The sequence below is a fragment of the Ornithorhynchus anatinus genome, chromosome 4 (assembly GCF_004115215.2).
Source record: "Ornithorhynchus anatinus isolate Pmale09 chromosome 4, mOrnAna1.pri.v4, whole genome shotgun sequence".
Classification (NCBI taxonomy): Eukaryota; Metazoa; Chordata; class Mammalia; order Monotremata; family Ornithorhynchidae; genus Ornithorhynchus; species Ornithorhynchus anatinus.
Genome location: NC_041731.1, coordinates 25,547,759 through 25,619,076, shown reverse-complemented (window position 1 = coordinate 25,619,076; position 71,318 = coordinate 25,547,759). Strand labels below are relative to the sequence as shown.

General features: G+C 48.7%; 2 long non-coding RNA genes across 6 annotated transcripts; both read left to right on the top strand.

Annotated features, from left to right (window-relative positions):
- The first annotated feature begins 31,638 nt into the window (after nt 1-31,638).
- LOC114811060 lies at nt 31,639-35,002 on the top strand. Of its 3 annotated transcripts, none has more exons than XR_003758745.2 (2): nt 31,639-31,897; nt 32,998-35,002. It is a non-coding gene; the product is annotated as an uncharacterized LOC114811060 (long non-coding RNA). The 3 variants fall into 3 exon arrangements; XR_003758744.2 differs by having other exon boundaries at nt 32,982-35,002; XR_003758746.2 differs by having other exon boundaries at nt 32,968-35,002.
- A 6,953-nt stretch (nt 35,003-41,955) lies between these two features.
- On the top strand, nt 41,956-68,452 carry LOC114811314. 3 transcript variants are annotated; one of them, XR_003758993.2, is made up of 4 exons: nt 41,956-42,049; nt 55,817-55,928; nt 56,171-56,274; nt 67,951-68,452. It is a non-coding gene; the product is annotated as an uncharacterized LOC114811314 (long non-coding RNA). The 3 variants fall into 3 exon arrangements; XR_003758992.2 differs by having other exon boundaries at nt 55,817-56,019; XR_005659983.1 differs by lacking the exons at nt 55,817-55,928; nt 56,171-56,274; nt 67,951-68,452 and adding exons at nt 44,447-44,516; nt 44,882-44,979; nt 45,318-46,183.
- Nucleotides 68,453-71,318: the final 2,866 nt, after the last annotated feature.

Sequence of the window (71,318 nt, the reverse complement as noted above, 5' to 3'; positions counted from 1 at the left end):
ATGGGGAGTAGTCACCCCGAGCCGGATCGCTGCGTTACCGTGTTTTGGAATCATGGAAGATGGGTTGCCTTCCCCAAAAGAAAAAAGGAGGGAAAGAGAAAGAAAAAAAAGATTTTTTTTAAAAAAAGGCATCGACCAAGCAGAAACTGAATTGGGTGCTGCCCAGACTGGGAACATTTAACCAATGAAAAGGGTCTTTACTTTTGGGCAGAGGGGGGTACTTTTGACCCCTCGGCCCTAGAATCGCTTCTTACCTTTCCCCCCTTCGTAACTTTCCCTGCGCCCGCCGCTGCTCTTCTGGGTCTGCGGGGTTTCCTGTCTCTTGGCCCCTCGGGCCCGAATTTTCCACGTGAAGTGTGTTGTGGCGTGGCCTTGTCTCGGTCCTCGGGATGGACCCGGTTATCTGTTCGATTAATGACCAGAATGAGTCGGGTGGCTTTGAGAGGGCTATCTACACTGGCTGCTGCCGTGTGCTTGCCCTCCTGCTGCTGCCTGCCTCAGCCGCCCGGCCTAGTACCGGGAATGGTGGGACTGGCTGCTCAACTCCTGGGTTCATGGACTTCTTTTTTGTCTTTTCTTTTCTTTTCCTTGCTGTGAAGTCGCAGCCTCTGAACCTGGGAATGGTGGGACTGGCTGCTCAACTCCTGGGTTCATGGACTTCTTCTCTTTTGTCTTTTCTTTTCCTTGCTGTGAAGTCGCAGCCTCTGAACCTGGGAATGGTGGGACTGGCTGCCCAGATCATGGGGGCATGGACCTCTTATCTTTTGTCTTTCCTTTTCTTTTCTTTACTGTGTAATCGCAGTCTCTGAATTTTGTGGTGAGATTAAGATGGGTCTAAAAAGAACTCAATCTGGCATTCCACCTTCCCACCTCGCCCAAAGTTTTTTTTATTTGAAAGATCCACTGTTGATAGGGCTATTAATTCAAAATTGTCATTAAAAAGCTTTGGAAAAAAAAAGAAAAAAAGGGCAAAACAAATCACCAGCCTTACTGGGGTTTTGAGGATAAAAGTCCCGTTCAATTTAAGAACTACTCTTTGGTTCTCAGGAAGAATTGGAGGAAAAAAAATATATATATTTCTATTAACTAATCTTCTCTGTCCAGGAAAGTGGAAAAACTTACCTTTAGAACAGTTCATCCTTCTCGGGAAATGCATTATTGGGAAGATAAGAAAACAGGTATTTGACCTATGAGTAAAGGTTCTTTTCCAATGGGTTTAGGTACCAGGCAACCCCTTATGAGGTAAAAATTCCTCCTTCCCCTTTCGCCTAACTTGGTGGGTAAATATACTCAAAGGAAAGTGACTTAATTTTTCTATGTAAAATTTGAAATATTCACAAAGATTTTAGAACCAAAATTTGTACATGATCCTTGCCTTTTGAATTAAGAGACAGTCAAATGTTGTAAATTTAAGCACAGAATTATTATTTAATAACAAAGCTAGCAAAATTTAATTTGCATATTTTGTAGTAGGTATTCCGATAGTAGTTGACGGCATAGAGCCTTGGTTTTGTCTGTGTTTTTTTTTTCATCCCACTGTTAATATACTTGTAACTATAACTGTAATGCTGAAAGTTTGGTTTTGGTTTTTTTGTAAGTTCAATTCAGGTGCCAAATGAAATTTTATCCTAAAAATGGGAATAAGTATATGGGATTTTTAAATGTACATAGGTCTGATGTGCCAATTTAGGAAAACAATGGGGTGAAATTGGAATTGCAGAATCTTATCATTTGACCTTCCTCTTTGAACCAAACTAATAGAATGTAAATGTTCCCAACTTTACGAGAAGCAGCGTGGCTCAATGGAAAGAGCACGGGCTTTGGAGTTAGAGGGCATGGGTTCGAATCCTGGCTCAGCCACTTGTCAGCTGTGTGACTTGGGCAAGTCACTTCACTTCTCGGTGCCTCAGTTACCTCATCTGTAAAATGGGGATTAAGACTGAGCCCCACATGGGACAACCTGATTCCCCTCTGTCTTCCCCAGCGCTTAGAACAGTGCTCGGCACATAGTAAGCACTTAAATACCCACATTATTATTATTAACTTTATAACCTTTGGAAGTACAGGAGTTGATTGAAATTGTATACTTTTTTTAAAGGTGCAGGTTCAGTTTCTTAAAGTTATTTGTATAGCAAAATGTTCACTTCCTGAGCTTTGACAAGCCTGTTTATTCAGGAAGAGGTTGGTGTACTGTCTTTAGTGGAATATTCACAAGGAGAAACTGCATTTGCATTAAGCATTACTGGACATTTGAAATGTAAAGTCTTACCACAGAGCATTTAGTTTAAACGAAGTTCATGTGGTGGTGTTAGAAAAATTATTGAAATGCAAAGCTGGATAATTCTTGAAAGGCAAAGATGAGTATCTTAACCTGCAGTACTTTGTAGTTGTACAAAAAGCTGTTTGGGAAGAAAGGTTTGGAAATTTTCATGTGTGTGGGTATGATATCTGATAAGATGGGTTCAGCAATTCTGTCTTTGAGGCGGGGTAGGGTATTCCATTGTTCCTGGGAGCGTTAGGTTTCCGGTGCTCCTGGATCGCCTTCTCTCCAAACTCTTATATGCCCTTTTGACAGCCGGCACCCCAGAGCTCCTCCCATGGGAGACCCGGCAAGCTTTCAATCCTTTACTTCTGCATTAGGAACTGCCCCTGACTTTGGGCTCCCTGATTATTCAAAAACCTTTCCACCTGTTTGTCCATGAGCAGGTTGGGGTGGTGTGTGGGGTCCTTTGCCAGTACCTCGGCCCTTCCCTTGGTCCGGTGGAATACTATTCCCTACAATTGGATCCTGTTATTCAAGCCCAGGTCTCCTGTATTTGTTGTATTGCAGCCGCCTGTAATATCCTTGATGGCGCCCAGGACTTGCTTCTGGGGCACCGGGTTGTCATACACGCCAGGTCGTTCAAGGGCCACACAGGCATTGTCCGCTGCCCATATGACACATTACGAGCTCACCTTGATTGGTAACCCCACTGTCACTTTGGAGCGCTGCAGCGCTTTAAATCCCACCACCCTACTGGGAGCTGGGTCGTTAGATCCAATGGTTCCAGCTGAGGGACCACATGATTGTGTCCAGGTTGCTTCAACAGTGGCCATAGCCTGGCCGGACTTAAAGGACGTTTCTCTCCTGGACCCTGACCTTGAGCTCTTCACAGATAGTTCCTCCTAGGTGGATGATGGGTTCCAGTTCTCTGGGGCCGCAGTTGTTACCCCCCCTGGCATCCTCTGGTTGACCGCCTTACCTCCTTCCTATAGCACTCAGGCTGCGGAACTAGTCGCTCTTACTCGGGTGCTCCTTTTGGTTGTAGGCTGCCGTGTGAATGTCTGCATTGACTCTCGCTATGCTTTCGGAGTTTGCCATGCTATTGGGGCCCTTTGGCAAGCCCGTGGTTAGGTCACTTCAGCTGGATGGCCTATTGCCCACGGCAACCTCATTGCGGGGCTGCTTCAGGCTCTGGCAGAACCTGTTGCAGTGGCCGTCATCCACGTCCGATCTCACACAAGGTCCCGAGATGCAATCAGCCTGGGTAATGCCAGGGCAGAGCACCCCGCTTCGGTGGCTGCTCGGGACCCTGTCCGAGACAAAATGGTAGTGGCTATGCTTGATGCAGATGCGACCCTTTTGACTACCGCCCTGCCTGTTACTGCTGAGGAGAAGGTCTGGGACTGTTGCGGACCAAGTATGAGGCTACCGAGCAGGATGGGTACTTCTGGCTCCCTGACAGCTACCCCATCCTCCCCTGTTCAGCCCTGTTCACTTTCAGTTGATCTACAAGTCTTCCCATTTTGGGGCAGGGGCCTTAGCCGACATGGTCCCCCATTGCTGGTTTGCCCCTGGCATTCACCCACTGGTATGCCAAGTCACAGAGACATGTCCCATCGGCCGTTTGTTTAATCAGGCCCATCCTCTGGTTCCACCCTGTGCAGGGCATCCCTAGGTTTATCTCCCTTTAGAGGTGCTCCAAATTGATTTTATTACCCTTCCCCAAGCTGAGGGCTTCTGCCATGCCCAACGGGCTGAGTTGAGGCTTTTCCCACAAGGACCTGTACTGTCCTCGTGGTTGTTTGTGTTCTCTCTTAACCACTTTCTCTGCAGTTCATGTTGCCGAGCGCTTGGCATGGATCCATCATTTGCAGGTGAAAGCAGCTGTTGTGGACGTCCCTGGGACGGCTCCCGGAGGACCTGTGCCGTCGCCTCCCATGCCGACGGCTGCCTTGTGCCTTCCTTCAATGCCTCCATCCCCGCAGGCCTCCCGCGTCCCACCTCTACGTCTTCGTCGATCCTCGTCTGGATGGGCTGCGCTTCCTTGCCTGTGCTGGTTATATATTTTTTTTGTATTTTCCTGGTTGAGTCGTCCTCAGGACACTCCAGGGTGGGTTACAGGTTCCGGCTGCTTGCCCATCCTCGCCCCGAAACAGCCAGGGCCCCTGGTGTGTCTCTTGGGGCCTCTTGGCCCCCAGAACACAGAGGGGGGACTGTTGCGGATCACCTCAAGATGGCGATGGTGAGGCCAGCCTCAACCCCAAGTCAAGGGACCTGTGGCACGTGACCTGTAAAATGCCTGCGCCATTGCCTGTGCCATGTGGACTGTAAAATGGCCACACCAGGTGAAACTCCTCCACCATGTGCCACTTCAAACTTCGTGCACCACTCTCGCATGGACCGGTCTGGTGTCACGGGATCATGAAAGTGCTTACTGATTGGTTACTGTTACTACGTGTGCCTAGCCCCGATTGGGTGCCCTGTGCCAACGGGGGCTTTCGCCGTACCAATAAAGCTGGCAGGGCAGCCCAGGATCGGGGCGCTGCGGTCACTCGTACCCCACCGGGGTGAACGGGCCGCTCGCCACTTTCCTACTGTCCTGTTCTTTGACCCGTTCTCTCGGAGTCTTTCGTCTCTTCATCAACTAAACAGACCCTTTCTAATTTGTCTAATTTTTGTTGATAACACAGGGTAATCAGGTTGTCCCACGTGAGGCTCACAATCTTAATGCCTATTTTACAGATAAGGTAACTGAGGCCCAGAGAAGTTAAGTGACTTGCCCAGAGTCACACAGCTGACAAGTGGCAGAGCCAGGATTTGAACCCATGACCTCTGACTCCCCAGCCCAGGTTCTTTCCACTGAGCCACGCTGCTTCTCTAATGGACTGCATGTGTCTATAATTAAGGAAGTTTTTCCAGATCCTTTTAAGCATGGGCATCTGCAAAACCCCTTCTCCTTGATAGCCTTCTGCCACTTTCTTCCCTGATCCTATAGCCGCCCCCAGTCCTCCCAGAAATCCAGTCTTTCCAATAGGTGCTTTTCAATGGGGCAAGTGGCACTGCCCCTTTAAAGCCCGAGAGGCACTTGCTCCTCACTCTCTCCTATGTAGGGCCCATAGGTGCTACTTTTTGTATGCTGTGGAGAGGAAATGGAATATGCCCCTCTGAGTGTTTGGTGTGCAGAGTCTGTGGATGAACCCTTGATTAGCTTATCTTCTGTTAAGCTTTGACTTTACTGATTATCGTGACTGAAGGGGTTGACGAATGGGCTGGGCTCAAGGGTTTGAAGTTGAGGGGTGCAGAGGGGAGACACAAGTCTAGCATATTTGAAATAGTGGTAGTGGCACTTCAGCGGTTGAGGAGGGGACTGCAGTTTGGAGTTACATTGTATTCACCCAAGTGCTTAGTAATACTAATAACTGTGGTATTTGTTAAGTGCTTATTATGTGCCAGGCACTGTACTAAGCATGGGAGTGGATTCGAGCAAATTGGGTTGGACACAGTTCCGGTCCCCCAAGCCCATATTCTATCCACTATGTCATGCTGCTCAATTCTTATTTATTGAATAACCTCCTGGGTGCTAAGCATACATTAAGTGCTGGGAAAGCACTGGATCATAATCAGACCCAAGCCTCAAGGAGTCTGTGAATGGGCTGCAGGGATCTATAATTAAGGATGTTTTTCCAGATCCTTTAACAATGGGCAGCTGTAAATCCTCCTTAATAACTTTCTGCCTTTTTTTACCCCTAATTCTACAACCCCACCCTCAGAAACCCAGTGTCTCCGTTAGGAGCCCTTTAATGGGGCAAGTGGCACTTCCCCTTTAAAGCCCCAGAAGCTGCTGGATCTCTCCCTAACCCGTGGGCATAATTTCCTATAGGCTGTAGAGAGGAAATGGAGTATGCCTCTCTGGAGGTCTGGTAAGGAGGGCCTGTGATACCCCCTTGTTTATCTTTTGTTTTTTAGCTCTGATAGTTGATGCCTATTGAATTGGCGGTGCTGATGGGTGTGGAGGAGATGAGTTGGTTTCTGATGGCTCAGGAGGGATTTGGGTTGATGCTTTTAGGGGCAATTAAAGGTTGGGCTAATTGACTAGACTGGGAATGGGGTGCCTTATGCGGGGAGTTGCTTTTATATGGATGACTCAGATTTTGTTAATGAAATGTATTTTGTTAATGAAATGTACATCGCCTTGATTATATTTAGTTGCCATTGTTTTTACGAGATGTTCTTCCCCTTGACTCTATTTATTGCCATTGTTCTTGTCTGTCTGTCTCCCCCTATTACTGTAAGCCCGTCAAAAGGCAGGAACTGTCTCTATCTGTTGCCGACTTGTTCATTCCAAGCGCTTAGTACAGTGCTCTGCACATAGTAAGCGCTCAATAAATACTATTGAATGAATGAATATCGATCCTCCAAGCAAATTTGTGACAGGCGTGCATTATTAGTAAAGCTGGAATATGCTTTGGAAACATATAAAAAGTTTATGCATCTGTTAACCACTCTCCCTTCTTTTAGCAAATAGAGGAAAAGAGGTTCATTGAGTTTTAACTTTTAGACTATTGATAGAGTCATTTTGAGGTCTTTAAAGGGCTTGAGATGCTTAAGGATGGAATACTTAGAGACTTTATGGTGTTTGAGGGGGAGGGTGGAGGAACAGGTTGGCTCAGGATTTGAAGTTGAGTGGTGGGGAGGGGAGACCGAAGTCTGGGATAATTGACTGAAAGGGGTGATGGTGACACCTTGGAGGTGGGGGAGGGGGACTTATAGTAGTAGAAACATAGTATACTCACACAAGTGCTTAGGAGTATTAATAATTGTGGTGTTTAAGTGCTTATTATGTGCCAGGCACTGTACTAAGCACTGGAATGGATACAAGCAAATTGAGTTGGACACAGTCTCTGTCCCACATGGGGCTCACATTCTCAATCCCCCTTTTACAGATGAATGTACTGAGGCCCAATCACTTGACTTGCCAAGGTCTTGCAGCAGACAAGTGACATGATCTTCTGACTCCCAGGTCTGTGTGTTCTACCCACCATACCTTGCTGCTTCTCCCGTACAGTGATCAGCACACAGTAAGTACTCTGTAAATATGATTGTGTTTGGGTGTGTGTGTGTGTTCATATCAATGATTTTGGGTTGATAATCTAGTATTTGGTTAAGTGACATCTATTGTATGGATTTATCCAGGAGGTGGTGTAAAAAGCTGGAGAGTGGTGGGAAGGGGAGAGGTGCGTGCTTGTGATGGGGGTGTTGAGGGGGCATGGCCAGGGCTGGATAGTCAATGTCAACTGCATTATTGATGTGTGGGCTATGGAGAGGGCTAAGGGTGGTTTGGGGAATGTGTTGGATACCAATGATTTATCCATAATGCTGATGTGGTGATGATGATATTAGTGAAGTACTTACCATACATTAAGCTCTGTTTGAAGTGCTGGGGTAGGTAGTAAGTTGGTCACTGATGTGTTTGTGGCCCAGTCTCTGATTTGGTTTCAGTTGTCTGGGACCCAGGAAGAGAAGCGTCTGCCTGGTTGGGACAAGAAAATGTCTCGAGTGGAGGAAGTTGAGGGGTTGTGATGCTATGAAGTGTGTATTCAGGGGAGATAACTGGTGCTCTGGATCCAGAGATGAGGGTCTTAGTGTGGGGAAGAAAGGGATGGGGCAAAAACCATGGGGTGCATGGAGGTGCATGCTCACTGTCTCCATGTGTCTGTGTGTGTTTGTGTGTGTGTCTCTGTCATGGGGCCCTCCTTCTGTGCTCTTGCCAGCCCCCAGTTAGCTAGTATTTCCCACTTAACCTTAAAGTCACCAAGACCAGTGACCTTGAACAAACTCAACATGGGACCCTGAGCCGAGAATGTGGTAGGAGGTGAGAGGCTGTGTCTGCTTCTGGAGGCAATGCCCCCCTTCCCCCAATCCCGCATCATCCACAAGGGGGCATGCTCATCCAGCCCCCATCTATTGGAAACCTCCACCATCCTCAGTGGATTGAGCACTGTGTGTCGGTCCCAGAAGCATCCGAATCGGAGCATCAGACTGTTAACCCCCAGGGGCAGGAACATCGATCCTGCCATCGATGGGGAATGGGTGGGGTGGTGGTACCGACATGTGCCCCTCGAGGGCAGGATTGCACCGACCTCAGCTCGCCGTCTGGAGACTTTTTTCTTGGGCTTCCCAATACCTGTACCCCAAAATACACATTGCCCATTCTCCCCCATGTGACTCCATTACAGCCTCCCGAAAGCCCAACAAAGAGTTGGGGTTCAATGGCTGCACCCATGTGGAGTAGACTGTAAGCTGGTTGTGGCAGGGAATGTGTCTGTTCTATTAGACTCTTCCAGGTACTTAATACAGTGCTTGGCACTCAGTAAATATGCTGGACTGACCCAGAGCATCACAAATCCAAGCGCTGTTGTAGCAGCAGAAGCTGAGTCACCAACAATAGTTATTCAGTACTTAGTAGATGTAGAGCACCCTACTAAGCGGTTGGGAGACTGAGTTACAAAGTACAATTCTCTCCTTGAGTTGGTACCTAGTCTGCAGAATATTTTCAGATGATTTCTCCCCCGACTCGTCTTAGCTCCGACTTAAATGGATGAAATCTATGTTAAATGTCTGTCTCCTCCTCTAGACTGTAAGCTCATAGTAGGCAGGGAATCTGTCCGATAGTAAGGGCTGGATAAATACAATTGACTGATTGAAATGGGTGTCTTTAGCATTTGAGGCTTCTCACTCCGATCCTGCTCTTAGTACAGTGCTCTGTCAAATTGCATTTGATAAACACTACTGCTGTCTTAATCCAATCCTGCCACCCTTCACTCTATGTACAGATTTACTCTGTTTTATCCTACTTGTACTGCCGATTCAAGCTTACCTTCGGTTCAGTGTGCACAACTTCCTGTACCGACTTTGTATATGACATTCCACCTTTGTACGACTCAATTTTAATGTCTGTCACGTAGACTGGAAACTTGGTGAGAGCAGGGGCAATGCGTGCTATGCAGTGTTGAATTTTTTGAAGCACTTGTACCATGTTGTTCTAAAGCTGATGCTTCCCCTTCTAGATGGTAAACCTGTTGGGGTTAGTGCTTGCATTGCTTGTATTGTTCTAATGTACTCTTCCCAAAGGCTTAGTACCATTCTCTGCACAAAGGAAAAGCTCAAATATGATCAACTGACTGTCTTAAAATGTAAGCTCCCAGTGGGCAAGGACTGTGTCTCCTACACCCAGTTTGCCAAAGAGGGTGCTTAATGAGGTGGGGTCTGACCAAACTTGGGGTCAAATGCCTCAATCAGGCTGTATTGTTGGAGAGGGGAGGAGGGGCACGGGTGAAGGGCCATCCTGGCACTGGGTAAGTATTCAAGGCCTTGACTGCAGAAGAAGAAAAGGCAGAAGCCCAGCTTCTTTCTGCCCCCTGGAGAAGTCTCCCAGACAATCCTGCTCAGAGGTAAGATCCTGGGGGATGGGGGAGTTGTGATGGGGAGGGGGTTGGCAGGGGCTGAGACTCTGTGGGGAAAACCCTGACTGATTAAGATGTCCTGCCATGGGGTGATAAACCCAGCCCTGGCCTTTCCTGGGTGGGTAACAACTGCTCTGTCCTGTCCCTACCTATCTCTGACTTGCTCTCTTTTGGGCTTGTGCACTATTTTTCTCTCTCTCTCTCTTTCTTTCTCTTCTCTCCCCTCTCCCTCCCTCTCTTCTCTCCCCTCTCCCTCCCCACTCCCCCCGGGTGTTGAGTCTACAGGAACAGTCCAGCTGTGGGGTGGGGGCACAGATGGGGCTGAGCGCAGGCGGCAGCACCCCCTGACCCGAGCAGGGGCAGAAAGACTGACCTGAGACCTTGCAGAATGTATCCTTAGGGCCAAGGAAGGACTTTGAGCTCCAGATGCATCCTGAGAGACCCAGCCCCCTGATCCATCCCTGCCTCCCCCTGGACATGTTGGTGCTGTCAGGATGGTTAGTGTCTTGCCCTAACCCTGGGACTATTCGGGCTCTGTTTTGGGCAAGTGGGAGGAATCAAAGAATCAATGGCATTTACTGAGCACTTGAGTCTAGAGGACTACAGTATACTCTTAAGACAGTATAGTGAAGAGATCCTTCTTTCCGTTACAAATTAACAATCAGTTGGATCCTTATAGTCAACAAACGAGCAGTGACCAAGTCCCTCCGGGCTCAGTAGTGACCCCTGACCAAGTGCCTACCCAACATCCTCCTTCCTGCTCCATGGCTGGAAGACTGGGCTCCCCATTGCTGACCATCTGAGCCTTCCCCAGCCCCAACTGTGACTGGCAGGCACTCTCCCCATGGCGGGCGGTGGCACACCTCTTCAGTCAACCAACAGTCACATCCATCCCCAGGAAGTTGCAGCACAGCCCCGAACCAGACCACCGGAGCCCCTGGACAGTGCAGGAATGACCAGCTTCTCACCAGATGCCCTGGACACTCATTGCGCCGGCCCCACTGTGAGGGAATTGGTTGGCACCAGGCTGCTGCCCCCTAGCCACTGCCCCCCTATTTTCCCCCCAACCAGCAACTGTATCTCCTCTTTCCAGATCATGCCATTTCCTTGGGGGTGGTCAAGGGTCAAACACTGCATCATGAGTGCCAAACCAGTCCCTTGCAACTCCAGGAGGGAATGGAGGTGTGTACATGTGTGTGTGCATCTCGTGCGTGAGAGCGAGGGCCAGGACCAGAATAGGGTGAGAGGGGCTGCCCCTCTTTGAACGGGTAGAGGGTTATGGAAAAAGGGGTATAGAGTTCTGGACAAGTGCTCCCAGGACGGATCTTAAGAGTGGGTGTGAAGTCACCCTGGGGCCCTTAATTCTATAGTCAGTGCGACTTCCTCCTGCTCTGATCTGTTGGGAGTTATGTGCCCAGTTCTGGCTTCAAGAGTACATACTCCCTCTCCTGCCCGATGGGAATGCCCTTGGGGGAGTGGGGTACAGGGACAGGAGTAGTCAGGGGTGTGTGTGTCTGTGTATGTGTGTGTGTGACTACCCTATGTCTTCCATTCCTCCTGGAAGAGCAGAATGAGGAGGGGAGAGGACTAGCAGCAAACCGGAGAGTGGGAAGATGCAAAGTGGTTTCCCTCAATCCTACCAACAGAAATGGCACGGTCTGGCCCCCTCCTGTCCTCCTCTCCTCTCTGTCCCCTTGGTGGCCTGGGCTCTGTAAGGCCAAATGTATCTGTATGGAATATGTATACTTTTTCATCCCTTCTGTGTCCCTGGAGCCACTGGCAGCTGGCTGTGATCCCCAGAAGGGTTATAATTTTGGGGTACCAGCTGTGTAATCAAAGCAGGAGTGATGTCGCCAGCTTCTAAGGTGTGGATTGACAACCTAGCACCCTCTCTCTTCCCTCCCAACCCCCAGATCCCATTCCTTCACTCTCATCCAGGCAGGGTAAGGGGGCTGGAGTCTCTTACAGATGAGTTAACTAAGGCACAAGAAGACAAATGACTTGCTTGAGGTCACACGACAGATAAGTGGTGGAGCCAGGATTAGAACCCATGACCATCTGACTCCCTAGCCCGTGCCAGTGGTGGAGGAGGAAAGGAAGGGTTGGTTTGGGAAGGCCTCTTGGAGGAGATGTTTTATCGATAAGGGTTTGAAGGCGGTAGAGTAGTGTATTGGATGTGAGGAGGGAGGGAGTGGCAGGCCAGAGGCAGGATATGGCTAGGGGTTGGTGGAGGCACAGTGAGAATGTTAGCACTAGGGGAGTAAAGGGGGTATTCTGGGTTTAGAAGGAGAGAAGGAAGGGGGAAAGTGGCAGAGACACACACAAAAAGCACAAAGTCTGTAGGTGGGCATATACAAGCATCCTCAAACAGACAACTCAAAATATTTAACTATGCCCCTATGTACAAGTGGTTCTCCTGGGTGGGCATGTACATGTGTGTGCACACACACACACATGTGCCTCAGAAAACCCACCTACCTGTAATTTTAATTTAATGTCCTCCTCCCCCATTAGAATGTAAGATGCTTGAAGGCAGGGATTGTTTCTACTAGCTCTGTTGAACTCTCCCCAGCGCTTGGTAAAGTGGTCTGCATAAAATAAACACCACTGATTAATCTCCCATTGGCCTCTTCAGCAATGTTGGCCCTGCTGAGCCAAACCACCCTCCTCTAGATAAGGCAGTGGGAGGAGAGAGAGGACAGAAATCTGGTGAGAAACCAGCTGTCTCCCAAGCTCTCCTGCATAATAATAATTACTGGTGACATTTGTTAAGTGCCCATTAATAATAATAATAATGTTGGTATTTGTTAAGCGCTTACTATGTGCAGAGCACTGTTCTAAGCGCTGGGGTAAACACAGGGGAATCAGGTTGTCCCACGTGGGGCTCACAGTCTTAATCCCATTTTACAGATGAGGGAACTGAGGCACAGAGAAGTTAAGTGACTTGCCCACAGTCACACAGGTGACAAGTGGCATTATGTGCCAAGCACTGTACCAAACACTGGGTAGAGTCAAGATGATCAAGTCAGACTCAGTCCCCGTCCCACATGGAACTCACAGTAAAAGGAGGAGGTGAAACAGGTATTGAATCCCCATCATCATCTTATTATTATTACTTCTACTATGAATAATAATGTCATTTGTTAAGCACTTGGTATGTGCTAGGCACTGTACCAAGAACTGCGGTAGACACAGTCAAAGCCAGATGGACACAATCCCTGTCCCATGTGGGGCAAATACCATGAGTTCCGATTACTTTTTTTTCTCCAACTCTGGCAAAATCTCTCTATTATAATCACTTTTTTTGGATGAGGGTATTTCTGGAGGCTGCAGTGCATCCATCCAAATCTTTGAGGACTTGTGATAATTGTTATTTAATAACAATATGCTCATTAGTGACTCAATAGTATTTATTGAATGCTAACTGTATGTAGAGCACTGTACAAAGCTCTTGGGAGAGTCCAATACTTCTGAGTTGGGAGACACATTCCCTGCCTACAATGAGCTTACAGTCTAGAGGGGGAGACAGACATTAATATAGATTATAGAGCGGGGAAAGTGGAAACAATGGATGACTTGATGACACTATCAGGAAAGAAAAATCTCTTTCTCACAAGACAGATTGTTGGAGAGATGAATTGGGGAGTCATATTGAGGTGATAGCCGAAGCCATATCATAATTATTATTATTATGGTATATATTAAGCATTAAACAGTGTGGCTAAGTGGATAGATCCCTGGCCTGGGAGTCGGAAGGACTTGGGTTCTAGTTCCGTATATGCCATTTGTGTGCTGTGACCTTGGGTATTCATTTAACTTCTCTGTACCTCAGAAACCTCATCTGTAAAATGGGCATAAAGACTCTGAGCCCCATGTGGGACATGGACTGTGTACAACCTGATTAGTTTGTATCTACCTTAGCACCTAGAGCAGTGCCAGGCACAGAGTAAGCACTTAAATAACAACCACAGTACTAAATGCTGCAGTAGATACAAGTTAATCCAGATGCATATTTCCTGCCTTTATGAGTTTAAAATGGAGATTAAGACTGTGAGCCCCATGTGGGACATGGACTGTGTCCAACCTGATCAGCTCTTATCTGCTCCAGCACTTAGAATAGTTCCTGTTACATAGGAAAAGCCTTAATAAATACCATTTTAAAAAGAGAAACATTCAGAAAGGTAGGATGAGAGTCTTACTTCTCAGTGAAGAGAACTTCCAACTCATCCTATTTTCCACTACAAACATCAGGGTATTCGCGTTGTGGGCAGAGAACGTGTCTACAAACTCTTTTGTGTTGTCCTTTCCCCAGTACTCAGTACAGTGCTCTGCACCCAGTAAGCACTCAATAAATATCATTCATTGATTGACTCTATACTATCCCTCTGGACTGTAAGCTTGTTGTGGATAGTGAACAGGTCTCCAGACTCTGTTGTATTGTTCTCTCCCAAGTGCTTAGTCCAGTGCTCTGCAAGTAGTAAGAGCTCAATAAATTCCATCAATTGATCAGTTAGTTAAAGCCTGAGGAAATGGTGATGATGTTGGAGTCCCTAGGTGGAGCTCACCACGAGTAGCCCTGATTAATTCATGTTAAAAATCTACGCATCATCCCCCGGTAGCCTGCCCTGTGAGCCTGATGTAGAAGGGCTTTTCCTGATTGTCTTGATTTGTTCTCTGCAGAGTCGGGGCCTGTATAATTTTAGAAGTCTGAAGTTTCCCCACCCCTGCTGTCAGGAGCATCCAAAGCAGTAGAATCCAGTTACCCAGTGGCCTGCTAAGTGCAGTTTAGTGGGAAATTAGCTGGCACAATTCATTAGCTGGGTGGATGGCAATCTGTCAACAATCATCTGTCAGTTTCTCTTAGGAAGGATTGCACCCAGCTACTGCTTGCCCTGTTTCCTAGAGTGCTGGGGGCATGGGAATTACTAGAAAATTTGGGGGGTTTTCAGAACACTGTAGAATCACTGTTACTCAAGCTGAGCTGTTCTGTGGGTACTAAAGGGGTGATCCAGGGAGAGGGGAAGGAGGAGCCACATGTCAGAGATGAGGGAGCGGGGAAGATCATCTGTTGGCCTTCAGCCTGCCGGGGAAAGCTGAACAAGGCTGATCCTCCCAGGGCCAAGCTAACATTGGTTTGAGAGCCCTCAATCCCCTTGCCTCCTCCTAACTCACCTCACTGCTCTCATATTCCAACCCAGCACACACACTTGGCTCCTCTAATGCTAACCTTCTCACTCTACCTTGATTCTTGTCTATCTCACCACCAATCTCTCTCCCACATCCTGCCTCTGGCCCGGAACCCCCTACCAACTCACATCCATCAAACAATTACTCTCCCCCTCTTCAAAGTCTTTTTGAAGGCACATGCCCAATAAGCCTTCCCTAAGTCCTCTTTTCATTTTCTTCAGCTTCTTTCAGCATCTCTGTGGCTTGGTCCCCATATTCATCCCCCCTCCCAGCCCCACAGCACTTATATCCATATTTGTAATGCATTTATGTATATTAATGTCTGTCTCCCCCTCTAGACTGTAAACTCACTGTGGTCAGGGAAGGTGTCTGTTATATTGTTATATTGTACTCTCCCAAGTGCTAAGTACAGAGCTCTGCACACAATAAGAGCTCAATGAATAGGACTGACTGACTAAGGCTGCTTGGTCAGGGACTTTGCCCTGTTGGTGGGGGTGGGGGAACTGGTAGTTGGTCTTCTGTCCTGGCAAAACTTTGACCAGTATCCCCAAACCATTTGGAGTTACTGAGAAGTAGCGTGGCCTAGTGGGAAAAGCACGGGCCTGGGAATCAGAGGACCTGGGTTCTCACCCCGGCTCCGCCACTTGTCTGCTGTGTGACCATCCAACCCCCCTGACTTTTCCCTCCCCAACCCTGACTCTCCTCCAGTGACCCAGCATGGACCATCCAACACCTCTGACTCTCCCTTCTCCATTGATCTCTGTGCCTCAGTTTCCTCATTTGTAAATTGGGGATTAAGACAATGAGCTCAGTGTGGGACAGGAACTGTGTCCAATCTGATTATCTTGTATTTACCCCAGCAGTTAGTACAGTGTCTTGCACATACTAAGTGCTTAACAAATACCACAGTTATTATCATCACTATATGGGAAGTCTGACTGGGCCGTTCTGTGGGAGATTGATCAGAGTAGGTGGTGTTCTCATTTCTGTTGCCACTTTTTTAAAAAAAAATTTAAATTTTAACTGTTTTAATTGTATTTGTTAGGTCTTTGGACTAGGCCACGCTGTTTATATATTAACTGCCTACAAGCAGTGTGTTTACTAGCGAAAACGGATTCCAGCCATGTCAGATTACTCAGTCAATTGATCAGTGGTCTTTGAGTCCTGTGCAGAGTACTGTACTAACTTTTTATATCATTTAAGCACTGACTATGTGCTAAGCAATCTGCTGAGCTCTGGGGTAGATAAAAGATGCAGAGAAGTATTGCCTAGTGGAAAGAGCCCAGCCTTGGAAGTCAGAGGACCAGGTTTCTAATCCTAGCTCTGCCCCTTGTCTGTTTTATGGCCTTGGGCAAGTCACTTCACTCTTCTGTGCCTCAGTTACCTCTTCTGTGAAATGGGGATTAAGACTGTGAGCCCCATGTGGGACAGGACCTATATCTAACCCAATTAGCTTTTATCTACCCCAGTGCTTAGTACAGTGCCTGACACATAGTAAGTGCTTAACAAATACCATAAAAAAAAGGTGAGGTGTCTGCCTGCCCCTTCTTCTGCTCAGTCTCCATGTCTGCTACCTGAAACCATTCATTCTACTTTCCCAGCTTTTGTCTCCCTTTCAGCTCACTTGACTTGTCATGAGCACACGTGCACCCTCACCCTCTGCCCCCAAATTAAGGCTCGTAGACCTTGAAAACATTCATTTGCTTTAACTCCCAGGCCGTCTTTCAGCTTTCTGAAAGAAAACAGATTAAGGTTAAGACAACAGTGTCAACTTTATCCCAGAAATCGTGTGCCGCCTTTATTTTCCCCAGTGGATATTGTCACACACACATCATAAGGGTCCAGCTGTTTGAAGGAAGCAATGGGTCTCCCAGCCTGTTCAAGCTAAAACCCTGAAACCATAAAACAAGACTCACGGTGAACCTTCATTGCTTAGAATGAGCCCAAAACACCTACCAGCATTTTCCCTCAGTCGTCTCCGTGGGTTTGTTAAGCATTTACTGGGTACGGAGCACGGTAGTAACTCTATTGTTTTGTACTCTCCCAAGCACTTAGTACAGTGCTCTGCACCTAATGTGCACTGAATAAATACCAGTGATTGAATGACTGATGCATTCTCTGGCCTAAAAGTGTCATCTCCACATGTCTGCTCCTTAGCTTTTTACTTGCTGAGACAAGAGGGGGAGAGGGAGAGAACAGGGAGGCAGGGAGGGGGAGAAGAAGGTAAAAGGATGGGGAAAGTGGGAGGGGGAAGAAAGAGGCTGAGAAGGGGGAAAGGGAAAAGAGAGCAGGGGAGGAGGAAAACTGTAAACCCAATGAAGGCTGGGATAGTACTATCTAGGAAGTTTGATTTGGCCATTCTGTCGGAGATTGATCAGCGAAGGTGCTGTTCTCATTTCTCTTGCCACCTATTTTTTGGTGTTTTTTAGTCCAAAGGGGAAGGAGAACTGGGATTGAATTCCCGTTTTGCAGATGAGGAAAATGAGGCCCAGAGAAGTTAAATGAATTGCCTGAGGTCACACAGTAGGCAAGTGGCAGATCTGGAATTAGAACCCAGGTCTTCTGACTCCTAGACGTGTACTCTTTCCAATAATCCAAACTGCTTCCCATTGCCTTCTATTGTGACCTCCTATCTGAAGAGGATCGGGAAGCAGAGTTGCCTAGTGGAAAGTGCCTTGGCCTGGGAGTCAGAGGATGTGGGTTCTAATTTACTTATTCAGTCATATTTATTGAGCACTTTCTGTGTGCAGGGCCCTGTACTAAGTAGTTGGGAGAGAACAGTAGAACAACAAATATATTCCCTGCCCTCAATGAGCTCACAGTCTAGAAGGGGAGACAGAGATGAATAGAAGTAAGCGCTGAACTAATAGCACAGTTATTTCTAACCGCTGCTCCTCCACATTCCTGCTTTGTGACCATGGGCAAATCACTTCTCTGGGTCTCAGTTTCTTCAACTGTAAAATGGGGACCTATCTTGTATCCCTTGTGTGGATCTTATCTTGTATCTACTCCAGCAATGCTTAGTACAGTGCTTGGCACATGTAAGTACTTAAATGCCATAATTTTATTATTACATTGCTTAGCACACAGTAAGCAATTAACAAATACCACTATTATTATTATTATCATTACCACATCTCCTCCCATCTTCAAAGCCTCCTGAAACCCTTCTTGCTCCTCTTCCTCCTCCTCCAGGAAGCCTTTTTTGATTAATTCCCAACACCCTAAGTTGCGCATTCCCAGTAGCTCTATTAACATTTAAATATGTTGTCCTAACTCCTGCATTTAGGTATACACTGATATATAGATTGGTGGAATATGATAGTCTACTCATACTGCTCACTTTTTCACTGGCCATCTCTCACTCCTTGCTTCTGTTCCTCCTCTCGTTGAATCCTTTGTATCTCCCCTATGACCATGTGGTGACTTTTCCTACATTGAATCATAATAGATCACTGTGCTATTGAAATGCTTATTATGAGCCACGCTCTGTCCTGAGCACCGGGGAAGAGACGGAATAATCAGGTGGGGCACAGATCCTGACTTATCTGCTGTATGACCTTGGACAAATCTTTTAACTTCCCTGTGCCTCAGTTACCTCATCGGTAAAATGAGGATGAAGACTGTGAGTCCCATGTGGGACATGGACTATGTCCAACTTGATTATCTTGCTTTCTATCCCAGCGTTTAGTACAGTCCCTGGCACATAATAAAGTGCTTAACAAATACCATAAAAAAGGGAGAACAGGTATTGAGTCTCCATTTTACAGATGAAGAAACTGAGGTACAGAGTGGCGAAATCACTTAACCCAAGTTCACACAGCAGGCAAGTGGCAGAGGCAGGATTGGAACTCAGGTCTTCTGACTTCCAGACCAGCGGTCTCTCCACTAGATGACATGGCTTTGCGCTATCTCTGCCAGGAATGTCCACCCTCAGATGAATCCTCAGCTTTCTGAGGCCCAGGGGGCCAGATCCAGGCCTCCATGCCCTGGGGGTCCAGAACCAGGCTTCAGACCTTCTTTTCCCAGCAGACTTCATTTCTGGAGAGGATTTCTTATCCATCTCTTAGGAGCATCGAGTAACTATGAAACAAGCTGCCATGTTGGACACAATTTGTAAGTTTTCCAGGGTTTTAGCCAGTTAATTTTGTTTAAAATTCAGGCAATAGTCTGCCTATAAACTGTGTTGTAGTACGGCAATGTGGTCTGGATTTTTTTCTTTTATATAACTGGTTTTATATAGGGAATGTGCATGCTCTTGGTTTTATGAAGTGGCCTGTTTGGGGGCAATTATTTCTCTAAAATATCAGTGTAAAATTAGCAGGGGCACACTTTGGCCTATATATAGAGAGATATATGTGTGTGTATATCTTTATACATATACACATCTGAGTCTGCCCCATGCAACCTTTAAAACTAAAATACAATATAAGGATTGACCAAGGGTGCCTTGTTGAGAGGTGGGGATTGTATGGGGAGGAAGAGGGAGTGACTCTTGTCTGCTGTGTGACCATGGGCAAGTCACTTCACTTCTCTGTGCCTTAGTTACCTCATCCCCCCAATTAGACTGTAAGCCCATCAAAGGGCAGGGACTGGCTCTATCTGTTACTGATTTGTACATTCCAAGAGCTTAGTACAGTGCTCTGCACATAGTAAGCACTCAATAAATACTATTGAATGAATGAATGAATCTGTAAAATGGAGATTAAGCACTGTGAGCCCCATGTGGGACAACCTGATTACCTTGTATCATCCCAGGGCTTAGTACAGTGCTTGGCACAGAGTAAGTGCTTAACAAATCCCATCAATATTATTCTTATCATTATTATGTGAAGTGGATAGAGCATGGGTCTGGGAATCAGAAGGTCATGGGTTTTAATCTCTGCTCTGCCACTTGTCTGCTGTGTGACCTTGGGCAAGTCACTTCACTTCTCTGGGCCTCAGTGACCTCATCTGTAAAATGGGGATTGAGACTGTGAGCCCCATGTGGGACAGGGACTGTGTCCCACCCGATTTGCTTTGTCTCCACCCCAGCACTTACTACAGTGCCTGGCACATAGTGGTCCCCATGGGGTATGGGGTCCCATCTTCCATTCCCCCGGTGTCCCATTCCCTTCAGTGCCCCTTAATAATAATAATAATAATAATTATGGTATTTGTGAAGTGCTTACTATGTGACAAGCACTGTTCTAAGCACAGGGATAGATACAGGGTAATTAGATTGTCCCACGTGGGGCTCACGTTTTTTAATCCCCATTTTTACAGATGAGGCAACTGAGGCCCAGAGAAGTTAAGTGACTTGCACAAGGTTACTCAGCAGACAAGTGGCAGAGCGGGATTAGAACCCACGACCTCTGACTCCCAAGCCTGTGCTCTTTCCACTAAGCCATGCTGCCTCTTCCTAGTCACCAGTCCACCCCACGAGGTTAGGGGAATTGGCCAGGGAAACCAGACTGCAGTGAAAATGGGGCGAATCTCTCCAGCTCTGGGCTTCTGGCTAGAAGCTAGACTGTAAGGTCATTGTGGGAGGGGAATGAGTCTGTTTATTGTTATCTTGTACTCTCCCAAGCACTTAATACAGTGCTTTGCACACAGTAAGTGCTGAATAAATAAGATTGAATGACTGAAAGTTGGAAACATGACCACCAACTCTATTATATTGTACTGTCCATCAGCTAGTGCAGTACTCTGCACACAGTAAGTACTCAATAAATACAGTTGACTGAGAAAGACCTTCTAAGAGAAACTCAAACAAAGAGTACTCAGGAAGGGGTTTGAGGTATTCAATCCATGCCAGGGTCCAGAGAGAGTCTTCAAGGGAAGACCTGCTGCTTCCAGGTGAGGGTTAAGTGGAAGTTCTGTCTCACAGGTACCAGCACTCTGAGTCTCTGCCCACTATTCATTCATTCATTCATTCATTCAATAGTATTTATTGAGTGCTTACTATGTACAGAGCGCTTGGAAGGAACAAGTCGGCAACAGATAGAGACGGTCCCTGCCATTTGACGGGCTTACAGTCTAATCGGGGGAGACAGGCAGACAAGAACAATGGCAATAAATAGAGTCAAGACCAGCATTGCTCTCAGCTGGGCAACTGAGTGCTCAACAAGTGGAAGCTAATGCTTTCTCTGAGGGAACCCAACCAGGCCAAGAAGGTAAGCAGACACCACCATCTATCACAATTTCTTGTGTCTAAACCCCCACTGCACTCCCCCCAGGACAGGTGACCCCCCCAGACAGATGGGGCCTTAGGAACCAACAGACAGGAACCTGAAAATTTGGCTTGTTTGTCTCAGGCAACCTTGCCTACCACACAGTACTATCTTTCCTTAGAATCAAGGGGAGGATCATTCTGTTCAGACTTAAATTTATACTTTTTTTTTAAGTTGTGGAAAGATGGGTCTAGAGGCTTCTCAGACAAGAGGACAAAATCCTGAGGGAATCTTTTAGTGAGCTCTCTTTGATAAATGACTTCTCCAATCTTGTCCCAATCTGGGAAGTTTGGGGTCTTGGATCTGTGACCTTTGGACAATTGATATTTGCCCAAACCCCACAGCACTTATGTATATATATTTGAATGATATTGAATTACTTATTTATTCATATTAATGTCTGGCTCTCCCTTCTGACAGTAAGCTCATTATAGGCGGAGAACGTTTGGGCTTATTCTGTTGTATTGTACTCTCCCAAGTGCCCAGATTAGTGCTCTGTCCATAGACTACTCCATAAATTCCATTGATTTTTTTTATTTTGAACGATGTTTTAATTTAAAGTCCTACTGGCAATTGGTTTTTGTCATAACCCAAGACTGTAAACTCATTGTAGGCAGGGAATTTTTCTACCCACTCTGTTATATTGTACTCTCCCAAATGCTTAGTACAGCACTCTGCATAAAGTAAGGGCTCAATAAATACCACTGATTGATCATCATTCACAAAGACATAGCTCTAGCTTATGGCCTCTTTGGTGTAACTTGCATGAAACAACCCAGCTGGGTAGGACCAGGCCAACCCTTGAAAGGAATACGATTGAATCCCCATTTAACAGATGAGGAAACTGAGTCCCAGAGAAGTGAAGTAACTAGGCTCAGGTCACTCAGCAGACAAGTGGCAGAGCCAAGATTAGGACCCAGGTCTTCCGATGCCCAGGCTCTTTCCACTAGACCACGCTGCTTCTCTGTGGAAGTGTAACAACTTTGCTGAGCCAATCAGAGAGAAAGAATGAGGAGGAAGTAGAAGAGCCAGGTGGGAGGGATGAAGACCCTTGGCTTTGGTGAAGGGGAGAGGTTAGCGAGCTGTGTGCCTGGGAGAGCAGCACACGGAGAGAGCTCGTGCTGTGGACCCTTGATGGACAGTGGGCACAAGAAGGGATCAGAGAGGATCCCTAGGGGTTTGGAGCCAGGATCGACCAGCACTTTGAAGGAGTGAGACTTCCACCCTTGAGTGGGAGAAGGATATGAGCCTGAGAATATGTACCTGTTGGAGGGAGGTGTGAAATAGATTCAGGGGAAGCCTATGTAGACTGGATTTGCAATCTTGTTGAGAACATATTCAATATTGTTTAGATGTCAGATATGGGAAAGTACTTGCGATAGGGGCTGGAAGAGAAGGTCCAGGGGCCGCATCAGCCCTGTGCCAAAGGAGCCAGGGGAGCAGTTGGACTGCGGGCTTCCTCCGGTCAGCCCCCCATTGGATAGTGGGCTAGTCCCCCAAGACCCCTATGACTACACAAAGAAGCCTGGGGTTCAACGGCTTGAGGGGAATGAGAGACCTGGAAGTCTGTCTGACCCAGGGGAGGCTGCCTGGGGTCCATGCACCCCTAAAATGACTCAGGAAGCTTTTGAGGCCTGAATTTATCAAGCAGTGGTTATTGAGTGCTTCCTATGTGCAGGAGAATACGCTATACTAAGCTTGGGAGAGTATAATCTAGCAGAATTAGCAGACATGTCCCCTGACCATAATGAGCTTAAAGTCTAGAGATTTAGGGGTGAGAACCACTGGTAACCTCATCTCAGACCCCAAAGGGAAGTAAGGTACAAACCCTTGGGCCCCCAAGCAACTCCCCTCCCGTTGCCAGTGTAGGATGGATTATTGGCCTCCCCGTGGCTTTTCATTCCTGCATTCAATCTTACTGAGGACTGACTGTGTGCACAGCCCTGTATTAAGTGCCTGGGAGAGTACAATACAACAGAATTAGCAAACATGTTCCCTGCCCACAGTTTACACGCATAAATTGCAGATATGTGAATGGGGGCTCAGTACCTAGTCTCCTTCCTAATTAGACTATGAGCCTCATAAGGGGCCTGAACATGTAGTAGCTATCCTAGTGCTTAGGACAGTGCTTGTCACAGAGTAAGTGCTTAGCAAATACCACATTTCTTATTATTGTTATTGTTAATGGAACATCTACACTCCTCCTAGTCTGACGAAACAGCAAGTGAGTAACCTCCATGTGTGCTGTTGCCCTGCACTGATTTGTTCTCCTGAGTCCTTCTAAGGGTAAACTTTGTGGTATCGCTGATGCGTCGGTCTGAGGAGGGTTGCTCATTCATTCATTCATTCAACAGTATTTATTGAGCGCTTACTATGTGCAGAGCACTGTACTAAGCGGTTGGAATGAACAAGTCGGCAACAGATAGAAACAGTCCCTGCCCTTTGACGGGCTTACAGTCTAATTGGGGGAGACAGACAGACAAGAACAATGGCAATAAATACAGTCAAGGGGAAGAACATCTCGTAAAAACAATGGCAACTAAATAGAATCAAGGCGATGTACATTTCATTAACAAAATAAATAGGGTAATGAAAATATATACAGTTGAGCAGACGAGTACAGTGCGAGGGGATGGGAAGGGAGAGGGGGAGGAGCAGAGGGAAATGGGGGAAAAGAGGTTTAAGCTGCGGAGAGGTGAAGGGGGGGGCGGTAGAGGGAGTAGAGGGAGAAAGGGAGCTCAGTCTGGGAAGACCTCTTGGAGGAGGTGAGTTTTAAATAGGGTTTTGAAGAGGGGAAGAGAATTAGTTTGGCAGAGGTGAGGAGGGAGGGCATTCCAGGACAGCGGGAGGACGTGGCCCAGGGGTCGACGGCAGGATAGGCGAGACCAAGGGACGGTGAGGAGGTGGGCGGCAGAGGAGCGGAGCGTGCGGGGTGGGCACTAGAAAGAGAGAAGGGAGGAGAGGTAGGAAGGGGCAAGGTGATGGAGAGCCTTGAAGCCTAGAGTGAGGAGTTTTTGTTCGGAGCAGAGGTCGATAGGCAACCACTGGAGGTGTTTAAGAAGGGGAGTGACATGCCCAGAGCGTTTCTACAGGAAGATGAGCCAGGCAGCGGAGTGAAGAATAGACTGGAGTGGGGCGAGAGAGGAGGAAGGGAGGTCAGAGAGAAGGCTGACACAGTAGTCTAGCCGGGATATAACGAGAGCCTATAGCAGTAAGGTAGCCGTTTGGGTGGAGAGGAAAGGGCGGATCTTGGCGATATTGCAGAGGTGAAACCGGCAGGTCTTGGTAACGGATAGGATGTGTGGAGTGAACGAGAGAGACGAGTCAAGGATGACACCGAGATTGCGGACCTGAGAGACGGGAAAGATGGTCGTGCCATCCACGGTGATAGGGAAGTCTGGGAGAGGACCGGGCTTGGGAGGAAAGATGAGGAGCTCAGTCTTGCTCATGTTGAGTTTAAGGTGGTGGGCCGACATCCAGGTGGAGACATCCTGCAGGCAGGAGGAGATGCGAGCCTGAAGGGAGGGGGAGAGGACAGGGGCAGAGATGTAGATCTGTGTGTCATCTGCGTAGAGATGGTAGTCAAAGCCGTGAGAGCGAATGAGTTCACCGAGGGAGTGAGTGTAAATGGAGCACAGAAGAGGGCCAAGAACTGACCCTTGAGGAACTCCAACAGTTAAAGGATGGGAGGGGGAGGAGGCGCCTGCGAAGGAGAGACCGAGAATGACTGGCCAGAGAGATAAGAGGAGAACCAGGAGAGGACGGAGTCCGTGAAGCCAAGGTGAGATAAGGTATGGAGGAGGAGGGGATGGTCGACAGTGTCAAAGGCAGCAGAGAGGTCAAGGAGGATTAGAATGGAGTAGGAGCCATTGGATTTGGCAAGAAGGAGGTCATGGGTGACCTTAGAGAGAGCAGTCTCGGTAGAGTGAAGGGGACGGAAGCCAGATTGGAGGGGGTCCAGGAGAGAATGGGAGTTAAGGAATTCTAAGCATCGATTGTAGACGACTCGTTCTAGGATTTTGGAAAGGAAGGGTAGTAGGGAGATAGGGCGATAACTGGAAGGGGAAGTGGGGTCAAGAGCATTTTTTTTAGGATGGGGGAGACGTGGGCATGTTTGAAGGCAGAGGGGAAGGAGCCATTGGAGTTTGAGTGGTTAAAAATAGAAGTTAAGGAATGGAGGAGGGCAGGGGCGATGGTTTTTATAAGGTGAGCGGGAATGGGGTCCGAGGCGCAGGTGGAGGGGGTGGCACTTGCGAGGAGGGAGGAGATCTTCTCTGAGGATACTGCAGGGAAGGATGGGAAAGTAGGGGAGAGGGTTGGTAGGGGGGATGGGGGGGAGGGGTGACCTTCGGTAGCTCAGACCTGATTGTGTTGATTTTTGTAATTAAGTAGGTGGCCAGATCATTGGGGGTGAGAGATGGGGGAGGGGGAGGAATAGGGGGCCTGAGGAGAGAGTTAAAGGTCCGGAACAATTGGTGGGGGTGACGGGCATGGGTGTCGATGAGGGAGGAGAAGAAGTTTTGCCTGGTGGAGGGGAGGGCAGAGTTAAGGCAGGAAAGGATAAATTTGAAATGTATGAGGTCGGCTTGGTGCTTGGACTTTCGCCAGCAGCACTCAGCAGCTCGAGCATAGGAGTGAGTGGGATAAAATGGCTGACCATAGTGTTGAGGTATCCTCAGTTAGCTGAAAATGGTGAAATACCAGACTAAGGTTACATCTCCCTCCCCCCCCCCCCCCCCCCCGAGACCACCTGACCAATGTAAACACAAACTAGGCAAAAATTCCCTAATAAGGAAAGGAATTCCGCCCAACCAATGAAAACAAAAACCAACAGGAGATAGGGGGGTTCTTTGTCTTTTCTCTATTTAACTAGCTGCTCTGCTTCTGTAAAACGGGCACTCCTTGTTCCGATTCGTCGGAGCCGGGACTGTCCCCGGTTCTTGCAAGAACCGTAATAAAACTCTTTTGATTGTTACCTTGAGATGACTCTGAGTATTTATTTTGAATAAGGGTCTTGGTATCCCACACAGTTTTGGGGACTCGTCTGGGATTGATTTCTCTTTGGGAGGACGGTCTGGACCCCTGCTCAGAGGCAGGCGCCACCCGGGAATTTTATTCCTGGGAGCCTTTGAGAAGGAGCTGTTGGGGACCTCCCCTCTCTTCGAGAAAGTAACCCGAAGCTGAGGAACTTGGTAACAATCAAAAGCATGGAGGCAACGAATTGAGAGAAGACCGGCTGGCCTATAGGAGAACAGTCAGGTAACTTATGTGCGCATAGCCCGAAGGTAAGCGCTCTTTGGTCTGGGGAAAGGCGGGGTGAGCAAGTACCCCCTTTTCCTGGGATCCAGGGATAGAAGGGGGGAGAGCAAGTACCCTCTTCTGGGATCCAGGGAAGAGACCTCAGAATAGGCTCCCGGGTGACTGACGGTGAGTGGGCGACCCTCACCACCCTAGTAGAAGGGGGGAGAGCAAGTACCCTCTTCCGGGATCTAGGGACAGAAGGGGGGAGAGCAAGTACCCTCTTCTATCTAGGAAATCGCAAGCCTCCAAGAAGGATGTAAATGTCCTGAATATCCCCAAAGATAGTCCTTTAGGTAACCGGTTACAGAATTAGAATTATTTACCAAAATATGTAGGGAAAGATAAAAAAAGAGAGAGAAAGATAAAAAAATGATAAAATATTGTTTCTTTGTTTGGGGGGAGGAAGATTTGGGAGGAGGAATAACCTGGCCAAGGTATGGCTCCTCCGAGGACTGGGCGTGCCAGAAACTGGTTCTTTATCTGAATGACAAAAAAAAACCGCCCAGTCCTGAAGAAAGCATGTATGCCTGTTTCTGGCTACCGGAAATTAACCTTTTTTTTGCAGTGACAAAACCCTCAAAGAGTAAGGAAATCGGGGTGTTAAGAAAAGACGAGGAGAGGGATAAACCCCCGCATCCGTGGGACCCCCTCCTCGTCCTACCTCCTCCCTCCCGCTCTCTCCTCCTCCTTGCCCTTTCGGAAACGTGGCTCTCTCCCAAAGACACGGTCTCCGCCGCCGCTCTCTCCAGCGGAGGCCTCTCCTTCTCCCACTCCCCCAGACTCACCGATAAGGGAGGAGGCGTCGGCTTCCTCCTCTCGCCCCGTTGCCGCTTCCGCACTATCCCTCCTCCCCCCTCCCTCTCCTTCCCCTCCTTCGAAGCCCATATCATTCGCCTCTACCACCCCCTCCAGTTACTTGTCGCTGTCATCTACCGCCCTCCCGGTCCCACCTCCGACTTCTTCAACCACCTTGACCCCTTTCTCACCTTCCTTCTCTCCTTCTCTCTGCCCACTCTGATCCTCGGAGACTTCAACATCCATATGGATGTACCCGATGACTCCTCTGCCGCCCGCCTGCTATCCCTCCTCGACTCTGCCGACCTCCTCCTCCACCATACCGCGCCCACTCACCGACTCGGTCACACCCTCGATCTCGTCATCTCCTACCGCTGCACTATCTCCTCCCTCACCGACTCTGAAATCCCTCTCTCTGACCATAACCTTCTCACCTGCCTCATCTCTCACACTCCCTCCCCCTGCAAATCTTCACTACTGCCCCACAGAGACCTCCTCTCTCGATCCCATCCATCTTTCCAATAGCATCTCTCCTCACCTTGCCGCCCTGTCCTCTCTTCCCACTCTCGACGATCAGGTCTCCGCTCTCAACTCCACCCTCTCTACTCATCTTGACTCTCTCGCCCCCCTTTCCCTCCGCCGCTCTCGCTCCACTAACCCACAGCCCTGGATCACCTCCTCTGTCCACCTCCTACGCTCCTATGCTCGAGCTGCTGAGCGCTGCTGGCGAAAGTCCAAGCACCAAGCCGACCTCACACACTTCAAGTTTATCCTTTCCTGCCTTAACTCTGCCCTCTCCTCCGCCAGGCAAAACTTCTTCTCCTCCCTCATCGACACCCATGCCTGTCACCCCCACCGATTGTTCCGGACCTTTAACTCTCTCCTTAGGCCCCCTGTTCCTCCCCCTCCCCCATCTCTCACCCCCAATGATCTGGCCACCTATTTCCTCACGAAAATCAACACGATCAGGTCTGAGGTCCCCAAAGTCACCCCTCCGCCTCTCCCCTCCCCCCCACCAACCCTCTCCCCTACTTTCCCATCCTTCCCTGCAGTATCCTCAGAGGAGATCTCCTCCCTCCTCGCAAGTGCTACCCCCTCCACCTGCGCCTCAGACCCCATTCCCTCTCACCTTATTAAAACCATCGCCCCGCCCTCCTACCTTCCTTAACTTCTATTTTAACCACTCAATCTCCAATGGCTCCTTCCCCGCTGCCTTCAAACATGCCCACGTCTCCCCCATCCTAAAAAAACCCGCTCTTGACCCCTCTTCCCCCTCCAGTTATCGCCCTATCTCCCTACTACCCTTCCTTTCCAAAATCCTAGAACGAGTCATCTACAATCGATGCTTAGAATTCCTTAACTCCCATTCTCTCCTAGACCCCCTCCAATCGGGCTTCTGTCCCCTCCACTCTACCGAGACTGCTCTCTCTAAGGTCACCCATGACCTCCTTCTTGCCAAATCCAATGGCTCCTACTCCATTCTAATCCTCCTTGACCTCTCTGCTGCCTTTGACACTGTCGACCATCCCCTCCTCCTCCATACCTTATCTCACCTTGGCTTCACGGACTCTGTCCTCTCCTGGTTGTCCTCTTACCTCTCTGGCCGGTCATTCTCGGTCTCCTTCGCTGGAGCCTCCTCCCCCTCCCATCCTTTAACTGTTGGAGTTCCTCAAGGGTCAGTTCTTGGCCCTCTTCTGTTCTCCATTTACACTCACTCCCTCGGGGAACTCATTCGCTCTCACGGCTTTGACTACCATCTCTACACAGATGACACGGAGATCTACATCTCCACCCCTGTCCTCTCCCCCTCCCTTCAGGCTCGAATCTCCTCCTGCCTCCAAGACGTCTCCACCTGGATGTCGGCCCGCCACCTAAAACTCAACATGAGCAAGACTGAGCTCCTCATCTTCCCTCCCAAACCTGGTCCTCTCCCAGACTTCTCTATCACCGTGGATGGCATGACCATCCTTCCCGTCTCTCAGGCCCGCTATCTCGGTGTCATCCTTGACTCATCTCTCTCGTTCACCCCACACATCCTATCCGTTACCAAGACCTGCCGGTTTCACCTCTGCAATATCGCCAAGATCCGCCCTTTCCTCTCCACCCAAACAGCTACCTTACTGCTACAGGTTCTCATTATATCCCGGCTAGACTACTGTCAGCCTTCTCTCTGACCTCCCTTCCTCCTCTCTCGCCCCGCTCCAGTCTCTTCTTCACTCCGCTGCCCGGCTCATCTTCCTGCAGAAACGATCTGGGCATGCCACTCCCCTTCTTAAACAACTCCAGTGGTTGCCTATCAACCTCCGCTCCAAACAAAAACTCCTCACTCTAGGCTTCAAGGCTCTCCATCACCTTGCCCCTTCCTACCTCTCCTCCCTTCTCTCTTGCTACCACCCACCCCGCACGCTCCGCTCCTCTGCTGCCCACCTCCTCACCGTCCCTCGGTCTTGCCTATCCCGCCGTCGACCCCTGGGCCAAGTCCTCCCGCGGTCCTGGAACGCCCTCCCTCCTCACTTCTGCCAAACTGATTCTCTTCCCCTCTTCAAAACCCTACTTAAAACTCACCTCCTCCAAGAGGCCTTCCCAGACTGAGCTCCTCTTCTCCCTCTACTCCCTCTGCCACCCCCCCTTTACCTCTCCGCAGCTAAACCCTCTTTTTCCCCTTTTCCCACTGCTCCTCCACCTCTCCCTTCCCATCCCCACAGCACTGTACTCGTCCGCTCAACTGTATATATTTACATGACCCTATTTATTTTGTTAATGAATTGTACATCGCCTTGATTCTATTTAGTCGCCATTGTTTTTACGAGATGTTCTTCCCCTTGACTCTATTTATTGCCATTGTTCTTGTCTGTCTGTCTCCCCCGATTAGACTGTAAGCCCGTCAAATGGCAGGGACTGTCTCTATTTGTTACCGACTTGTTCATCCCAAGCGCTTAGTACAGTCCTCTGCACATAGTAAGCGCTCAAATAATACTATTGAATGAATACATCCCTCCCCCCACCCCAACCTGTTTCACAGGCACTGACCGTCTCTCTCGATCCCGGGAGTGCCCCTCCCCCCTATTAATCTCGAAGTAACTGGGGATGCGCCCGCTGGAATTTTGAGCAAGGAATTGAGACAATTGAGAAGGGATCTCGAGAACTTTCCGCTCCCTGAGCCTGTCTCCCCTGGGGCCAAAATGTACCCCCTCCGGGAAGTGCCCACTGCAACTGGGCATATCGGGTTTGTAGGGGCCCCCGTGAGTGGTATGGAAGTAAGGAATTTCAAGAAGGATTTAAAATCCCTCCAAGAGGATCCCACGGGAGTAGCAGAACAATTGGATCACTTCCTTGGCCCAAGTTTGTACCCGTGGGGCAAGTTAATGCACATCCTTAGTATGTTATTTAACCAGGTGAGAGAGACCAAATTAGAGCAGCAGCTATGACAGAATGGGGGTGGAATAATAGTGACCCAGCCCACCGAAGGCAGAAGCAGGATCTGAGAGATTTGATGATAGCGGGAATTAGGAACGCTGTTCCCAGACCCCAAAATATAAAGAGAGCCTTTGAGATCACACAAGGAAAGGACGAGTCACCAGCCGCGTTTTTGGAGCGGCTAAGAGAAGGGGTCCGCAAATACTCGGGGATAGACTCAGAAAGTGATGAGTAATCTCTAGCCTAAAGTTACATTTTGTAACTAACACCCTGCCGGTTATTGCCAGAAAGATTCAAAAGATAGAGGGGTGGAGCAGGAAGGAAATAAGAGATTTGCTAGATGAAGCCACCAAAGTCTATGTGAGGAGAGATGAGGAGAGTAATTATGGGATTTTTAAATGTACATAGGTCTGATAAGCCAATCTAGGAAAACAATGGGGTGAAATTGGAATTGCAGAATCTTATCATTTGACTTTCCTCTTTGAACCAAACTAATTGAATGTAAATGTTCCCAACTTTATAACCTTTGGAAGTACAGGAGTTGATTGAAATTGTATACTTTTTTTAAAAAAAAGGTGCAGGTGCAGTTTCTTCAAGTTGTTTGTATAGCAAAATGTTCACTTCCTGAGCTTTGACAAGCCTGTTTATTCAGGAAGAGGTTGGGTACTGTCTTTAGTGGAATATTCACAAGGAGAAACTGCATTTGCATTAAGCATTGCTGTAAGTTTGAAATGTATAGTCTTACCACAGAGCGTTTAGTTTAAGCAAAGTTCATGTGGTAGTGTTAGAAAAATTCTTGAAATGCAAAGCTGGATAATTCTTGAAAGGCAAAGATGAGTATCTTAACCTGCAGTACTTTGTAGTTGTACAAAAAGCTGTTCGGGAAGTTATGGGAGGAAAGAGGACTGGTTAATTGCCAGGGTAAAGATCTAGCCAATGGAACTTTAGTAACAGAAGTTCTAAGTAACTTACTATTGCCCAAAGTCATTTCAGTGGTTCATGTAAAGGGACACCTTTACATGGTTTTTCCTTCGAGGCCCGAGGCAACCGATTGGCTGATGAGGAGGTTAGAAGGACAGGGGAAAGGGAACTGAGGCAAGCGGAGACAATAATGGTGTTGATTCCCACCTTATCCCCTAGTCTCCCTTCTCCATCCTTTACTCCTGAGGAGCAACAGAAAGCTACCCAGCTGGGTGCCCAAAGAAGGGAAGATGGTCATTGGTTTCTCCCGGATGGTCGAGAGGTACTAACCAAAGCAGGTATGAGATGTGTGCTGCAATATCTACATCAAGGGAGTCACTGGGACGCTCAGAATCTATATGATGCAGTACTGATTAGGAACGTGTCACCTGGACTGTACACCCTGGCCAGACAACTGGTGGAGGGTTGCCTAATTTGTCGAAGGACGAATAAGTCTGCCCTATGCCGAGTCAGACCAGGAGGCTGACCCCCAGGTTACCAGCCCTTCCAGAATATCCAGATAGACTTTATTGAACTCCCACCAGTAGGACGTCTGATACCTCTTGGTCGTAGTGGACCACTTGACTTCATGGGTTGAGGCCTTTCCGTTGCCCTGAGCTACAGCCCCACTGGTCAGCAAAGTAGTCCTAGAACAAATAATTCCGCAGTATGGGCTGGTAGAACGGATAGACTCAGATCAGGGGACACACTTCACAGCGAAAATCCTCCAATCCCTGTCCCAAGCTCTAGAAATTTCTTGGAATACCATACCACACATACATACCATTAGAGAAGCAGCGTGGCTCAGTGGAAAGAGCATGGGCTTTGGAGTCAGGGCTCATGAGTTCGAATCCCAGCTCTGCCACTTGTCAGCTGTGTGACTGTGGGCAAGTCACTTAACTTCTCTGTGCCTCAGTTCCCTCATCTGTAAAATGGGGATTAAGACTGTGAGCCCCACGTGGGACAACCTAATTCCCCTATGTCTACCCCAGCGCTTAGAACAGTGCTCGGCACATAGTAAGTGCTTAACAAATACCAACATTATTATTAACATTATTATACTCCTTGGCATCCCCCGTCTTCGGGTAAAGTGGAACGGATGAGCTAGGAGATAAAAAGGCAACTGACCAAATTGGCCATTGAGACTCAGCTGCCCTGGACAAAATGCTTGCCTCTGGCCTTGCTAAGAATAAGAACCAAGCCGAGGAGGGACATTGGGTTGTCGCCATATGAACTGATGTTTGGGCATCCCTACCCAGGAGGGAAAGTGGACCCAGTATGGGAGACTAAGGATAGATTTATTAGAGAATATGTGTTAGCTTTGACTAAACATTTGAAAGAGTTGAAAATTAAAGGACTTATTGCTCAGACCCCTCCCCTCAGATTTCCGATTCATAAGTACCAACCCGGAGATTGGGTCCTGATAAAGACTTGGAAAGAGGAGAAGCTGACGCCCAACTGGGAGGGACCCTTCCAGATCCTCCTGACATCTGACACCGCCGTCCGGACTCAAGAGCGGGAGTGGACCCATCACACTCGCACCAGGGGACCTGTGGACGTTCCAGAGTCCTGGACCGCAGTTCCAGATCTGGACAACGAACTAAGACTGCACCTCAGGAGAACGTAAGATCTCCCCGATGGACAATTCCTCACCTCTGCTTAGGAGGTGAAGGATCTTTGATATTTCTCTCTCGATCATAATACCACAGTCACTCTTTTGTTTTGTAAGTAATGTAATTGTGTGTGTTGCTAGAGGCCTCCACCTCCAATTCATCCATCCCTGGCTGCACTAATGGTGTCACTCCTTGGGGTCGACCGAGGCGACCTAGGGGGTCTTAAGATGGGCCTGCTGGGAGGATCGAAAGGACCAACTCCAATATTGGGGATGCCCCTGTTGACCTCCAGCGCTTGCTCAGCCTTGCCCATCAATCCCTTTCCCATTGGAGAAAACCGGTTCCAGTAATTAATCCAGACGATTGCTGTAACATTTAATCTAACTAAATGCTGGATCTGTGGTGGGCCACAAGACTCAACCCAATGGCCTTGGGTATCCGTTCCCCTCAGCCCCGCTTGGATCCTGAGTAATCGGTCACAAACACATAATGGGACAGGGTTCTGGAAAGCAGAGGAGGAACACGAATGGGCAGCCCCAGAAAGTAAATATTGTCTAAATTAGACTGGAATAGGGAGAGGGATGGGCATTAGCCGCTGTGAAAGACAGCATACACCCATCTTCCTCTAAATTGGACTGGGGTTTGTTATTTAGGATTAATTCGGCCCAAATTCTCCTTCCTACCAGAACAAGCTGGAAAACATCTGGCCATTCCATTATATGAAGAAATGGGGAGGCTGACAAGGAGTATAGACACCTCCCTTACCCAAGCTGGAAATGCCAATGGGCGGGGAAAGGAGTGGCCCCCTGAAAGAATATGGGCCTGCGACCTGGGCTCAAGGTGGAAGTTGGAGATATAGAACTTCCATCTACATGCTGAACAGGTTAATTAGGCTACAAGCCATTGTGGAAGTCATCACCAACCAAACTGCTAAGGCATTGGACCTGTTAGCAGACCAAGCGACTCAGACACCGGAAGCAGAAATACAACATAGATTAGTGGAAGTAGGAGGAGTCTGTGGGAAACTCAACCTTACCAACTGTTGCATGAAAATCGACGATAATGGAAGACTAGTCAAAGAGATAACACAAGACATCAGGAAGCTAGCTTACGTCCCTGTTCAAACATGGAGCTCCCCCTATAATAGTTCATGGTGGGCATGGTTCGGAGGTAGTTGGTGGAAGTAGGTTCTATGGTTTGTCCTGATTGCTCTCAGTGGAATTACCCTCCTACCCATTTGCTGATTACAGGGATCCTACAAAGTTCCTTATCCAAAATAGTCAAGGCAGAAGGAAATGTTCAAATGATGATCATGAAAAGTCAGGGATGGCTCCCAATAGAAGGGGTTGACTCTGACAGGGATGATGTCGACGTCCAGTGCTCAGTGGCTTTGAGAAAATTTGAACACAAGTAACTTGTGAGGAACCCTCAAGGATTTCCAAATATAAGAGGAGGGATTGAGTGGGATAAAATGGCTGACCATAGTGTTGAGGTATCCTCAGTTAGCTGAAAATGGTGAAATACTAGTCTAAGGTTACATCCCCCCCCCCCCCCCCTCCCCGAGACCACCTGACCATTGTAAACACAAACTAGGCAAAAATTCCCTAATAAGGAAAGGAATTCCACCCAACCAATGAAAACAAAAACCAACAGGAGATGGGGGTGTTCTTTGTCTTTTCTCTATTTAACTAGCTGCTCTGCTTCTGTAAAACGGGCACTCCTTGTTCCGATTCGTTGGAGCCAGGACTGTACCCGGTTCTTGCAAGAACCGTAATAAAACTCTTTTGATTGTTACCTTGAGACAACTCCGAGTATTTATTTTGAATAAGGGTCTTGGTATCCCACACAGGAGCGTAGGAGGCGAACAGAGGAGGTGATCCAGGGCTGTGGGTTAGGGGGAGACAGACATGAATAGAAATCAATATATTCTAGATGCATACGTAAGTGCTGTGGGGCTGAGGGAGGGGTGAATAAAGGGGAGCCAATTCCAGTGGGTTTGTTTTTTTTAACTGGTATTTGTTAAGTCCTTACTGTGTGCCGGGGACTGTGCCAGTTGGGGAGCGATACAAGCTAATCAGATTGGACACAGTCCATGCCCAAAGTCCAACTGAGGCACAGAGAAGTAAAGCAGTGTGTCTAGTGTCACTTAGCAGGCAGGTGGCAGAGCAGGGATTAGACTCCAGGTCCTTCTGACTCCCATGCCCCTGCTCTAGCCACTAGACCACACCGGTTATCTACAAGTCATTGATTTTTTTTTCCTCTCTGAACTTTCATTCAATCGTATTGAATGCTTGTCTGCTTTCAGCCAGCGCTTAACAAATACCATAATTATTATTCTTATTCATTCATTCATTCATTCATTAAATTGTATTTCTGGAGCACTTGCTGAGTGCAGAGCACTGTTCTAAATGTTTGGAAGAGTAGAATCTCACAATAAATGGACATATTCCTTGCCCACAATGAACTGACAGTCTAGAGGGGGAGAAAGATATTAATATCAGTGGGGCTGGGCGTTAAATGTTGTGGGGCTGGGGGGCGGCGATGAATGAAGGGAGCAAGTCAGGTTGACGGGAAGAAAGTGGGAGAAGAGGAAAGGGGGGCATAGTCAGGGAAGGCTTCTTTGTGCAGAGCACCATATGAGATGCCTGGGACAGTACCATAAACTCATTCTGGGCAGGGAGTGTGCCCTCTCTCCCCTGCTTAGTACAGCCCTCTGCATGCAGTAAGCACTTCAGTGCCTGCTGCGTGATCTTGGGCCAAGTCCCCTAACTCTCTGTGCCTCTATTCCTCATCTGCCACATGGGAATTCGAGCACTATGGGGCCTTGGGCAAGTGATTTCCCTTCCCTCGGCTTCTCTTTCCCCTTCTGAAAACAGGCGTTCGGGACCCGTTCTCCATCTTCCTCGGACTGGGACCTTCTTCTGGGACAGACAGTGTCTGACCGGGTTATCTCGTGGTTGTCCCAGTGACTAGTATAGTGCTTGGCACTGAGTGAACGCTCAACAGATACCACCATTATTACCGTGCTCACTGTTATTATTAGGAGAGGAAAACTCATGTCTGTCACTTCTAGTAGATTTTAAGCTACCTTGAGGGCAGGGATCCGAAAACTTCATGAACTGTGCCTTGTGTTTAGAGGCTAGGTCAGAGACAAGTTTATTTTTAGGAGTACTAGCAGGGAGTTTCTGGCTTAGTGGCAAAATGATCTCCGCCCATCAAGGCCAGATCCACTTCAAGCAATACTGTGTGTGTCTATATACCCTTGGTCCAACATTCATATTATTAGAAGAATATGGTACTAGGGAATCCTTTAGAAAAGAAAGCAGCCAACCCCCCCCCCCCCCGTTTTCCATCCAACCACGCTGCCACCCCCCCACCCCCAGCTATCTGCTTTATTCTAGGTGATCTGATAATACTGATAAACAGGACCAGGGGTCTTGATTAGCACAAGAGAGTCCTTTGGTCTTTGCAATTAAGTTATCTTAGCTGAGTCAATCCCGTCCTTCAGTGATTTCAGTGACTCCAATAGCCAGAATTTTCTTGAGTAAATCAAGTTAAGTAATGGGAGTGATGCAGCAAGTCTGGGGAACACCTTAGTGAGGGAAGTCAGAGACAAAGAAAGGGGGAGGACTGCAGGACCAGGTGAACCTGAGCCTAGCTTCCACGCTACCAACTTCAACCATCATTGCCTGAGTGGGCAGAGCATGGGCCTGGAAGTCCGAGGATCTGGGTTCTAGCCCCAACTCTGCCAGTTGCTTGCTGGGGCACCTTGGCCCAGCACTTCTCTGTGCTTCGGTTTCCTCAACTGTAAAATGGGGATTAAATACCTATTCCCTCTCCTACTTAGACCGCATGCCCCACGTGGGACAGGGATTGTGTCCGACCTGATTAACTTGTACTGCCACAGCACTTAGAACCTGGATTGACACATAGTAAGCGCTTATTAAATGTCATTATTATTAGTATCATGAGTAGGAGTAGTGACTAATGTTGGTATTTGTTAAGCGCTTACTATGTGCAGAGCACTGTTCTAAGCGCTGGGGTAAACACAGGGTAATCAGATTGTCCCACATGAGGCTCACAGTCTTAATCCCCATTTTACAGATGAGGGAACTGAGGCGCAGAGAAGTGATGCAGAGAAGTGAAGTGACTTGCCCACAGTCACACAGCTGCCAAGTGGCAGAGCTGGGATTCCAACTCAGGAGCCCTGACTCCAAAGCCCGTGCTCTTTACACTGCGCCACGCTGCTTCTAAATACAATACTATTGTATTGTACTCTCCCAAGTGCTCAGCACAGTGCTCTGCACTCAGGAAGCGCTCAGTTAATACAGTCGATTGATCGAACGATTGAAAATTTGATCAACCAATTCCTTTGCCACGGATCATCCAGCTCAGATCCTATGTCTTTCAGCTCCGAGATGACCCCAGGTGAGCGGCCCCAGGACGAGCAGAGACCCGCAATCGCCATCCCCGCAGAGGCCGCCAAGCCATGGAATGGTGGTGGCCCGCCCTCTCCTCCGCCCCCCACCCCCGCCCCAACCGCCCACAGACAGAGGGCCGGGCCTGCCTCCGGAGCGACTCCGGGCATCCCCTGTTCTCAGCGTCTGCCTTGTCGGCCATGGTATGGCCGGCCTTCCCCTCTTCATCATTCGATCCCTGGTATTTATCGAGCACTAACTATGGGCAGAGCCCTGTACTAAGCTCTCGGGAGAGTCCGATCCCACAGAATTAGCAGACCAGTTCCCTGCCCATAGAGAGTTTACCGTCTATAAGAGATGGGAGATAGACATTAATAGGAATCAACAATGGGTGGAGATGTTTCCTGCCCATCTGACGAGATTTATTGTGCAAATGGGCCCAAGGACCTAGACCTGCCCCGCCCCCTCCCCCAACCGTTGCTCTCTGGTGGTCTTCCCTTTTCGGAGGCAGGGTGGTATGGATGATAAGGATGATGAAAACTGTTCATTTGTTCCTTCATTCATTCAATTGTATTTATCGAGCGCTTTCTGTGGGCCGAGCACTAAGTGCTTGGGAGAGTACAACACAACAGTGAAACAGACACTTTCCCTGCCCACCATGAGCTCCCAGGCCAGAGGGTGGAGGCAGACATTCACATAGATAAATAAATGAATACATTACAGCTCCTTGACCCGCTTTAGGTGCCGCCCGCCTGCCAAACGCCAGGCTGGATGTCAGATGATCCAGTCGGACGGGGTCCCCTTCCCTCACGGGACTCCCGGTCTGGCGGGGAGGACCTGCCAATCGTGGGTGGGGAATGTATATGTCTCTTGTATCGTCCTGTCCCAGGGTGGTGACTACAGTGCTCTGCATACAGGAAGCCCTCAGTAAACACCAATGACTGACTGACCGCCTCCTGCCTCTGACAGACTGGAGGTTCTCGAGGAATAGGGAGATGGGGACTGAATGTTTCTGTAGATAAATCATCTCTCTCTCATTCGACCTAGATATTCAGTGTGTCACTAGATCCCATCAGTTTAACCTTCATGCCATCAGTAAAATCTGGGCTTTCCTCTCCATCCCAACAGGTAGCCCGCTAAGCCTAGCGCTTGTCCTTTACTGCCTCGATTGCTGTTTCGGCCTCCATGCCTCCAGCCACTCGCCACTCAGCTGGCCGGATGATTTGTCTATAGAAACATTTAGTTCCTGTCTCCCCGCTCCTCAAGAACCTGCAGTGGTTGCCCATCCACCTCTGCGTCAAGCAGATGGTCCTTACCTTCGGCTTTACAGCGTTCGATCATTTGGCCCCCTTGCTTCACCTCACGGCTCTCCCACTACAACCTGGATCGCCCTCCTTCTTCCCATCTGACAGACGACAGCTCTCCTCCTGGTCAAGAACTAATTGAGGGCACATCTCCTCCAAGAAGCTTTCCCTGACCAAGTTCTCATCTGTTCTCTCGGTCCGTTCTGCGTCTCCCTGATCAGCTCCCGAATTGTACATTCCAAGTGCTTAGTACAGTGCTTTGCATATAGTAAGCGCTCAATAAATACTATTGAATGAATGAAGTGGTGGAGCAGGGTTTAGAATCTATGAGCTTCTGACTCCTGTGCTCTATGCACAGCGTCATGCTCCTCAATTTTTTATTTATTGAATTTCCTCCTGGGTGCAAAGCACTCTCCTGAGTGCTGAGAAAACAGTGGATGAGAATTAGACCCCATCCTCAAGGAGTAAATAAATGGGTTGCAGGAGTCTATAACTAAGGATGCTCTTTCCCAATCCTTTTAACAATGGGCAGCTGCAAAACCCCTTCTCCTTAATAGCCTTCTGCCTCTTCCTTCCCTGCTCCTATAGCCCCACCCCCAGAAACCCAATCTCTCCAATAGGTGCCTTTCCATGGGGGCAAGTGGCACTGCCTCTTTAAAGCCCCAGAGGCAGCTGGGTTTCTTTCTCTTCTATGTAGAGTCTCTGGGTGCTCCTTCCTGTAGGCTGTGGAGAAGAGATGGAGTCTTTTCCTGTGGGGGTGTGGTGAGCAGGGTCTGTGGATGCTCCCTTGATTAACTTATTTTTTCTTCAGTGGTGACTCAGAGACTTTATCGATGAGGGTGATTTAAGGGGTTGAGGAATGGGCTGGGCTTAAGGGTTTGAAGTTGAGGGGTGCAGTGGGGAAACCCAAGTCTGGGATAATTGACTGATAGTGGTAGTGACACCTTGGGTGTTGGGGAGGTGACTGCAGTTTGGAGTTCCTGTGTACTCACCCAGGAGCCAAGTAATAATAATTGTGGTATTTGTAGATTGCTTATGATGTGCCGGGCACTGTATTAAATACTGGAATAGATTCAAGCAAATTGGGTTGGACCCAGTCCCGGTCCCACGTGGGGCTCCCAGTCTCAATTCCTCAATTAACTGAGGCTCAGAGAAGTGAAGTGATTTTTCCTAAGGTCAAACAGCAGCTAAGTGGTAGATCAGTGATGAAAACCCGTGACCTTCCGACTCCCAGGCTGGTGGTCTATTTGCTACCTCCTGCTGCTCCATTTTGATTGAGAGAATATCCTCTTTGGTGCAAAGCATTATACCAAGTGCTGGGAAAGCACTGGATGAGAACTAGATCCAATTCTACAGGAGTATGTCAATGGGTTGCAGGTGTCTATAATTAAGGATGTTTTTCCAGATCCTTCTAATAAAAACAATTATGGTATTAAGTGCCTAGTATGTGCCAAGCACTATTCTAAGTGCTGAAGGGGCAGTGGCAGATCCTTTTCCTTAATGACCTTCTGCCTTTTTCTTCCCTGATCCTCCAGCCCCACCCCCAGAAACCCAGTTTCTCTTCTCTGTGTCCTTCAATAGGGCAAGTGGAACTGCCCCCTTTAAAACCCTAGATGTTTCTGGCCCTCTCCCATGGGTGCTACTCCCTGTAGGCTGTGGAGAAGAGAGGGAGTATGCCCTTCTGGGGGTCTGGTGTTCAGGGTCTGTGGTTGCCCCTTTGATTAGCTTATCTTCTGTTCAGCTGTGACTTGACTGCTTAGGGTGAATGAAGGGGTTGAAGAATGGGCTGGGCTCAAGGGTTTAAAGTTGAGGGGGCCAGAGAGGAGACCCAAGTCTGGAATAATTGACTGAAATAGTGGTAGTGACACCTTGAGGGTGGGGGGCTGCCATTGGGAGTTATAGTGTACTCACGCAAGTGCTTAGTACTAATAATAATTGTGGTCTTTAAGTGCTTCCCTTGTGCCAGGCACTGTCCTAAGGGCTGGAGTGGATACAAGCAAATTGGGTTGGACACAACCCCTGGTCCCCCAGGCCCATGTTCTATCCACCATGACATGCTGATCCCTTCTCATTTATTGAATATTTTCCTGCGTGCTTAGCCCTACATTGTGCTGGGAAAGAACTGGATCAGAATCAGACCCACTCCTCAAGGAGTCTGTGAATAGGTTGCAGGGGTCTATAGCTAAGGATACTTTTCCTTTAACAATGGGCAGTTGCAAATCCTTCTCCTTAATAACCTTCTGCCTTTTTTTTCCCCACCCTAATTCTACAGCCCCACCCTTAAAAACGCAGTCTCTCCATTAGGTGCCCTTCAATGGGGCAAGTAGTACTGCCCCTTTAAAGCCCAAGAGGCTTCTGGCCCTCTCCCTACCCCATGCAGGGCTCGTGGGCACCAATTCCTATAGGCTGTGGAGAGGAGATGAAGTATGCCTCTGGAGGTTTGGTAAACAGGGCCTGTGATGCCCCGTTGGTTATCTTATCTTTTTTGTTTAGCTCTGATAGTTGATGCCTACTGGGGTGGCAATTTAAGGCAGGGCTAATGGTTGACTAGTGGGGATGGGGTGGCTTGTGGGGAGGGAGGGGAGGGGGAGTAGGGGGGTAGGGGGGTTGGTTTCATATGGATGACTCAGAAATGACTTGGGTGCTTAAGGTTGGGTTACTTGGAGACTTTATTAATTATGGTGTTGGAGGGGGTGGAGGAATGAGCTGGGTTCAAGGATTTGAAGTGGAGTGGTGGGGAGGGGAGACCAAAGTCTGGGATAAGTGACTGAAAGGGTGATGGTGACACTTCGGAGGTGGAAGGGGCTGCAGTTGGGAGTTACAGTATACTCCCACAAGTGCTTAGGAGAATTTGTAATTATGGTGTTAAGTGCGGCTTATGTGCCAGGCACTGTACTAAGCACTGGAATGGATATAAGCAAAAGGGGTTGGACCCAGTCTCTGTCCCTCCTGGGGCTCACATTCTCAATCCCCATTTTTCAGATGAATGAGGTGAGGCCCAGTCAAGTGACTTGCCCAAGGTCTTGCAGCAGACAAGTGGCATGGCCTTCTGACTCCCAGGCCTGTGCTCTACCCACTACACCATGCTGCTTCTCTCGTCCAGTGATGAACACAAAGTAAGTAGTCCATAAATATGATTGTGTGTTGTGTGTGTGTATTCATATCACTGATTTGGGTTGATAATCTAGTGTTTGGTTAACTGATATCTACTGTACCAATTTATCCAGGAGGTGTGTAAAGCTGGAGTTGTGTGGGTGTGTGCCCGTGTGCTTGTGATGGGAGGGCAGGATGGGGGGGGAATGGCCAGGGTTGGATAGTCAGTGTCAATTGCATTATTGATGTGGGGGCTATGGAGGGAGCTGAGGGTGGTATGGGGAATGTGTTTGGATACCACTGACTTGTCCATAATGCTGATGTGGTGATGATGATGGGATTGGTGAAGTGCTTACTATGTGTTAAGCTCTGTTGAAAGTGCTGGGGTAGGTAGGAAGTTGGACACTGATGTGTGTATTGACAGTGTTTATGGCCCAGACTCTGATTTGGTTCCAATACTCCTGTCCTAGAGGGGCAGGGCATGCCACGGGTTACACAGGTTTTGGTTTTTCCTGACTTGGAGATGAGTCTGGGACCCAGGAAGAAAAGTGTCTGCTTGGTTGGTCCAAGCAAGTGTCTCTGGAGCAGAGGAAGTTGAGGGGTTGTGATGCTATGAGGTCTGTCTTCAGGGGAGATAACTGGGGCTCTGGATCCAGAGATGAGGGTCTTGGTTGGGGGAGAGAGGGATGGGGCAAAAACCGAGGGGTGCATGGGGGTGCATGCTCATGATTTCTGTATGTCTGTGTGTGTTTGTGTTTGTGTCTCTGTCATGGTGCCCTCCTTCTGTGCTCTTGCCAGCCCCCCAGTTAGCTGGTATTTTCCACTCAACCTTAGTCACCAAGGCCAGTGACCTCGCACAACTCAACATGGGACCCTGCACCAGGAATGTGTTAGGAGGTTAGGTGCTGCTTCCACAAGCCTTGTGCCGTCGTGCCCCCACCCCCCAGCCCTCCAACATCCATAACGAGAGTGCGCACCCAGCCCCCAACTACTGGAAACCTCCTCCATCCTCAGTGGATTCAGCGCCGTGGGTCAGTCCCAGTAGCGTCCGTATCGGAGCGTCAGACTGTGAGCCCCCAGGGGCAGGAACCGAGACCCGCCGATGGGGAAGGAGGGGTGGGGTGGTGGTACCGTCATGCACCTCTCATGGGCGGGATTGTGCCGACCTCAGCTTGCCGTCCGGAGACTTCTTGGGGGCTTCCCAATACCTGTACCCCTAGATACATGTTTCCCCTTCTCCCCCATGGGGCTCCATTACAGCGCGCCTCCCCCCCATCCCACTCCCCCCAGAAGCCCAGCAATGAGTTGGGGCTCAGTGGCTGCACCCGTGTGGAGTAGACCATAAGCTGGTTGTGAGCAGGGAATGTGTCTTTTCTATTAGACTCTACGAAGTATTTAAGAGTGCTCTGCGTTCAATAAATATGCCGGACCGAGCCAGAACCCCGCAAACACAAGTGCCGCCGTTGTAGCAGCCAAAGCAGCAGTAGTCATTCAGTATTTAGTAGATGCAGAGTACCCTACTGAGCACCTGGGAGACTGAGTTCCAAAGTGCAAATCTCTCCTCGAGTTGGAACCTAGTCTGCAGAATATTTTCAGATGATTTCTTACCCGACTCATCTTGGCTCCGACTTAAATGGATGAAATGTATTTATGTTAAATGTCTGTCTCCCCCTCTAGACTGTAAGCTGTAAGACTGTAGGCAGGGATTCTGTCGGATAGTAAGGGCTGGATAAATACCATTGACTGATTGAAATGGGTGTCTTTAGCAATTGAGGCGTCTCACCCCCGTCCTGCTTTTCATACCGTGCTCTGTCAAATAGCATTTGATAAACACTACTGCTGTCTTAATGCAATACTGCCACCCTTCACTTTACGTATTGATTTGCTCTGTTTTTTCCTATATGTACTGCCGATTCAAGCTTACCTTGGGTTCAGTGTGCACAGCTTCACGTACCGACCTTGTATATGCCATTCCACCTGTGTGCGACTCACTTTGAAACTTAGTGAGAGCAGGGGCCGTGCGTGCTATGGAATGTTGAACTTTCCGAAGCACTTATACCGTGTTGTTCTGAGGCTGATCCTTCCCCCTCTAGAGGGTACGCTTATTGGGGCAGGGCCTGCAGTGGCTGTGTTATTCTATTGTACTCTCCCAAAGGCTTAGTACCGTTCTCTGCACCTTTCTCTAAGAGCTCAAATATGATTGACTGAATGAGTGTCTTAGATTGTAAGCTCCCAGTGGGCAGGGGCTGTGTCTCTTGCACCCAACTTGCCCAAGAAGGTGCATAATGAGGTGGGGTCTGACTGGTCAGACCAAACTTGGAGTCAGATGCCTCCATCAGGCTCTACTGAGGGAGAGGGGAGGAAGGGCAGGGGTGAAGAACCAGCCTGGCACTGGTAAGTATTCAGGGCCTTGGCTACAGGAGGAGAGAAAGCAGAAGCCCATCTACTTTCTGCCCCCTGGAGAAGTCTCCCAGACAATCCTGCTCAGAGGTAAGATCCTAGGGATTTGTGTGTGTGTGTTGGGGGGGGTGATGTTGGGGAGAGGGTCAGCAGGGGCTAAGACTCTGCGGGGGGGGAACCCCGACTGCCTGGGGTGTACTGCAGTGGGGTGATAGCCAGGGCCTCTTCTGCAGGGTGGGTGAGTGGCAGCTGCTCTATCCTGTCTCTGCCTCTGTCTCGCTCTCTTGTGTGCGTGCTCTCTCTCCCCTCCCCCGCCCCCGGGTGTGAGTCTGCAGGGGACAGTCCAGCTCCAGAGTGAGGGCGCAGATGGAGCTGGGCACAGGTGGCAGCACTCCCTGACCCAAGTAGGGGGGCAGAGTGAGATTGCCCTGAGACCTGATTGAGTGTATCCTTAGGGGCCAAGGAAGGAGCCTGAGCCCCAGATGCATCCTGGGAGACCCAGCCCCCTGCTCCATCCCCGCCTCTCCACGGACATGTTGGTGCAGACAGGACGGTTAGTGTCGGGGTTATTAGGGCTCTGTTTGGGGCAAGTGGGAGGAATCAAAGAATCGATAACATTTTATTGAGCACTTAAGTCTAGAGGACTAGACTCTACTCTTGAGAGAGTAAAGAGGTCCTTATTTCCGTTACACCTCACACCATCCACTGCATCCTTTTAGTCCACAAAGTAGAGCAGTGACCCACCCCAAGCTGAGCCAGTAGTGACCCCGAGGCAGACTCCTCTCAACATGTAGCTTCCTACTCCCTGGGTGGAGGACTGGGCTGGCACTCTCCCCCGAAGTGGGCTAGAACACACCTCATCAGCCAATCAACGGTCACATCCATCCTCAGGAAGCCATAGCGCAGCGCCGAACTGGACCACCTCGCGCCGAGGGAAGTGGACGACTGACCAGCTATTCACCGGATGCCATGGACACTCATAGATTGCGCCGGCCCCACTGTGAGGGAATTGGTTGGCACCAGGCTGCTCCCCGCTCCCGTCCCCCAGCCCGCAACTGTGTATCCCCTCCTTCCAGATCATGCCATTTCCTTTGTGGGTCAAGGGTCAAACACTGCATCATGGGTGCCAAACCAGTTCCTTGCAACTCCAGGAGGGGATGGAGGTGTGTGTGTGTGTGTGTGTGTGTGTATGTGCCTCATGCATGAGAGTGAGGGCTGGGACCAGAGCAGGGTGAGAGGGACTGCCCCTCTTTGGATGGGTAGAGGGTTATGGAAACAGGGGCCTAGAGTTCTGGACAGGTGCTCCAAGGACGGACCTCCAGAGCGGGTGTGAAGTCGACCTGGGGCCCTTAATTCTATAGTCAGTGCGACTTCGTCCCGCCCTGGGCCGTTGGGAGTTATCTGCCCAGCTCTGGCTTCAAGAGTACAGACTCCCTTTCCCACCCAAGGGGGGTGCCCCTAGGGGAGCGGGGTTTAGGGGCAGGAAGACTCAAGAGTGTGTGTATCTATGTGTATGTGTGTGTGACTACCCTATGTCCTCCATCCCTCCTGGATGAGCAGAATGAAGGGGGGAGAGGACTAGCACCAAATCCTAGAGAGGGAAGATGCAAAGTGGTTTCCCCCTATCCTTTCAACAGAAGTGGCATGTTCTGGCCCCCTCCTCTCTTTGTCCCTTCTCGCTCCCCTTGGAAACCTGGGCTCTGAAAGCCCAAATGCATCTGTATGGAATAAAATGTATATATTCTGCATCAAGCCTGAATCCGGAAAGAAAAATCTTCTCTCTGTCACATGGCAGATTGTAGGAGAGATGAATTTGGGAGTCATTTATACTGATGTGATAGCTGCAGCCATATCCTCATTATTATTATTATGGTCTATGTTAAGCATTAAGCAGTGTGGCTTAGTGGATAGAACTGGGGCCTGGGACTCAGAAGGACTTGGTTTCTAGTCTGTCTATGCTATTCGTGTGCTCTGTGACCTGGGGTAGTCACTTCACTTCTCTGTACTACAGTAACCTCATCTGTAAAATGGGCATAAAGACTGTGAGCCCCATGTGGGACATGGACTGCGTACAACCTGATTAGTTTGTATCTACCTTAGACTAGTGCCAGACACATAAGTACTTAACAAATACATTCAATATTCAATAGTATTTATTGAGCACTTACTACATGCAGAGCACTGTACTAAGAACTTGGAATGTACAATTCGGCAACAGATAGAGACAATCCCTGCCTATTGATGGGCTTACAGTCTAATGGGGGAGACAGACAAAAACAGTAGCAATAAATAGAATCAAGGGGCTGTACATCTCATTAACAAAATGAATAGGGGGAAATAGCACAGTGCTGAGGGGAGGGGAAGGGAGGGGGAGGACCAGAGGAAAAGGGGGGGGAAGGGGGCTTAGCTGAGGGAAGGTGAAGGGGGGGCAGAGAGGCAGCAAAGGGAGCAGGGGGAAAAGGGGTAGCTCAGTCTGGGAAGGCCTCTTAGAGGAGGTGAGTTCTCACTAGGGCTTTGAAAAGGGGAAGAGAGTTAGTTTGTCAGAGGTGAGGAGGAAGGGCATTCCTGGACAGTGGGAGGAGGTAGGTCAGGGGTCGACGGTGGGATAGGGGAGAACAGGGGACAGTGAGGAGGTGGGCAGTAGAGGAGCGGAGCCTACGAGATGGGCAGTAGAGAGAAGGGAAGAGGGGGCAGGGTGATGGAGAGACTTGAACCCTAGAGTGAGAAGTTTTTGTTTTGTGTGGAGGTTGATAGGCAACCACTGGAGGTTTTTCAGAAGGGGAGTGACATGCCCAGAGCGTTTCTGTAGGAAGATGAGCCAGGCAGCGGAATGATGAATAGACTGGAGCGGGGAGAGACAAGAGGAAGGGAGATCAGAGAGAAGGCTGACACGATAATCCAGCTGGGATATTACGAGAGCCTGTACCAGTAAGATAGCTGTTTGGGTGGAGAGGAAAGGGCGGATCTTGGTAATAAAGGTGAGACCGGCAGGTCTTGGTGATGGATTGGATGTGTGGGGTGAATGAGAGAGCCGAGTCAAGGATGACACCAAGGTTGTGGGCTTGAGAGACGGGAAGGATGGTCGTGCCATCCACAGTGATAGGGAAGTCAGGAAGAGGACAAGGCTTGGGAGGGAAGATAAGGAGCTCAGTTTTAGACATATTGAGTTTTAGGTGGCAGGCAGACATCCAGGTAGAGACGTCCTGGAGGCAGGAGGAGATAAAAGCCTGAAGGGAGGGGGAGAGGACAAGGGCGGAGATGTAGATCTGTGTGTTAGCTGCATAGAGATGATATTTGAAGCCATGGTAGCAAATGAGTTCACCAAGGGAGTGAGTGTAGATGGAGAACAGAAGAGGGCCAAGAACTAACCCTTGAGGAACTCCTACATTTAGAGGATGGGGCGAGGGGAGGAGCCTGTGAAGGAGACAGAGAATGAATGGCCAGAAAGATAATAGGAGAAGTAGGAGAGATTGGAGTCTGTGAAGCCAAGGTGAGATAAGGTGTGGAGGAGAAGGGGATGGTCTACAGTGTCAAAGGCAGCTGAGAGGTCAAGGTGGATTAGGATAGAGTAGGAGCCATTGGATTTGGCAAGAAGAAGGTCACGGGTGACCTTTGAGAGAGCAGTCTCGATAGAGTAGAGGGGACAGAAGCCAGATTGGAGGAGGTCCAGGAGAAAATTGGAGTTAAGGAGTGTAGACTCGTTCTAGGAGCTTGGAAAGGAAGGGTAGTAGGGAGTTAGGGCAATAACTGGAAGGGGAAGTGGGGTCGAGAGAGGTTTTTTTTTAGTATGGGGGAGACATGGGCATGTTTGAAGGCAGAGGGAAAGAAGCCATTGGAGAGTGAGTCGTTAAAGATAGAAATTGAGGAGGGGAGGAGGGAAGGGGTGATTGTTTTTATAAGGTGAGCAGGAATCTGAAGCACAGGTGGAGGGGGTGGCACTTGCGAGGAGGGAGGAGATCTCCTCTGAGGATACTGCAGGGAAAGATGGGAAAGTAGGGGAGAGGGTTGGGGAGGGGTGACTTTGGGGAGCTCAGACCTGATTGTGTTAATTTTCGTGATGAAGTAGGTGGCCAGATCGTTGGGGGTGAGGTTTGGGGAAGGGGGAGGAACAGGGGCCCTGATGAGAGAATTAAAGGTCCAGAACAATAGGCAGGGGTGATGGGCATGGGTGTCAAAGAGGGAGGAAAAGTAGTTTTGCCTGGCGGAGGAGAGGACAGAGTTAAGGCAGGAAAGGAAATACCATTACGACCACAGAACTAAATGCTGTGGTAGATATGAGTTAATCCAGATGCATCTACCCTTCCCTCAATGAGTTTTAAACGAGTTTTAAAGAGTGTGACATGGACTATGTCCAATCTGATCAGCTTGTATGTGCCCCGGGACTTAGAACAGTGCCTGTCACAGAGGAAAGGGTTTAACCGATACCATTTTAAAATAAGGAGCATTCAGAATGGTAGGATATAAGAGCCTTCTCAGAGAAGAGAATTTCCAAATCATCCTGTTTTCCACTACATCCAGTTGGGTAAGCTCACTGTGGGCAGAAAGCATGTCTTCCAACTCTGTTGTGTTGTCCTTTCCCGAGCACTTATTACAGTGCTCTGCCCCCAGTAAGCACTCAATAAATATCATTGAGGGATTGACTCTAGATTGCCCCTCTACACTGTAAGCTTGTTGCGGGCCGGGAACAGGTCTTTAAACTCTGTTCATTTGTACTCTTCCCAAGTGCCTAGTCCAGTGCTCTGCATGCAGTAAGAGCTCCGTGAATTCCATCAATTGATGGATTATTTAGTTTAAAGCCTGAGGAAAGGGTGAGAGGTTGGAGTCCTGCGGTAGAGCTCCTCACGAATAGCCCGGATTAATTCATGAAAAGTCTACGCATCCTCACCCGTGAACCTGATGCCGAAGGGCTTTTCCTGATGGTCGTGATTTGTTCTCTGCAGAGTCGGGACCTGCATAACTTTAGAAATCTGAAGTTTCCCCACCCCTGCCTTCAGCAGGAGCATCCAAATCAGCAAAATCGAATTACCCGGCAGCCTGCTAGATGTACTTCAATGGGAAATTAGCTGGCACAATTCATTAGCTGGGTGGAGGGTTGTCACTGGACTGACAACCATCTGTCAGTTTCTCTTAGGAAGGATTGCACCCAGCTACTGCTTGCCTTGTTTCCAAGAGATCTGGGGGCGTGGGAATTATTAGAAAATCTGGGGGGGGGGGGGTTTCAGAACCCTGTAGAATCACTGTTCCTCAAGCTGAGCTGTTCTGTGGGGATGGGAGGGGTGATCCAGGGAGGAGGAGGAGGAGGGAGATGGGAAGGAGGAGCTGCGTGTCAGCGGTGGGGGAGTGGGGAGGATCATCTGTTGGCCCTCGGCCTGCCGGGGAAAGCCGATGGAGACTGACCCTCCAGGGCCCAAGCTAACAGTGGCTCGAAAGGCCTCCATCCCCATGCCTCCTCTTACCTCACCTCACTGCTCTCATGCTCCAATCCAGCCCACACACTTTGCTCCTCTAATGCTTACTTTCTCACTCTACCTTGATTCTTGTCTATTTCACCACCAACCTCTCACCCACATCCTGTCTCTGGCCCGGAACCCCCTACCATCTCATATCCGGCAATTACTCTCCCCCTCCCCCCACCCAATCCATTACCAAAACCTGCCGGTTTCACCTTCACAATATCACCAGGATCCACGCTTTCCTCTCCATCCAAACCGCTACCTCGCTGGTACAGTCATTCATCGTATCCCAACTGGATTACTGCATCGGTCTCCTTTCTGAACTCCCATCCTCCTGTGCTCTCCTCACTTAAGTCTATACTTCACTCTGTTGCCCGGGTTGTCTTTCTTCAGAAATGCTCTGGGCATGTCACTCCCCTCCTCAAAAATCTCCAGTGATTTGCCTATCAACCTTTGGTTAAGCAAAAACTCTTCACTATTGATTTCAAAGCTCTCCATCACCTTGCCCCCTCCTACCTCACCTCCCTTCTCTCCATCTACAACCCACCCTGCACACTCCGATCCTCTGCCGCTCACTTCTTCACCATGCCTCGTTCTCGCCTGTCCCGCCGTCGACCCCTGGCCCACATCTCACCTCTGGCCTGGAATGCCCTTCCTCCTCACATCTGCCAAACTACCTCTCTTCCCTTCTTCAAAGCCCTACTGAAAGCTCACCTCCTCCAGGAGGCCTTCCCAGACTGAGTCCCCCCCCAACTTTATCCTCGGCTCCTTCTCCCCTCCCCATCGCCCCTACTTCCTCCCTCTGCTCTACCTCCTTCCCCTCACCACAGCACTTGGTATATCTGTACATATTTATTATTCTATTTATTTATGATGTGTATAGATCTATAATTCTATTTATCTATTTTGATGGTATTGATGCTGGTCTACTTGTTTTGTTTTCTTGTCTATCTCCCCCTTCGAGACTGTGAGCCCGTTGCTGGGTAAGGATTGTCACTATCTGTTGCCAAACTGTACTTTCCAAGTGCTTAGTCCAGTACCCTGCACACAGTAAGCGCTCGATAAATATGATTGAATGAATGAATAAATTCAAGGCACATCTCCAAGAGGCCTTCTCTGTCTAAGCCCTCTTTTCCTGTTCGTCAACTTTCTTCGCTATCTCGGTGCCTTGCTCCCTATATTCAAACCGCCACCACCCCCCACACACACACACCCTCAGCCCCACGGCACTAATGTCCATATCTGTAATGTATTTATGTAGATTAATGTCTGTCTCCCCCTCTAGACTGTAAGCTCACTGCAGTCAGGGAATGTGTCAGTTATATTGTTATATTGTACTCGCCCAAGTGCTTAGGACAGAGCTCTGCACACAGTAAGAGGTCAATGAATAGGACTGACTCTGCTCAACCAGGGGCTTGGCCCCGTTGGTGCCAGTGGGGGGAACTGAAGGTCGGTCTTCTGTCCGGACAAAACCTTGACCAGTAACCCCAAACCTTTCGAAGTTACTGAGAACCCATGTGGCCTAGTGGAAAAAGCACAGGCCTGGGAGTCAGAGGACCTGGGTCCTCACCCCAGCTCCGCCATTTGTCTGCTGTGTGACCATCCAACCTCCCTGTGTCATCCCTCCCCATTACTGACTCTCCCCCAGTGACCCAGCATGGACCATCCAACACTTCCGACTCTCCCTTCTCCATCGATCTCTGTGCCTGTTTCCTCATTTGTAAAATGGGGATTAAGACTGTAGGCTTACTGTGGGACGGGGACTGTGCCCAACCAGATTATCTTGTATTTACCCCAGCAGTTAATACAGTGCCTTGCACATTCTAAGTGCTTAATAAATGCCACAGTTATTATTATTACTATCCGGAAAGTCAGATTGGGCCGTTCTATGGGAGATTGATCAGAGTAGGTGCTGTTCTCATTTCTCTTGCCCCTTGGTTTTTGTTTTTGTTTTTTTAAAAAAATTTTTAATTTTAACTGTTTTATTTGTATTTGTTAGGTCTTGGCTCTTTGTGCTAGGCCACGCCATTTTTCTCTTAATTGCCTTCAAGCAGTGTGTTCACTAGCAAAAACAGATCCCAGCCGGAAAGCCAGATTACTCCATCAATTAATCAGTGCTCTTTATTGAGTCCTTACTCTGGGCAGAGCACTGGACTAACTTTTTATAACATTTAAGCGCTTGCTTTGTGTTAAGCACTCTGCTGAGCTCTGAGGTAGACAAAAGTTGCAGACAAGCAGTATGGCTTATTAGAAAGAACCCAGCCATGGAAGTCAGAGGCCCAGGGTTCTAATCCCAGCTCTGCCACTTGTCTGTTTTATGGCCTTGGGCAAGTCACTTCACTCTTCTGTGCCTCAGTTACCTCTTCTGTGAAATGAGGATTAAGACTGTGAGCCCCATGTGGGACAGGGTCTATATCTAACCTGATTAGCTTTTATCTACCCCAGTGCTTAGTCCAGTGCCCGGAACATAGTAAGTGCTAAACAGATACTGTAAAAAAAACAAGTTGAGGGGTCTCCCTGCCCCGTCTTCTGCTCAGTCTCCATGTCTGTGACCAGAAACCATTCATTCTGCTTTCTCAGCTTTTCTGTCTCCCTTTCAACTCACCTGACTTGAGTCATAAGCACACGTGCACCGCCCCCCCATACCCCCCGAATTAAAGCTCGTAGACCTTGAAAACATTCTTTTGCTTTAGCTCCCAGGCCATCTTTCAGCTTTCTGAAAGAAAACTGATTAAGGTTAAGACAACAGCATCAACTTTATCCCAGAAGTCATGTGTGGTCCTTTATTTTTCCCAGTGGATAATGTCACATGCACCTCATAAGGGTCCAGCCGTTTGAAGGAAGCAATGGCGCTCCCGGCCTGTTTACACTGAAACCGCAAAACAAGAGTCACGATGGACCCTCATTGCTTAGAATTAGCCCGAAAAACCCACCAGCATTTCCTCTCAGTTGTCTCCCTAGGTTTAAGTGTTTACTAGGTACAGAGCATGGTAGTAACTCTATTGTCTTGTACTCTCCCAAGCACTTAGTACAGTGCTCTGCACCTAATGTGCACTGGATAAATACCACTGATGGATTGACTGATGCATTCTCTGGCCTTAAGGTGTCATCTCCAAATGTCTGCTCCTTAGCTTTTTCCTTGCTGAGAGAAGAGGGGGACAGGGAGGGAATAGGGAGGCAGGGAGGGGGAGAAGAAGGGAAAAGCAAAAGTGGAAGGGGGAAGAGAGAGGCTGTGAAGGGGGAGAGGGAGAAGAGAGCAGGAGAAGAGGAAAACTGTAAGCTCACTGAGGGCAGGGATCGTGTCTCTCAACTCTAACAATTATTATTATCCGGGAAGTCCGATTTGGCCAATGTGTGGGAGATTGATCAGCGTAGGTGCTGTTCTCATTTCTCTTGCCACCTGTTTTTTTCTTTTGGGTTTTTTTTTAAACAGCACACTTCACTCTTCTGTGAAATGGGGATTACTGTGTGCAGAGCATTGTACTAAGCATTTGGGAGTCACATTCCCTGCCCATGAGGAGCTTACAAATGCTCACCAGTGTTTTGCCCCAGTGATAATAACTGTTCTATTTGCCCAGTAATGTAGTAAGCCCTGGGATAGATCCAAGATCATCAGTTTGGACCCAGTCCCTGTCCCACATGGTGCTTCCAGTCTAAGGGGGAAGGAGAATAGGGATTGAATCCCCATTTTGCAGATGAGGAAAATGAGGCCCAGAGAAGTTAAGTGAGTTGGCTGAGGTCACACAGTAGGCAAGTGGCAGATCTGCGATTAGAACCCAGCTCCTCTGGCTCCTAAGCATGTACTCTTTCCATTAGTCTGAACTGCTCCCCATTGCCTTCTATTGTGACCTCCTATCTAAAGAGGATCGGGAAGCAGAGTTCCCCAGTGGAAAGTGCCCTGGCCTGGGAGTCAGAAGGTGTGGGTTCTAATTCACTTATTCGATGGTGTTTATTGAGCACTTACTGAGTGCAGAGCACTGTACTAAGTGCTTGGGAGAGGACAATAGAACAACAGACACATTCCCTGCCCACAATGAGCTCACAGCCTAGAGGAGGAGACAGACATGAATAGAAATAAGCACATAACTAATATCACAGTTCTTTCTAACCCCTGCTCCTCCCTGTTCCTGCTATGTGATCATGGGCAAACCACTTCTCTGGGTCTCAGTTCCTTCAGCTGTAAAATGGGGACTTATCTTGTATCCCTCATGTGGGACTTATATCTACCCCATCAGCGCTTAGTCCAGTGCCTGGAACATAGTAAGCTCTTAACAAATGCCATAATTGTTATTATTACATTGCTTGACACACAGTAAGCATTTTAACAAATGCCACTATGATTGTTGTTGTTGTTATCATTACCACATCTCCTCCCATCCTCAAAGACTCCTGAAACCCTTCCTCCTCCTCTTCCTTCAGGAAGCCTTTTTAGATTAATTCCCCACACCCTAAATTGCTGCATTCCCAATAGCTCTATTAGCATTTAAGTCTGTCGCCCTAACTCCTGCATGTAGGTCTATACTGGTATGTAGATTGGTGGGATATGATAGTCTACTTGGAAGGCTCACTTTTTCACTGGCCATCTCTGGCTCTTCTCTTCTGCTCCTCCTCTTGTTGAATCCTTTGTGTCTCCCCTATGACAGGGTGGTAACCTTTCCTCCATTGAATCATAATAGATCAATGTGCTATTGAAATGCTTACTAGGAGCCAAGCACTGTCCTCAGCACCGGGGAAGAGAGGGAATAATCAGGTGGGCCACAGTCCCTGACTTGTCAGCTGTATGACCTTGGGCAAATCATCTGACTTCCCTTGTCATCTGTAAAGTGGAGATGAAGATTTTGAGTCCCATATGGGACAGGGACTATGTCCAACTTGATTATCTTGTTTTTTTTATCTCAATGTTTCATCAGTCCCTGGCACGTAATAAAGTGCTTAACAACCTTACAAAAAAGAAGGGAGAACACATTTCCTGCCCACAGTGAGCTTACAGTCTGGAGTGGGGGAGACAGACACTAATATAAATAAAATTACAGCTGTGCCCAAAAGTGCTGTGGGACTGGGAAAGAGGAAAAAGAAAGGGAGCAAGCAAGTAAGAGTGAGGCAGAAGGGAGCGGGAGAAGAGGAAAAGAGGGTTTAGTCAGGGAAGGGCTTTTGGAGGACATGGGCCTTCAGTGAGGCTTTGAAGTGGATGGAGATGCAGAGGGCAGTTTTTGAACACCAGAAACTCCCCTGGATGTCTTGGGAACGATTTTTTTTTTTTTTGGATCTCATTCCCTCTGCACTATGAGCTCATGTCTACCTCAAGAACTCTGTTTCAGAAGCCCCCTCCCCTGGGCTCAGCAGTGAGCCTCCTGCCACCCTAAGGAAGGAAGAAACTCTTCCCCGCCCCCCCTGCAGTTGCGGCAGACACAGAAGAGAAGGGATTTGGGGAGGAGTCAAGTCGGCCCATGTTGCAGTGGAGAAGGGAAGCAGCGGGGCCTAGGGGAAGGAGCCCGGGCCTGGGAGTCAGACGGACTCGGGTTCCCATCCCGGCTCTGCAGCTTGTCTGCTGGGTGACCTTGGGGGAGTCTCTTCACTTCTCTGTGCCTCAGTTCCTTCATCTGTCAAATGGGGATGAAGACTGTAAGCCCCACATAGGACATGAACTGTGGCCAACCCGATTCACTTGTATCTAGCCCAGTGTCTAATACAATGCCTGTCACATAATAAGCCCTTAACAATCAGTACTATCTCTATTTTTTCCTTCTGTAAGTTTTTTTTTCAAGGGGATGAAGAGTTGACATGGGTCCATGGGCTTAGACACAGCAAAGCGCGATTAATCTCTCTCCTTTTTCCTTCTGTAAGTTTTTTTTCAAGGGGATGAAGAGTTGACATGGGTCCATGGGCTTAGACACAGCAAAGCGCGATTAATCTCTCTCCTTTTCTTTCTTTCCACAGAAAATCACCAAGCGGGTCTAGGGAAGAAAAATCTTGAGGGAGTGATGACAAGGAACAATCCATCTGGGCTCCAAAGGGATATTTATTCCTGGGATCCAGCACTGATCTGGGGGTGAACAATCTGTGATTTTGTTTGCCACATGGATGTGTGTTTCGGGAGATTCGCTGGGCCTGTGTTAATCAAGGCTGGGATCAATTTGATGGTAATAATCAAGGAGGGTCAGGTTGGAGTGGGGAAGTACTAGGAGGGAAAGGAAGATGTCGTTTCTTTTGTGTCGGGTTAGTCATGGTAATTCTATCTTCTTCTTTCCAGCCTTAAACTGAACCCTCTTTTGTATGTTTTCATACTTTTAGAAAAGAAATTCAACAACTTTTGACTGACATGGAGACAAGAAAAGAAACCATCGCTTCCTCCCCATCCTGATATGCGCGTCCCACACCACCAAGGAAGTGCCAGGGTAAGCCAGGGTAGGCCCCCGGGGACTTCAGGTACGGGGTCCCCCCAGGGGGAGGATGGGGAATCTGGTGCTATCCTGCCGACCCAGGGACCTCAGTCTGGGCAGTCAAGCGGACACGGATCAGCCCAAGAGGGTGCTCGAAACCCACCCGACCTCTCGTTTGTGGCTTGGAACCTTGACTTTGATACATTCGGTCAGTAGGTTGCATTTATCGAGGGCTTATGTTGTGCAAAGCGCTGTACTACGTGTTTGGGAAAGCGCAGTACAACAGTAAAGAGTGACAATCCCTGCCCACAACAAGCTCACAGTCAGGTGGGGGTGGAGCAGGGCAGGGACAGGGGAGACAGACATCCACACAAATGGACAGACATCAATAGAAATAAAATTACAGAAATATCTACAAGTGCTGTGAAGCTGGGAGAGGGGGGAAGATTAACGGGAGCAAGTCAGGGCAACAGAAGGAAGTGGTAGAAGAGGAAGGAGTGGTAGAAGAGGAAGCGTGGGGCGTAGTCTAGGAAGGCCTCTTAGAGGAGATGTGCCTTCAATAAGGCTTTGAAGGGGTTGAGGGGGAGAGTAATTTTCTGGTGGTTTTGAGGAGGGAGGGCATTTCAGGCCAGAGGTAGGACATGGGCCAGGGATCATCGGTGAGGCAGGTGTGATGGAGGCACAGTGAGAAGGTTAGCAACAGAGGAGTGAAGTGTTCAGGCTGGGTTGTAAGAGAGAAGCAGGGTGAGGTAGGAGGGGGCAAGGTGACGGAGTGCTTTAACACCACTGGTGAGGAGGTATTGCTTGATACGGAGATGGATAGGCAATCATTAGAGATATTCATTCAATAGTATTTATTGAGCGCTTACTATGTGCAGAGCTTTGTACTAAGTGCTTGGAATTCAAGCACTTGGAATCCAATTGCTTGTACTAAGCGCTTGGAATTTGGCAACAGATAGAGACAATCCCTGCCCATTGACGGGCTTACAGTCTAATTGGGGGAGACAGACAAAAACAATAGCAATAAATAGAATCAAGGGGGTGTTCACCTCATTAACAAAATAAATAAGGTAATAGAAATATATACAAATGAGCAAATGAGCACAATGCTGAGGTATTTGACATGAGGGGGTTGACATGTCCTGATGGTTTCTGTAGAAAGATGTTCTAGGCAGCAGAGCCAAGTGTGGACTGGAGTGGGGAGAGGCAGGAGGTGGGGAAGGTCAGCAAGGAGGCTGATGCAGTAATTTAGGCTGGTTAGGATGAGTGATTGTATGACCGTGGTAGCAGTTTGGATGGAGAGGAAAGGGCAGATTTTAGCGACGTTGTGAAGGTGGGACTGACAGAATTTGGTGACGGATCGAATATGTGGGTTGAACAAGAAAGCGGAGTCAAGATTAACACCAACGTTACGGACCTGGGAGACGGGAAGGACAGTGGTGCCATCCACAGTGAGGGGAGAGTCTGGAGAGAGGACTTTCTGTTTCCTGTTTCCATTACTATGAGCCGATAGCATCCCGGAAAAGAAATGTCTTTTTTAAAGTTTTTTGAATGGTATTTGTAAAGGACTTACCTAAAGCCCAGGCACTGTTCTAAGTGCCGGGCTAGATTCCAGCTAATTGGGTTGGACACAGTCTCTGACCCACGTGGGGCTCACGGTTTTAATCCCCGTTTTCTAGATGAAGGAACTGAGTCCCGGAGAGGTAAAGTGGCTTACCCCAGGTCACGCAACAGACTAGTGGCGGAACCTGGATTAGAATCCAGGTCCTTGGGGCGCCTGGGCCCGTGCTCTTTCCACTAGGTCACATTGCTTCTCAGTACTTGGTGCATAGTATGTGCTTAACAAACACCACAATTCTTAATTATTCCAAGTATTATTATAATTCCTACAAGAGAAGTATAAGATTGTTTCCCCCATTTAAAAGTGATCTTAGTGGGTGGGAGAGATGGCATTGGTTATGCACTCAAGCACTGGGATTGATACGAGCACTCTTCTAAGCACTGGGATTGATACGAGCTAATCAGATTAGACACACTCCCCGTACCACGTGGGGCGCACAGTCTTCATCTCCATCTTCCAAACCAAGTTAAGTAAAGAGAAGTGAAGTGTGTTGTCCAGCGTCACCCAGCAGACAGGTGGCAAACCCAGGTCCTTCTGCCTCAAAGGTCTGTGTTTTTCCACGAGGCCATGCTGCTTCTCAGTCTTTGGCACAGAGTAAGGCCTTAACAGCTACTCCAGTTATTAGTAATGACAACTGTTATTCCAAGAGAAGTAGAAGACGGTTTCTCTCATTTACCCTCATTCAATTTAGCTTAATGGGTGGGAGAGTTGAGGAAACAAGTCGAAAATTATGAAGACATCACCTCCTGTTGAAGATGGCGGGTGACCCTTGGCCCTGCGACTTTGAACCTGAGAACTCGTGCAGGAGTTGATGATAGTGTTGGCACCTTGCACGATGCCATCTACACTCCCTTGGTCCTTCCAGGAAGCGAAGGAAGAGGAGAAGGAGGAGGAGATGCAGGGAGATTGGGAGGAGGAGAAGGGGGAGATGAAAGAAGAAGAGGAGCGGTAGGAGGAGGACTATTAAGCGTCTCCGGTGTGCAGAGAGAGCACTGTGCCAAGCCCTGGGAAATAATTCCCAGGTGAGAACTGAGGGGAACCTTAATAATAATTATGGCACTTGTTAGGGCTTCTAATATGTGCCAAGCACTATTCTAAGTGCCGGGGTTGATTCAAGTCCCTGTCTCATGTGGGGCCCCTACTCTTCATCCCCATTTTACACATGAGGTCACTGAGGCACAGAAGTTAAGTGACATGGTGTAGAGGCTAGAGCATGGGCCTGGGAGTCAGAAGGTCATGCGTTCTAATCCCGGCTCCACCCTCTGTGGGGTGTGTGGCCTTGGGCAAGCCACCTCACTTCTCTGTGCTTCAGTGACCTCATCTGTAAAATGGGGATGACGAATGTGAGTCCCGTGTGGGACTTGGACTGTGTCCAACTGGATTTCCTTGGATCCACCCCAGCACTTAGTACAGTGCCTGGCACATTGTAAGGACTTCCCAGATATCATTATTGTGATTATTCTCATTCTTAACCTAGCAGCAGACATGTGGTGGAGCCCGAATTAGAACACAGGTCCTTCAGACTCACGGGCCCGTGGTCGATCCACTAATTCAGGCTTTTAACTGCCATCTCTAGGTGAATGATTCCCAAATTTACCTCTCCAGCCTGGACCTCTCTCTCTCTCTCTCTTTCTTTTTTCCTAATGGTATTTTTTAAGTGCTTACTATGTGCCAGGCACCGTACTAAGCCTTGAGGTAGAAACAAGCTAATCAGGTTGGGCAGATTCCCTCTCCTACTGAGGCTCCTTGTCTTAATCCCCATTTTACAGATGAGGTCACTGAGTCCCAGAGAAGTGAAGTGACTTGCCCAAGGTCACACAGCAGATGATTGGCAGAACTGGGATTGCAACTCATGTCCTTCTGACTCCCAGGCCTGTGCTCTATCCACTAGGCCATGTTGCTTCACGTCTCCACCTGCCTTCCCGTGAGCTTGTCCTCGAGGCTGTGAGTAAGGAATGTGTCCGTTGGTTCTTGTATTGCACTCTCCCAAGCGCTTAGTACAGTGCTTTGTACACAGTCAGGGCTCAATAAATAGAATTGAACAATCGAATGAATGACGTCTCTACTCGCAAGTCCCGCCGCAGCCTCAAACTAACCAGGCCCAAAATAGAACTCCTCGTATTCCCACCCAAATGTTCCTTATTTCCACCCCAACATTCCTCTTCCACATTGTTTCCCATCCTTGTAGACAATGCCACCATCCTCCCTGCCCCTCACGCCTGTAACCCTGGCATTATCCTCGGCCCATCCTTTATTCACCCTGCATGTTCAACCTGTCACCAAATCCTGGAGGTTTTACGTTCACGTTTCTACAATCTTCCCTTTCCCTTTCCTCTTCATCGCAACTGCTGCCCCACAGATCCAAGCACTTACCCTACCTGAACAGATGGGAGTTTGGCTGGATGGGGTGGATAGAGCACCAGCCTGAGAGTGAGAAGGTCATGAGTTCTCATCCCAGCTCTGTCACTTGTCTGCAGTGTGGACTTGGGCAAATCACTTGACTTCCCTGTGCCTTTGTTCCCTCATCTATAAAACAGGAATTAAGACTGTGAGGCCTATGAGGGACAGGGACTGTGTCCAACCCTCTTGGCTTGTATCCAACCCAGTGCTTAGTACAGTGCCTGGCACATAATAAGCGCTTAACAACCATCCTAATAATAATCATAATTATTATTCATAGTAATGGGCTCCTAATCCCGGACCACACCAGACGCTGGCCCTATTTCCTCCCCTCGATTCTCCCCCATCCCCCCTCCCTCAACCAAATTCCAGCCCAATTTCCCCTCCCCCGCCACCAGCCATTGGTCCTATTTCACCTTCAGGTAGGATCTTGGGAACACATTCTTCCTAGACTGATCAAAGGTCACAGGTCCAAGTGCAGAGATGAGGCAGAAGGGAGAGCGAGCTGGGGAAAAAAGGGCTTAATTGGGGAAGGCCTTTTGGAGGAGACATGACCTGGGAGGTGGGGAGAGGAGCGGTCCAGTGTAGATGGAGGGAGAAGGAATTCCAGGCCGGAGGGAGGATGTAGGGAAGGGGGTCGGCGGCGAGATAGATGAGATTGAGGCAGTGAGCAAGGTAGCACGAGAGGAGCAAAGTGTGCAGACCGGGTTGTAGTAGGAAATCGCTGAGGCGAGGTAAGAGAGGGCGAGTCGATTGAGAGCATTAAAGCCGATTGTAAGGAGTTTCGGTTTGATCCGCATTTTCCAGATGAGGAAACTGAGGCCCAGAGAAGTAAAGTGACTCACCTAGGGATGACCAGCAGAGAAATGCCGGAGCCGGGATTAGAACTCAGGTCCTTCTGGCTTTCAGGCCCATGCTCTAACCACGAGGCCAAGCACTGTATTAAGCACTGATGAAAGGTCATCAGGTCGCACCACCCGGTCTCTGCCCTCCTGGAGTTTTCAGCCTCATTGCGATGAACCCAGCAGCAGGCCTCGTGCCCAACTTCCAGAGGGCAAGTTGAGAACACCTGGCGGAAAAGGTGAAAGGTCCCGGACTCTGATGGCCACGGCCTCTACCGCGCCCACTGGGGAAGTAGGGGCGTTGAGTCATCCAGCCGGGCCGGGGCTCAGACTCTGACAGTGTCATCCTCGCTGAGAGGTGTGGGCCATCCGACTCCTGATTCTCCCCATTCCTGACTCTCTCCCCCAGTGGATTCGGTACAGATAATTATAATAAGAATAATAGTAACAGTTCTTGGTGACAGCGTGCAAAGAGACTGAATGATCTCCCCCTTTGATCTCTAAATGCGAGCCTCAGTTTTCTTTTTATAGGGCTTGTTAAGCACCTCTGGTTCAAACACTGTTCTGAGCACAGAAGTCGCACGGCCCAGTGGCCTGGGAGTCAGAAGGACCTGATTTTTAATCTCACTCTACTCTGTGCCTCCTCTTTGATCTCGGGCGACTCACTTGACTTCTCTATGCCTCAGTTACCCCCATCTGTAAAATGGGGGTGAAGACTGTGAGAGTCGCACGTGGGACAGTCCCTTGACCTCACAGCTCCCTCCAGGTCTCACCTCCTGCCATTCCTTTCTAAACTGCCTGTGGGAGTCATCTACAGACACTGTCTCAAATTCCTGTCCTCCAATTCCCTCTTTGGATCCCTTCCAATCTGGCTTCTGTCCCCTTGACTCCACTGAAACCGCCCTCTCAAAAGTCACCAGCGATCCCCTTCTTGCCAAATCCAAGGGCTCCTCCTCCATCCTTATCCTCCTCGGCTTCTCAGCTGCCTTTGACCCTGTGGACCACCCCCTTCTCCCGGATATATTATCCAACCTTGGCTTCACTGATTCTGTACCTCTCCTGATACTTCCTGTATCCTATATATATATGTGTATATATCTATCTCCCAATACCACCTGGTACCTCCTGTACCTCTCTTATCTCTCTGGCCATTCATTCTCAATCTCCTTGGTGGGCTCCTCCTCTGCCTACCATCCCATAACTGTGGGGGTCCCTCAAGGTTCAGTTCTCCAACCCCTTCTGTTCTCCATCTACACTCATTCCCTTGGAGAGCTCATTCGCTCCCATGGCTTCAACTACCATCTCTTTGCAGATGATACCCAAATCTACTTTTCCTCCCCTAATCTCTCTCCCTCTCTCCAGGCTCACATCTCCTCCTGCCTTCAAGACGTCTCTGCTTGGATGTCCTCCTGTCACCGCAAACTTAAAATATCCAAAACAGAGCTCCTTATCTTCCCACCTGAACGCTGTCCCCTCCCAGACTTCCCTGTCACTGTAGATGGCGCCACCATCCTTCCCGTCTCACAAACTTGTCACTTTGGCATCATCCTTAACTCTACTCTCTAATTCAACCCACATACTAAATCCTTCACCAAGTCCTGTCGGCCCCACCTTCGCAACATCGTTAAAAACTACCCTTTCTCTCCATCCAAACTGCTACCACATAATACAATCGCTCATCCTCTCCTGATTAGATGACTGCATCAGACTCCTTGTTGACCTCCCAACCTCCTGCCTCTCCCCACTCCAGTTCACACTTCACTCTGCTGCCCGGATCATCTTTCTACAGAAACATTCAGGACATGTCACCCCCCTCCTTAAAAATCTCCAGTGGTTGCCTGTCCACTTTGGTAGCAAACAAAAACTCCTCACTGTTGGCTTTAAGGCACTCCATGACCTGGATCCCTCCTACCTCACCTCCCTTCTCTCCTTCTACAACTCAGGCCGCACACTTCACTCCTCTGGTCCTAACCTTCTCACTGTGCCTCCATCTCTCCTGTCTCGCTGCCGACTTCTGGCCCACGTCCTACTTCTGGCCTGGAACGCCCTTCCTCCTCCAATCTGCCAGAAAATGACTTGCTCCCTTTCAGAGCCTTACTGAAGGCACATCTCTTTAAGAGGTCTTCCCAGACTCAGCCTCACTTTTCCTTATCTCCAACTCCCTTCTGCATCACCCTGATTTGCTCTCTCCCCTCCCCCTCCCACCTCACCCCTCAGCACTTATGTATATATCTGTAATTTAATTTGTTTATATTGATGCTTGTCTTCCCCACTCTAGACTGTGAGCTCATTGTGAGCAGGAATTGTCACTCTTTATGGCTGTATTGTACTTTTCCAAGCTTTTAGTACAGTGCTCTGTCCACAGGAAATGCTCAATAAATACAATTGAATGAATGAATGACAGGGACTGTGTCCAACCTGATTAGCTTCTATCAATCCCTGTGCTTAGTACGGTGCCTGGCACATAGTAAGTGCTTTAAAAAAAAAGAAAGAGTGGGCTTGAGAGAAGTCTAATCAGGTCAGACGCTCTTGAATGAAAGCTTCTCCCTTTAGTATTATGGTACCCAATTTGTAAATGAGCTACACAATTATGATGAGGCAACTGCATTGTGGAGCTCAGAGCCAGTGCAGAGGGCCTAGGTGGATTGGATTTGTGGGTCGTATCACATGTCCCCCAGTAACAATGATGAGGGGATGTGGTCTCATTCACGGATCACCTGCTTCTGGGGAAAGACTCTGGGCAGAGCAGAATTGTTTCCTGTCAGCCAGACAGTCCATCATTCGTATTTATTGAGCACTTACTGTGTGTGGAGCACTGTACTAAGCATTTGGAAGAGTACAATATAATAATCATTAGAGACATTCCCTGCCCACAACAGACTTAGAGTCTAGAAGGGGAGATAGACATTAATATAAATACATAAATTACAGATAAACCTAAGAGCTGAGGGACGGTGAGTAAAGGGAGCAAGTCAGGACGATGCAGAAGGGAGTCGGAGAACAGGATGGGTTGGTCCAGGAGTGATTTAGAGGTGTCGGATGGTCCGTGCCGGGCTGGTCAAGTCGGAGTCGGAGAGGGGAGAGTCAGGGGTGTTTGCCGGGGGAATCTGTGTTGGGCCTCTAAAGGAGAAGTCAGGGAAGGAAAGGAGATGTAAAAGTCCCTGATGGTCTGGTCTGGATCTCCTGGGGAAGAGACTAGGATGGAGAGAGGAGAGTCAGAGGTGTCGGATGGCCTGTGCTGGGTCACTGAGAAGAGAGTCAGTGATGGAGAGGGGGAGGGTCAGCGATGGAAAGGCAAGAGTTGAGGTTGTGCAGAGGCCCATGCTGGGTGACGGAGGGAGTCAGGGGTGTGGGATCGTCCATGTTGGGTCACTGGAGGATAGTTAAGTTGGTCCGTGCTCAGTCAGGAGAGGAAAGAATCAATGAAGGAGAGGGGAGAGTCGGATGTCAGTGTACTCAGTGGATGTGGAGCACTCTTACGGGTATCTCCGGATGTAATGTGCTGTGCTGGTTGCCTAGTGGGTGCAGAGCATTTGCTGAGGGTTCCTTGGCCTCGATCGAGCTGACAATCTAATAGCCATGTAGATCATTTGATCCGGTTTACCCCGATTTGATGTAGACTAGCCTAGAGTTCACAATTTTCCTTCATAATAATAATAATAATAATAATCAGGTATTTAAGCCCTTACTAAATGCCAAGCACTGTTTAATTATTTTTAAGTCATTGTTAAGTACTCACTATGTGCCGGGCACTATACTAAGCACTGGGGCAAATACAGGTTAATCAGTTTGGACATAGTCCATGTCCCACATGGGGCTCACAGTCTTAATCCCCATTTTACAGTTGAGACCTCTGTACTAAGCAGTGGATGCAAGATGCAAGTTAATCAGGTCCTTTTCAGGGCTCACAGTCGAAGAAGGAGAGAGAACAGGTATTGACTCCCCATTTGAAAGATGAGAAAACTGAGGCACAGACCAGTCAGGTGACTTACTTGTCAAGATCCCACAGCAGGTAAGTGATGCAGCCAGAATCCATCAGTCAGTCCTATTGATTGAGCGCTTACAATATGCAGAGCATTGTACTATTTGGATTAGAACCTAGGTCCTCTAACTGCCAGGCCCGTGTCCTTTCCACTAGGCCTCACTGCTCATTTATGAGTGAGAGAACCAGACAAAAGACAAATGGTTGGTTGTGCACCTGAGGGATGAAAATTATGGCTGGATTATCTAGGAGGAAAGACGCGATAATGGAAACTAGACTCGGGCCTGATAAGTCTCATGGATTTCCCCCTAAAGACGGTGAATTCCTTGTAGGCAGGGAATGTGTCTCTTGTTACATTGTACTCTCCCAAGTGTTTAGTAAGGTGCTCTGCATAAAGTAAGTGCTCAATAAGGGCCACTGAATTGAATGACAGATTTTCTAACCCAACTGCCTCTCTTGCTTCTCCCAGTTATTAGTTGTCCCTGTACCCTCCCTCCGTAGGCCAGCTGTGGCCAGGAATTGTCTCTCTTCATTGCTAAATTGTACTTCCCAAGCACTTAGTACAGTGCTCTGCATACAGTAAGCACTCAGTAAATATAATGGAATGAATGAGTGACAGAAATGAATTGAAATACTGCATTTTAGACTTCTTTTTCAGTTGACAGTAATCACCCGGCCTATTGTTCTAATGGTACTTTTACAAAATGGTATCTGTTAAGCACTTACTGTCTGCCAGGCTCTGTTCTCAGTGCTGGGGTAGATACAAGTTAATCAGGTCAGACAAGGTCCATGTCTCACATGGGTCTCATGGTCTTAATTTTCCAGAGGAGCTACCTGAAGCTAGAGAAGTGGAGTGACTTGCCCAGGGTCACACATCAGACGAGTTGCAGAACCCAGGATCAGTATCCCGGTCCTTCTGGCTCCCAGGCCTGGGCTCTATACCCAAGGCCACACTGCTTCTGATCAAAATGGTTTTCTCATTGAGGACAGAAGGAGTCTGAGGGTTCCAGTAAGCAGCCAGTGCAGTGCTGCATCTCTAGTAGGATCTTGGGATTAGAGACCACTACACTGGGAGGCATCCATTCCAGCACTCTGCAGCTGGTAAGTGCCCAGTATAGTGCTCTGCAAGCAGTAGTCACCCATTAGAGGTCTCTATACATAGCTTTGTAGCACAATATTCTGCACATAATAATAATGGTATTTGTTAAGGTCTACTAGGGGCCAAGCACTGTAGAAGGTCGACAGAAGGTCAACAGGTTGGTTGTAAATTCTCAGAGACTTAATCCCTATTTTACAGATGAGGTAACTGAGAAGTTAAGTGACTTGCCCAAAGTCACCCAACTGATAAGTGGCAAAACCGGGATTAGAACCCACATCCTCTGACTCCCAAGCCCATGCTCTTTCCATTAAACCACACTGCTTCTCATGCAACATGTTAGATGCCTAGTTCAGTGGTCTGCCTATTGGCATCTACCACGGTGCTCCAGACATGGTGAGCGTCTCCCTGTCTAGACTCTAAGTTCTGGCAGGGATGGTGCCTTCCAACGCTATTCTATTGCACTCTCTCCAGTGTGTAGCATAGCCCTCTGCACACAGCTGACTTCAGCTTCTTGAAGGCAAGGCTCTTGTTTACTAATTCTGATGTGCTCTCCAAAGTCCTTGGTACAGTGCTCTGCCCATAGTAGACTTGTAAGCTCTTGGAAGGCAGGGATCGTGGTTACTAATGCACTACTAATCTACTAATACTAATACAGTGCTCCTCCCAAGTTTGACCTTAAGCTCCTCGAAGGTAAAGGAGTGTGTCCACAATTTCTCACGCATTTGGCAAGAGGCAGAATCGGTCAACCCTCGGGTTCATTGATTAGCTGTGAGCAGACACTTCAAAGGGAATGGAAATTCATTCATTCACTCATATTAACCGAGTGCTTACTGTGTGCAGATCGCTGTACTAAGCACTTGGGATTGTACAGTACAACAATAAATGTACATATTTCCAGCCCACAATGAGCTGAGAGTCTAGAGTGCGGGAAGCAGACATTAATATCAGTACATAAAATTAGAGGTGTGCACATAAGTGCTGTGAGGTTGGTAGAGGGAGAGAACAAAGGGAGCAAGCAAGTCAGGATGAGTCAGAAGGGAGCGGGAGAAGAGTAAAAGAGGGCTTAATCAGGGAAGGCCTTTTGGAGGAGATGAGCCTTCAATAAGGCTTTGAAGTGAATGGAGATGCCCAGGGGAGTTTTGAATACCAAAGATTCCTCTTGATGTCTTGGGAACGGATTTTTTTTTTTTGGATCCCCTTCCCTTTGCACTCTTAGCTCATGTCTGCCTCGAACCGTGCTTCAGCAGCCCCCTCTCCTGGGCTCAGCAGTGAGCCTCCTGCTGCCCTAAAGCAGGAAGAAACCCTTCCCCATGCCCTGGCAGCTGTGGTAGACAAAGGGACTTGGGAAGGAGTTGACCTGTGTAGCAGTGGGGAAGGGAAGCAGCAGGGCCTAGTGGATGGAGCCCGGGCCTGGGAGTCAGAAGCACTTGGCTTCTCATCCCGGCTCCGCAGTTTGTCTGCCGGGTGACCTCAGATGAGTCTCTTAACTTCTCTGTACCTCAGTTCCTTCATCTGTCAAAGGGGGATGAAGACTGTGAACCCCAAGTAGGACTGTGTCCAACTCAATTCACTTGGATCTACCCCAGCATCTAATCTGGTGCCTGGCACATAGTAAGCTCCTAACAACAGATGCCACCTCTTTTTTTTTCTTTTATTTTTTTTCAAGGGCGCCAAGAGTAGGCATGGGTGCATGGGGTTAGACTCAGCAAAGCAGGACTAATCTCTCTTCTTCTCTTTCTTTTTACAGAAGATCACCATGCGGGTCTTGGGAAGAAAGGCCATGTGGGAGTGATGACAGGAACAGTCCTTGTGAGCTCCCAAGAGATATTTATTCCTGGGATCCAGCACTGATCTGGGGGTGAACAATCTGTGGTTTTATGTGCCGCAAGGATGTGCATTTTGGGACATTCGCTGAGCCTGTGTTAATCTAGGCAGGGATCAATTTGCTCCAAATCATCAAGAGGGGTCAGGTTGAAGGGGGGAAGAACGAGGAGGGAAAGGAAGACATGGTTTCCTTTGGGTCGGGTTGATTCTGTCTTCTCGTTTCCAGCATTAAACTGAACCCTCTTTTGTATGTTTTTAGACTTCTAGAAAAGAAATTAAATAACTTTTGACTGACATGGAGACAAGAAGCGAGACCATCATTTCCCCCCGTCCTGAGATACATGCCCCACACCACTGAGGAAGTGCCAGGGTAAACCTGGGCCCGGGGGAACTGCAGATACGGGGTCCCCTCAGAGGGGGTGAGGAATCTGGCGTCATCCTGCTGACCCAGGGACCTTAGTCTGGGCAGCCGAACCGGACACGGACCGGCCCAAGAGGGTGCTCGAAACACATCCAGCCTCTCGGTAGGGGCTCAGGCCTTTGCTTTTATTCATTCATTCCTTCAGGCATATTTATTTAGCCCTTACTTTGTGCAGAGCATTGTACTAAGCGCTTGGGTAAATACAGTACAACAATAAAGAGAGACAGTCACAAGGAGCTCACAGTCTTGGGGCAGTAGGGGGCGGGGACAGGGGAGGCATCCATCTATACAAATGAACAGACATCAATAGAAATAAATAAAATTACAGAACTAGACATAAGGGCTGTGGGGCTTGGAGAGGGGCAAAGAGCAAAGGGAGCAAGTCAGGGCGACGCAGAAGGGAGTGGGAGATGAGGAAGATTGGAGCTTAGTCTGGGAAGGCCTCTTGGAGAAGATGTGCCTTCACTAAGGCTTGAAAGGAGGGGAGAGTCATTGTCTGGTGGATTTGAGGAGGGAGGGCGTTTCAGGCCAGAGGTAGGACATGGGCCAGGAGTCGCTGGTGAGACAGGCAAGATGGAGGCACAATGAGAAGGTTAGCACCCGAGAAGGGAAGTGTGTGGGCTGAGTTGTAAGAAAGAAGTCAGGTGAGGTAGGAGGGGGCCGGGTGATGGAGTGCTTTAACACCCACGGTGTGGAGTTTTTGTTTGATATGGTGATGGATAGGCAGTCATTAGAGATTTTTGACCTGAGGGGTTTGAGGGGTTTGACATGTCCCGATGGTTTCTGTAGAAAGATGATCTGGGCAACAGTGAGTGAAATGTGGACTGGAGTCGGGAGAGGCAGGAGGTTGGGAGGTCAGCAAGGAGACAGATGCAGTAATCTAGGTGGGATAGGATGAGTGATGGGATTAAGGTGGCACCAGTTTGGATGAAGAGGAAAGGGCAGATTTTAGCGATGTTGTGAAGGTGGAACCGACAGGATTTGGTGACAGATTGAATATGTGAGTTGAATGAGAGAGTGGAGTCAAGGACAACACCAAGGTTACTGGCCTGGGAGACGGGAAGGACGGTGGTGCCGTCTACAGTGAGGGGAAATTCTGGTAGAGGACCTTCTGTTTCCTGCTACTATGAGTAGCTAGCGTCCTGGGAGAGAAATGTCTTTTAAAATATTTTTTGAATGGTATTTGTAAAGCCCTTACCTATGTCTTGGGCCCAGTTCTAAGTACTGCGCTAGAGACAAGCTAATTGGGTTGAACACAGTCCCTGTGCCATGTGGGGCTCACGGTTTTAATCCCCATTGTCCAGACGAGGGAACTGAGGCCCAGAGAAGTGAAGTGGCTTGCCCTTGGTCACACGGCAGACAAGCAGCGGAACCGGGATTAGAATCCAGGTCACTGGGACTCCCGGGCTCATGCTTTTTTCACTAGGCCATGCTGCCTCTCAGTGCTTGGTGCATTGTATGTGCTTAACAAATACCACAAGTATTCATTATTCCAAGAATTATGATTATTCTGATTTCTACCAGAGAAGTAGAGGACTGTTTCCCCCATTTACCCTCCAAAAAGTGATTTTAGTGGATAGGAGAGATGGTATTTGTTAAGCGCTCACTATGTATCAGGCACTCTTCTAATCACTGGGGTTGAAACAAGCTAATCAGGTTGGGCACAATCCTTGTCCCACATGGGGCTCATAGTCTTCATCTCCATCTTCCAAATGAAGTTAAGTAAAGAGAGGTGAAGTGAGTCACCCAGAGTCACCCAGTAGACAGGAGGCAAAGCTGGAGTGCCCAGGCCTGGGCTCTATCCACAAGGCCATGCTGCTTCTCAGTCTTTGGCACAGAGTAAGCGCTGAACAAATACCCCAGTTATTAATAATGGCAGTTGTTATTACAAGAGAAGTACAAGGCGGTTTCTCCCACTTCTCCTCGAGAGACTTAGCTTAGTGGGTGGGAGAGACGAATAGATGAGGTGAAAGTTACCAAGACAAAGTCTCCTGGTGAAGCTGGCAGGCAAGCCTTGGCCCTGCGACTTTGAACCTGAGAACCCGTGCAGGAGTCGATGATAGAGAGAGTGTAGATGGCCTTACACGGTGCCATCTAAGCTCCCTTGGTCCTTCCAGGAGGCATCTTCTCACTGGGGCGAGGAGGAGGAGGAGAAGGAGAAGGGGGAGAAGAAAGAGGAAGTGGGAGAAGTAGGGTCGGGGAGGGACGAAGAGGAGGAGGAGGACTACTACACATCACTGACTCCCCTGTGCAGAGAGAACATCATGCCAAGTCCTGGGAAAGAATTCCCAGGTGAGAACTGAAGGGAGCCTTAATAATAATTATGGTACTTGTTAAGTGCCTAATATGTAGAGAAGCAGCATAGCTCAGTGGAAAGAGCACGGGTTTGGGAGTCAGAAGTCATGGGTTCGAATCTTGACTCTGCCACTTGTCAGCTGTTTGACTGTGGGCAAATCGCTTAACTTCTCTGTGCCTCCGTTGCCTCATCTGTCAAATGGGGATTAAGACTGAGAGCCTCCCGTGGGACAACCTGATTACCCTGTATCTACCCCAGCTCTTAAAACAGCGCTCTACACATAGTAAGCGCTTAACAAATACCAACAATATTATCATTATTATATGCTAAGCACTACCGTGAGTGCTGGGGTTGACTTAGGTTAATTAGGTTGGGCACAGTCTCTGTCTCATGTGGAGCTCATTCTCTTAATTCCCATTTTGTGGATGAGATCACTGAGGCACAGAAGTTGTGACATGGTCTAGTGGCTAGAGCACTGGCCTGGGAGTCAGAAGGTCATGCGTTTTAATCCTGGCTCCACCACCTGTGAGCTGTGTGGCCTTGGGGAAACCACTTCCCTTCTCTGTGCCTCAGT